This window comes from Acanthochromis polyacanthus, chromosome 5 (assembly GCF_021347895.1).
Source record: "Acanthochromis polyacanthus isolate Apoly-LR-REF ecotype Palm Island chromosome 5, KAUST_Apoly_ChrSc, whole genome shotgun sequence".
Taxonomy (NCBI): domain Eukaryota; kingdom Metazoa; phylum Chordata; class Actinopteri; family Pomacentridae; genus Acanthochromis; species Acanthochromis polyacanthus.
The window spans coordinates 10,057,120-10,129,208 of NC_067117.1; the positions used below are offsets into that span (position 1 = coordinate 10,057,120).

The window sequence follows — 72,089 nt, forward strand, 5'->3', positions numbered from 1 at the left end:
CATTTCCAGGTTCTCCTTGTGCCTTCATGCCTGTTTTTGTGTCATAATTTTCACAGCTGTAACATTCTGTGTCCAAACTAGAACACATCCAGCTGATTAAATGTTTGATCCACCGTCCAGCTGAGTTTTACTTTGAGTATTGATCAGATTCATGTGGCAGAAACTCTCGGCTTCCTTCACTGTGATGATTTTCCCTCTGCAGGTTCTGTGTCTGACCGCTAAATGCTTAACTTGACCAAAAGTCCAGGCATCACTAATGTTAAATAATCCATTTAATCGGTGCAGCAAAGACAGATTTACACAGTGATAGTGAATTTGTTCTGCTTCAAAACACGTATAATGTTAAATTACCTGTTCTTGACTATTGTTGTCTTTTGCAGCTAACCAAATAAGCAAACCAATGGGATGCAGTTAGGACACAGAGTCCCGTTATGTATGCAAAAAATAATGGACGGGGCACCACTGGAAAAAAGAATGTGTAGAATAATAGGAGTACGATAGGGGCCTACGTACTTGTGATATTGTGTTTTTCCTCTATTTTTCAATACAAATGACAAAGATTGGAGTTTAGTTTTTATAGCTGAACAATTTCACTTTTCATTTTATATTTTGAAGAGTGTAAAATAATGGATTTTGGTGATGTGTATTTTCACACCCTGCTGCATGACTGTAAATCTACTGATCTCATTTAATTTCTCATTCTGCGAGAATTTAATTTTCTTTTCACAGAGACACTATGTACACAGTAATTCCTACATTCACAAATATTCTTTTATTTACTGAAAATACAGTGATTGATTGAAAAAAAATCTAAATTTAATCAGTATTTTTCTGGAGGGGAAATGTATCACAATGTATACGACGGGATCCTAAATTCTCTACTTGACTTTCCGCTTGTTTTGCTCCCATCTAAAACACATTCCTCTCGATGAGACTGCAGGAAGACTGCAGGGCTCGGACGTAACATGACAAACAAGGCAGAACATTTCGTTTGGCTTCGTATGAATTAATCAGTGGAAATGGGCAGACATGTTGAGCAAACAGTCATTTAAGACTCTGCTGAGACACTGATGGAAGCCATGATTCAATTAGATACTGAGCTCTTAAAGATGCAACAAGTATTTTAGCTCAGGAGGAGCGACTGACACTCACACTTCCGTACAGATCCTTAGAACTGTTGTCTGTGATTGATCAGACAGCCTTAAAATGTTATGATGCATTCAGGTTATAGTTAATTTCTTTTTAATGAAAGTGACACAATTGCACCTGTGTATTCGTGCAGTTTTTATTTAGTGGATCAAGGAGTAGAACAGCTTGTAAAAGTGTCAATATGTTTAAAACGCAGCTGAACTTAAAGACATTTTTATATTTTGCATGTTAAACTCAGTTGCACTGTGTTAAAAACCACCGCAGAGAAATGTTATCTCTTGAATTATCTGCAACATTACATTTTTAAACAATATAGTTAGCATCCATCCAGCTATGATTTTATCCATTTCAACCAGGGCAGGTGTTGTCTCTGGTAGTAGAAGTACTAGTACACTGAATACACACATTTAATCACAAAAATAATTACAGAATCCCACTCTTAATCTTTTACACAGCGTATAAAACACGTGCCGGTGTCTTTTTAGTTTTCAAGGTGCCTTTAATCTGACTGTTTGCCTTTTTAAAATCACTATACGAAGAGAATTTTAGTAATTTTTCATGCACATCTTCGGCACTATACAAATTAACTCACTCCACCGTGCACAAAGCAATATGTTGCACATCACCAAAACAAATCATGCATTTGATTTTGAACATTGGAATCATTACAATATTTGAGATACAATTAAAAGCTACCATTTTGTTGTCATGTTATATTATTGGGAACCATAAGTGCACATGATTTAACGTCTTCATGAAACATTCATGAGTTCAGAGGACCTGATTGGCATTGCTTTAAACAGCAGTCGTGCTGAAGTGCGTCATCAAAGACATAAAGTGCTGTTACTGCTGCAGCTATAGACGCCGCTTCATCCAGCCCTTCTCCTGTCAGTCAAGCTTTATGCCTGCATTTGGCTACATTAATCAGATGATTACAAAAGCATTCTTTCTAGTTGCTGGTTAAGTGCTGCTGTCAGGCTTATTTGCGTGGCCTATGAACCAGTGGCTGAATGTACGTGATCAAGGGACAAAGAGAACTCGTATCTCAAGCAGAAAACACAAAGATTTTCAGCGCAGCCTTAATGTAAAGCCTGAGTTTTATTAGCGTTTCATTAGGATGGGCTTAAAGAGACGGAATGATGGAATGCAGCAGTGTGCGTGAGATTTTCTGTATTTTTGTTTAGCGTTTGGCGGGTGTTGTCGGGTTGGGGGCATGCGGCGGCGGGGAGTCAAGAAGCACCCCACACCTCACGCTGAGTCCCCCTGGTGCTGCCCCCTCTCATCTACGAGAAGAGTCTTCTTCTCCCCCGCTAAGTTTGCAAAGTCCAATTTTCAGCTAATATGGAGGTCGCAACAGCAGGCGCAGAGGGCGTAGTAGGACATAATGGCTATGGGATTGTAAATATTGGTTTTAGAGAGACACAATTGGAGGGCAAGCGGAGAGAAATTTCCATAGAGTATGTGCTAGCACCATTGGAGGCCTTGGTGCAGCAGAATAGATTTTCCATTCTAGTGTGTCACATTAGATTTTCGGAGGTGCTCAGTGGCAGGTACATGTCATTAGTAACACTTTAGCACAGTAATGAACCTTTTTATTTATCCGGTGCTTCTCTCATGAATGAATAAGGAGCTGCTCCCCAACTGTGCCCAGCCGTGAGAAGCAGACAGAGGAGGCAGAGAGGGGGAGAGCGGGGGAGAGAAGGGGGGAGACAGAGGGGGAGAGAGAGAGAGAGGGAGCCTGGAGCACCATGAAGTCGAAAAAAGGGGAACGTGGAGCCCTGGGGAATGCTGAGGAGGGTTAAATGATCATTATTGTGACACTCACATGCACGCTCACCGACGCACGCATGCGCTCACATATGCATCAGTGAACAAAAGAGCACACACACACACACACACACACACACACACACACACACACACACACACACACACACACACACACACACACATGCACACTCCCCACCTCCACTCCCTGGGGTCCTGATCTGACACTCTATTTACACACACATTTACACAGTCTACTCCCTCCTTTATAAAGCTGACAGGTACTTAAGCGGTACATTACTCTGAGGAGCTCAAGCCTCATGGCGGTGTAACCAAACTGTCCATTCATTGCTAGCCTTGTCTCAGTGCTCATTCAATAATAGCCTCTGAGAAACGCACCAGTAACGAGCGGTTGTGTAACTGGGCAGGCAGGCAGGCAGGCCCGGGGAGCCGGGACGCCGAGCATCGGTGCACGTTTAGGATGACCCGGCCTCATTGGTGGAAAAGAGCAATCTGTCAGGGTTCGGCAGCTCGTGCGACTGTGACATCTGGAGCCTCAGTCACATGAGAGATCAGCCCCGATGCTAGCAGGGCTACGTGACGCGCTTCCATTGGCTTCCCTATTTCCTGTGTTGCATCAGAAATCAATAGTGCAGCCAGGTTTATCTGATTTTTATCGTGGCTGAGAACCAATCAGTGCTTATCTGTCGTAGGTCAGTGGCTTTCATCCAGTGTTGTACAGGTGGCAAAACCTCAATCTTAGCTCCTCCGCTTGGGCTCACCTCAGATCCCAGCCTGGTGCAGTGAAGTGGTTAGAGTGGCAATGGCTGGCGTGGTCAGGGCCCCATGTCACCCCCAGCATCCTCAGTGTTCATTTCCCTTTCATCTTGAGTGTGAAATTGCTGCCAGTGCAGCACTGACCTCAGCATTAAGAGGTCAACTATTGAAATCTGATGTGCGCCTCTCAGGCTGAGGGACTTCAACAGATGGAGGGGAAGAGAGGAAAGGTAAGAAATGGAAGGAGAAAAGAGGCACTTAAGATTAACAAGTTGTGTATTGCAGCCCTAGTCTCACACTTAGATGTTACTTTGCTTAAAATAGGTTAAAATCATCAGTAGGAGGGATGAGAAGTGGTTTCTGGTTTTTGCGCTCTAGTTTGTTTGAATTTTTGAGTATAGAGGAAGAAACCCTGCAAAGGAGAACTGTCTGAGCATGTTTACATTGAAGTGGACATGAATTTAAATGTTATATTGGAAATTAGTGTTCATTTATTTAAGGTAAATTTCATAATTGTAACCTATCTTGTTTGTTTTCATCCCAAACTGCTCTTACTATTGTTAACACATGACTAGTTTGTACTATTAGACACTTTCAAACTGCATTTATTTGCCAGCACGTACGTTTCCCCACACTCAAAGGCACTGACGCCGTTGAGCAAAGAAACTCCAAAAACTCCAAACTTCGCAGCTTTTGGCAGCTTTCTACAAAATACATGCCAGAATTTGCCGTCTCCGTGTGTTTCAAACATAAGGTTCTGCATTTAAAGTCAATTCGACACCTCATCTCAGTATGAATCCCCTCTGAAAGCATATGTGATATGAAGCGTCAGAGAAGTTTGAGGTCTTGTCTCATATTTCCCATCGGCTACACTTTCATCCCTCTCTCTGCAGCAGACCACCCCTAGCAACCCTGCCCAAATAAGGTGTTCTGCCTTCAATACTCTCCTCTCTGAAGAATCTGAGGAGTTCAGAATCTGCCGAAACTTTGGATCTCAAACACAAACATCTTTTATTCAAAGGGTGTCTGTAATCACAAATAAATAGCTTTTCTGGTGATGAGCACAAGGCACAAGAGAGAGAGGAGCCTATCTCAGGAGCAGATAACTAGTAGATATGATTCCTTAGATAAGGAGCAGTAATTTGGCTTTTAGAGATAGCTCCGGGGGCCGCTGTGCTGAGCTGCGCTGATTTACTGTGTGTATGGGAGGTTGTTTTTTTTTCCACATTTTTATCTCTCCTGTTGAAGAGCTTTTCATCTCTGATGATTTTCTCTCTTTTTTATGTATTTCCCCCAGAAGGTGAGATCACAAACCCACAGAAGGCAGAGTGGCATGTTTTAAAGCGATGGACAAAATACAAATATTTGAAAATGTATTTCATGGTAATTATGTCAGGTTTCATGGCCTTGGCACAGTACTGAGGCACAGCCTGGATGCCTTAATTTGTATAGAAATTGTAATCATTTGTTCATTTCAAGGTGAAAATTGCATTTTTTAATTTAAATTGTATCCTGCGTGATAGGCTATTATCTAGAAAAATTGTCTCTGTGTATGGCGGTCTATGCCCTGCCGTCACGCCTGTTTAGAGCCCACTTCTCCTGAGAAAGGGCTTGTATATGAATCTCCTGACTGAATGCACCCAGCTTGTTCTTCACTTAGAGCCGCCACTGCACTCATTTCCATTTTTGTTATTAATATTAATTAGTTTGAGAACACAGCTCAGATTTTAAATGTAAATCGCGCTCGGCTTCACAGTGATTTTTATCTCGCTCCGATTTCTTAGATTTACAACTTTACTTGGACTTTTTTGTCTCCTTTCATTTTTTAAAAACTGCTTTAAGGGAGGTGTGCATTCTTCTGAGCGCATGTGGATTTGCTGTGTTGGACGTTAAAGTCAAGACTGATGTTACAAAGTATTAGTTGACTGATTGAATGTAATGTAGGTGAGAGATTCTGTAATTGGGACACACTGGTTTCTGGTAAATCAGACGACTTCAAGCTATGACAATACCCTATTTGAGCTCCTGCTTTTTACTTATACATGACAGATTATCTATCTATAATACCTGAGAGGGGTAACCATGAAATTCTAAATACCTAAAATGTTCTGGAAATAAGATCTCCTCCCTATGCAAAATACATGGCTGGGAAGGAGATATATGCACAGCAAGCTGTGTGTCTGTGTCTGTGTCAGTGGGATCCTTGAGGTGACGAGCACAAAGCTGAGGCTCAGGTACACAGCGTATGCTGGCATAATTACAGGATTTGGAGGATTATTATACTGTAAGTGCTTTCATGGCGACAGCTGGGAGCTTTTTACTCCCTGTGACACATAATCTCAAAGAATAAAACCAAGACCCCCAGAGCATTTCTTAATCATTTCTTAGCATACCTGCACACGGTTCTGAACTCTTTCTGAAGACAAATTTGTAAAATTAGAATATAATTATCATATCTTGTTTAAATCATTCTAAAGTCATGTTTTCAAACAGAATTTTTCTTTAAAATAGAAACATTTTTTTGGCCTGTTTTCCTCCTCACTTTCTGTTTGTGTTCTACCTTCTTCCTCCTCGTGGCTTCCCCCGACTCTTCAGCAGCAGGTTATTTATCACAGCACGGTCAGGTTCAGAAGCCTGGTCCTAAATTAGATCTGAATCAGAGCCTCTATTCCATGGCTCATTCTGAAAGTAAGTATGACCGGGCTGAGGCTGTGAGGCTTCTCTATCGCTGCCTCCTGAGCGATAGGGCCTCCTGGTCTCTACAGCAAGGCTCAGGAGTTTCATTTCCATCCCTGTGATCTAAACAAACCCATTACCGCCAGCTATTTATGCACAGGGGCAGTACGCAAGCCCCGGGCCTGAGGACACAGCCCACAGCTAAGCTACCATGGCACAGAGCCACCTTCAATGGCCGTATGTCCATATAGAGGAGGGAAAGGAGGAACGGAGAGCTCGGGCCTCTACACTTTATCTAAACCACTCCAGAGAGGCGAGTGGAATCGGCTCTTGTGGGCTCTGTTTATCCCCTGCTCCTGTAGTCAATCAATTAGGGGATCAAAGGAGGAGATGAGGGAAGTGTCACAAAGCTCTCCCACACACCACTGCCTGAGCTGCCACCTCGTCCAGTCTGAGTGACAGCAGACCGGAGGGAGACAAAACTCCGCGGCCGGCACCTCAGGAGACAAGCTGGAGCAAAGGGGACAACCATAGCACATGCCAAGGTCTAATCTGGACAACCAGAACACAAACTTTTAGAGGAATATATGAAGGATGACACATAGCAGGCAGAGAGCCACCTAACAATGCATATTTAATATGTTGAGAGGATCCACTGAAATCCCCCAGTCTCCTCAGAATGAACTTATATTGAAAACTTGCTTTGGAATCAATTTAAAAATTGATGCGCCACATCGGCATGCTTATCAAGCCCCCCAATAACGTCGCTTTTTGAAAAATGTATGTTTTGCAATTAGGAAACTGAAAAGTGTTTCCGTTTGCATCAAATTTTAGTGAGCCTTGATGATACAATGTGGTGATAACAGAGCAGTTAGTAGCTGATTTCAATCTGTAAATCGAAAGGGAGCACTGAATATTCTCTATGTATTTATGCTCATTGAGTATGAAATATGAACGACAGGTCACCTCATAATTCAGTCTAAATAGAAGTTTTCATTTTGCATCAAATTTATCTCCTAATACAATTTATTGTTAATGATGTCAGTAATTGTGATTCGTGATGCCTTTAATTAGCTTCATTTAACTGGAGACAGACAGCAATATATTGGGTTATTTTTATGCTATATAAATCGTAAATGCATCTCTCACAGTGTAACTTGGCACAGTTGGCTGTCTTCGCTAATTTACACGAGATTATGTGGCAACGTTTTTACAGCAGCAGTGACTGCAGACATATCTGACATGTTTGAAATGCGCTTAAAACCAGTCAGGACCGAATGAACATGCCAAAGGCGTGTTTGACACGTCTCCTGCGGTGCTCATGCTAAAACGTGAATGAGCCCCACTGTCCTGATGTGTAATATAAAGCACACCGGATGCTTCCAGACCACACTGGTTAGTTCCCCTACATTCACACCATACCACAGAGATTTGCAGACTGCATTCCCCGGACCAGCGGCTGGAGAGGTGAGCGCTGCTGGTCATCGAGCAGAATGAATGACTTCCTACAGCTGCGGCTCGACGCTCTTTGAGTCTGTGTCTCTCAGTCTGAGACGTCTGAGCTCTCATCACTCCCTCATCATGGCTCCAGCGCCTGAAACAGTCGCCAGTGGCCCAGTGACCTCTACAAATGCACTTGAACACACATGGGGAACACACAAAGATGCACAGACTACGTGGACATAGTTAGGTAAAGATGCATAAAGCATACAGATGATTTGTTTATGATTGCACAGATGCGCTGCAATTACTATGTGGATAATTTCTTTTCATCAGTTAAATTTTTGGTCTATTTAACCTCAGAAAATACTAAAAAAGTCTGTCAAAATGTCCCAGGGCTGAAGGTCACACCTTTAGAGCAGTTTGTTTTGCCACAGTTACAGTGAAAAACCCAAACATGGGAGAAAAGGTGCAAATATTCACGTTGAAAACGCTTTAAGAATGATGTAAACAATCAATTATGATCAAAAACAGAGCAGATTATTAGTCTATAAATAGATTAATCACCTAGTTCATTAATTATGCTTCCTTATATAAGCACCACGATTAATTATAATTAAAAGGCATGCAAAGCAAACCACACGGTAAAATAAGGACAAATGGCAGAATCAGTTTTGGATCTTTAATTGATAACAGTTACGCCAGTGTTACAGTAAACACACCAACAGGCTGAAGGTAGTAAATACCAGTACAAGTTTCCCACTACTCTAATACTTCATACAGCAGAATAAATTATACCATGATAATATACAAACATGCGGAACAGAAAAAGGAGTAAAGCAAAGCACAGATGTCAGAAAGCAACTAAACAGGTTAAGGGTCAAACAGACGGGAGGAGGGGGAAAGGAGTTGTATGCCTTAAATATCCAAATGTTTATTGACGCAAGTGTTAGAAATGGGTTTGATACACTAAAGACGATTCTAAAATTCTTCCTTTTTAAAATATACACGAGTGAGGCGTCTAAGTGGAGCAGTTGCTACTGCTGCGGTTCAGTGCGGAGTCAGCGATACTTTGACGTTTTTCTCCTGAAGTCTTATTGGTCCAACAAGTCAAACGTGACTCAATTCAGTTTCTCAGAGCAGAGAGGCTGCTGTCACTAGCATCATCATCATCATCATCATCATTGTCGTGCTGGAAGCACCGGGAGAGTCCCACACCGAAGGCTCAGGGTTCAGGTGTGTTTGGTCCGTGGTCCAGTCACATCTGCTCTGTACTAATAATCAGTCTGTAAAACCAAGTGGTCAAAAAAAACACCCTCAAAAATTCTCTGACACGTGAAGATGTCTCATCCAGCCACATTTCAAATATACAGTGGTCCTGTGGGCCAGGGAGTCTGTCTGTGACACCAAGCTTTCATTTTCCTTTCAGCTCAGTTTGATCCCCTTTAATACAATTTAATTGGAACAATTTCAGTGGAATTGATATTTTACTAATTTATACAAATTCATTCATACCTTGGCCAAAAAGCAGAAAGAAAACTTTTGGTCAAAACAAGTGAACCAATTAAATACAACCAAAAGAAAACCAACAGAAAACAAGCCAGTTAAGGAAACTGAAATAAAACGTTTACTTCCACAGATCCCTTGCTTACCTACCAGTCAACATAGTTTGTTTTAGTATAAAACATACTCTTTGTAAAGAAACGATACACAATCTGCTCCAGTTACTGTACATTTTTTTCAGTATTTAAAGGCGACGGAGGACCAAATCCTGTCTTGAGAGTTCACAATTCTGTGTACATCATTATCACACGGATGTCAATGAAAAAAATCACATACATCTCAAGGGAACAGCTGGTCCTGGATCATGTCAAAAAGTCAACTATGAGTGCTACACAAATGTCTCATATTCACTATTATTTAAATTTTTTTCTTCTTTTGTACATTTCGGTGAGTACGTCAAAGCGCAGGATTAGACGGGGCTCCGGTCCAAACCAGAGAGGGGGGCCAATCAGTGGCGTTACCTGTGCCCTTTCACAACTGACTGGATTATATGATTTTCCAGAGTGCATGTGAATGGCACAGCTTGTCTACTTTTTAATCTCATAACAGAAAACGCTGGAATGCTTATAGTATTTTTGTAGATGGAGCCTGAGGAATGTTTCAAAGGAATGCTTACTGAGTCGAAAAGTGGAAATCGACCAAAGGTGCATTTACAAAATGTGCTAATTAGGCTATAAAAACTGAGATAGTGGCTGGTAATGGAAAGGGTCACTGTGAATTAGCTTTGACATTATATTTGTGTGATTTAATCTGCTTTACACTGTTTAAGTCACACAGGATTCCCTGACAGATGGGATTTGGGAGGAGTGGGGAGCGGGGGATGAGCTAGCCCTCCTTGGCAAGGTCCATATTTCAAAATACATTAATTTCCCCAATCCTGTTTTTGCAAACAATGCCCCCCCTCCCTACGGACCGCGGCTAAGGATGGGATGGAGGTTACAAGGGGAAAGCTATTGGCCGCCAAAACGCTGCTTTAATTCCCTGCAGAATCCATCCAGCCAGACTTCCCACAGAGTGGCCAAGTTCTTTAGGAATGTCAAGATGAATATGAAAGTGGGAAGGTCAAATCGCTCATGAACATTTGAGCTCAGGGAACCGGCAGAGGAGCAGCAGCAGCAGCAGCTTGGAAAACAATCATCCTCTTTTGTGTGACTGTGCCGACACGCAAACATGCACACGCAACAGACACTCACTCCCCGATCACGCCAGTCATCCACCGTGTTTTACACACCAACATCTAACAGAGAAAAGAGATACGAGTGGAATCAGAGAACAACAGAAATCACAGTAACCATAATCATATAACAGCAACAATAATCTTAACAATATCAAAAAGGAACAAGAATAAGAGTCGCTCAAATGATATTGGCTTTGTTAACTACTATGAACAGCAAGGTCAAAGTACATTGATGGCTCTGAATGTGTGCTGGACTGCAGCCATGACAAAGAGGAACCCGGGCCAAGGCAGTCGACCATCCTGCAGCTGTCTGGCCCTCCGAGCAGAATAAACAGGGTTTGGGGCTGGGGCAGGAGTACGAGGAGCAGGCAAAGGTGCCCTAAAGATCGGGGGGGAAAGGGTGCAGAGCCGCCTGGTGGTTGACAATGGTGTGAAAAGTTCAGTTCCATTCTCCGAAGAGATCTCTCACACCCACAAGCGTCACTTTCTCTGGTAGGCAGAGAGGCTGCGTGTCTGTGCGCTGATGTCACGGCCGAGCTGCAGAGCGAGCAGCGGAGAAGCGAGCCGGAGTTGGAGTCCAGACTTGATGGAGCATGGAGGACGGTGGCAGAGGGTGAAATAGTGAGCGGCGGTGCAGGCAGGGCGAGCGGCTTCAGTAGGCCTGTCCCGTCTCCACCTGCAGCAGCCCCAGCACGGCCGAGTGGTCTCCAAGCTTCATCCTCCTCTGGGTGGACAAGCTCACGTTCTTAGCCAGGTAGTCTACAGCTGCTGCTCAGACGCAAAAAAGACAGGGGAAGGAAAAGGAGGCAAACGCACGTTAGACAGGTGGTAGATTCCTGAGACATATGTCCTATTCACTCTCATTTCATTCCTCTGATTAAGGCTGAAATAAGTTGTGGCAGAAGAGAATGAGTCAAATGGAAAACAATTCACGCAGAGAGAGTGAAAGATAAAAACCCCTCCCCTGTCCCTTGTCTGAGGTTGGCACGCTGCTGGCACAGAGCATGTGCATCCTGGTAAAGTCTCCATGCTGTCACTCAGACGGGTCCCCGTGTGTGTTCTATGTGCCAGTCTTCATTACACTTGGCATCTCTGATTTCATGCCCTCCACACTCCACATGGCCGATCATTTTCATCCTCAGACAGCAGCTCTCTCCTCTCTCCTCCATTCATTACCCATCTACTGTGCTCAATCACCATCTTAATTAACCTCACATCAGCTCACATCCGCACTGCCATCAGTTTCTTGCTGCTGACAAAACACTGGTGCGCACACACACGCACACGCACACACACATGCACGCACAAAAACGTGACGGATTGGCATGCGCTCGCTTGCATTCAACACAAACACATCTTTTTAGAAAACAAAAAAAGCCACCAGATCACTACTGGAACCTGCACAGAAATACAAACAAATGTCAGCTAGCTGGTGCTCGCTGGCTTGTTGGGGAAGTGTGCTTCATTTTACCTCTTATGAATGGCTGTGACAGCATCAGTCAATTATGCTAATCTAATAAAGCAAACTCTTTCCTGCCCCGAGGGTGTGTGTGTGTGTGTGTGAGTGTGTTTGATGGAAACGGGAGAAAGAGGGAGAAAGAGAGGTGGGCAAAAGGACACTGTGGCCCCTGAGGGTGTGTCGTTCTTTGAAGTGGCCCTCCTCTCTTTCCCATCCAAGTGGAGTGGGGTGTGACTAAGGCAGCTCTGTACCAGGACGGCGGTGGTGGGGCGAGGGGGGTCTTTATCAAGAGCACGTGTCTGCCTCCACCAAACGGGGTGCAAAGGTCAGGAGGCTCTCTTGCCTGGGAGTTGGGCATCACTTCACAGGCTTTTTTTTAAAAAATGCTCAACTTAACAGGAGAATAAGAAACCACAACAGCTCTTGCTTATGCAACAACAACAGTATATGCACATGAGCAATACTCACTCTGGCCGTACTGGCTGTACTGGTAGCCTGCGGTGACGGGGTCCACGCTGTAGCTGGTGGCGCTGTAGGTGGGGGGGCAGTATGACTGGGAGGAAGCCAGGCTGTCCACACTCTTGATGGTGTCGGAGCGCTGGCTGCAGCTGGCTGAGATGGGGTTGGAGCTCTCCAGGCTGCTGTGCAGGGGGGAAATGGAAAAGTCGTGCTGGGGCTGGGAGGGTACGGCGCTGGGGTTACTCAGGATACTCATCACCTGGAGGGGGGAGAGTGGGGGGGGAAGGAGGATGTTAGAAACTTGGAAAATTGAGGATCAAAGCATTGACAGAGTTGAGGGAAAGTACTTTTTTTTTTCGCCAAGTATAGTGCCATCCCAGCACTTCACGGTAAAGATGCCAATAGAAATGCACCATTTCAACTTTGAAATAGGGAAAGGGAGAAACTTCTCCATCTTTTTTTAAAGAGCAGGGGGGGAGGATACGAGGAGGATGATGAGGTTAAAAAAAGGAGAAAGGGAACAAGAGACACAGTTTCCATTAGCTGCCGCTGCCAGTAAGTGTTCTGCTGTGGGACAGAAGGGTCCCAGGGTGATAATAGACCCACCATCCTTGCCAGACAGCCCCTGTCCTGGAGCCTGAGGCCTGAGCCCGAGCCTACAGCACAACAAGCACCAAGGGAGTCCCTAATCCCTCGCCCCTAGCCTACCCATCTCATGAATAGTAATGGAGTTGGAACTGGTAAATGATCCCCTCAGATCCCCACACAAAGTAGGCTCCACAAACCATAGTGAGGGGGCCACTGATACTGCAGGTTGGGTCTCGCCTGAATATTACAGTGTGTATATTATTCATAGTGCATAAAAGCTCCCAATTCAATATTCTAGATTAATGTAATAGCATGTGACATTCGTCAGAAGAAGGTCTCAAAATATGTTAAAATGGAAGAGATTACTTCTAGTGCTCCTCCAATCTGAAGCATAGTGGCCTGGAAAACTGTGAAAAATTTTGTTTTCTTATGCTGCGAGTTTAAGTGAAAAAGTGATGTGTGTGTGCATGTGTGTGTGGGAGGGTGTGGTAAAAAGGGAATTGTCCTACACATGCTCCCCTCCTGTAGCAGAGCAGCCTTGCTTTCAACATCAGGTTCACGTTGAGTTTCGCTATGCTGCGCTGGCCTTTGGCCCCTTTGCTGCTAAACCAATTAGCCCATCATGGAGGTGGTTACACAGGGGTGATACACACACACAGACATATGTTTGCATGCATGCACGCACAAACGGACACACACGCACGCATACACATATGCAGCAAGCATAGAGGCGATGCAGGGGCAAGCCAAAGAGTCCACAAATGATGCACTACGCCAGGAGATCCCGCAGAGGGAGAACTGACCATATTCTGCAAATTAATCATATCTTTATAAAGGGCCTCCCTGGAAAAATGAAGCACTCCAAGCACATCAGAAACATAAAGGCTGGTTAGTCATTTCCACATGTTAATTCTATCAGTAAGGAAACCCCCACCGTCCCCTCCACATCTGCGGACAGAGCATGTGACATGTATCCATAAGAGGAGATTCATGGCCCTCAATGCCGGACACATGTGATGCTGCCTCCCATATGGAGCTGAGCTGCACACTGAGGAGTGTATGTCCTGATGGGGTTGCTTAAAGCTAAGAGGACGATGGTAAAGTGTCCTGAGAGAGACGGCTGGAGGGCATGAGTCCATTTTAGTCATTGATTAATTGAAGCTTGATTGCATCGCTCCCTTATGAAATAGAATAGCCAACAATTGGCTCGACTATTATTCATGCTCATGAAAGTTCTTCAAAAGAATTCTTATCGTTCACATGTTGCAGTTTTGCTATTTTAGCAAATTAGAATTTAGACCCTGACAAGTGTTGGCATCTGTGATGATGTAGCTATCCTTTAGAGGAAAAAAAAAAGGATTCTGTGCTGGTGATTTAAGTTTTCCTGGAGGGAAAAAGGTAAATTTTTCTAGAGTGGTCTCATTCTGTTTGCTCTGTATCAACTGTATTTTGTGTTCACGCTGCTTAATAAAAATCAACACAGTTTCACCGTTGTCCTCCCAGCTTGAGGAGGGCACAGAGAGACGTGAGCCATGGAGTCTTTTCTTCTTCCACCCACACCTACAGTACTTTATGTGATCCATAGGTCAGCTTTAATTACAGTCTTTTGCCACTTTGATGTTCCCATAAAGTTTTTTTGACGTCACATTCAAGTGTTAAATGATACTTTGTCACTTAAGCTAGTAAAAATAATTTACGGCTGGATACATTCACAGATTTCCGTGGCTGCACGCTATGTAAAACAAACTTTATAGATATTAAATTCTGGCAGAACGTCTACTATAGTGGCGGTGATTCAAAATCCTCCTCAATGTTCCTGCCAATGAATGTACTCTCAGCGAGGAACAAAAAGCTTTTTGTTAGATTTTAACAATAAAGGTGCTGATACACATTAGACGGATGTGTTTCTTTGACTGACGGTTATTATTTGACGCTCAATGGGATCCGGAGCACAAGGATGCAGCTCAGATTTTAAATTGCACATCTCAGCGCATTAAGCAAGACTTGTGGAGTTTAAACGGACGTAAAATCTCAGAGCTGAGAAACAAAAAACTCTTTCAACCACATTACTTTTTCTACATGCATTGAACATATTCTTGCAGAACAGAGTTTCTCCCTGCTTCTCTCCCTCCCTCCCCTCGGCTCCCCCCTCCTCCCCTCCTCTCCCTCCTTGCATACAGCGTCCTCAGCAGCCCAGAGTTCGTTTGTTGTTTGACGTTGTGTGAGTGCTGGTTTGGGAGATAATGTGAGCCAGGACCTAGTTTAAAGGACAATGCTCCAGGGCGTTCCCTGCCTCTCCCCCTCCCCTCTCACCCTCTCCCTTCTCCCCCTTTTCCGCTCCCTCTCTCTCCCTCTACAGATAGATTACTTTATAAATAATAATAAAAAAGTAATTAATTCTCTCAACTTCTGAGCCCTCCAGCCTGTGGCAAAGTGAGTGGGGAAGTGTAAATTGATACAATGTGCATCCTTTCAGATAAATAAATAGCGCACTTGAGACAAAAAGAGGCCCTTTCATACCTCCCTAATTTCTTCAACAGTCAAATTACTTTTTTTTTTTGTTGTCGTTGTTGTTTGCGTGAATGTTCGACGGGTTGTTCTTTGTTGGGTTTCTCTCCAGAATAAAGCAATGTGACAGAGAGAAGCACTGCAAGTGATACAAGGGAAAAAAAACTAAAACAGAACAAGAGAAAAGAAAGTCAAAACAGAAAGAAAATGCAAATGTGCTGCAATATCACAATTTTGGAAATTATAATTAATGTCATAAGAAGATCATAGTAATTAGGTGGTATTTTTCCACTTTAACAGTTTCATTTGAATTTGTCTTATGCAATATTGAAATGTACAGCATTTATGTCTGTTTATACTCGGACTGAATGAGCTTCAAATCTGTCATTCAAAAAAAAAAATCATATTGCATCCGTCGCAGTTGTCACTGTTGCACCTGATCGTAATGAGCGTGCAGTCTTGTGCCGGATTAAAACAACACAAATTCACAAGTGTAAAGGGAGGAAATGGAGCGCTGAGAATATGATAGCCTATAGAAAGAAGGCGAGGGGGGGCAGAAGAGAGAGTGATATAGAGTGAGTGAGAGGAAAGTGGAGGCTTTGGGAAGTACAAAGACTCCTGTAGGACTGCGCTGGCCTGAGGGCTAGCCTGCCTGGAGAGCTGATAGGAGCCCCTTCTGTTCCATTCCCAGCGCCAGCGCCAACACACCCCACTCCACAAATACTCTTAATCTGCGCAATACTGGATTAGTTCCTCTGTCACCGATACCTCCCCGTTCTGCCCAAATCAAAATGCCCCCAAGATGTACCTTTAAGTTAGGCAGAGGTCACCGGGGCAGACAGGGAAAAATGAGCACTCCAAATGTCTGTAAGTTATCTGAGTGGTGCAGAATGGCATTGTGCACCTTAGCAGATCTGGCCGGCTGATACTCGCTGCAGCAGGGAACGATTAAAGATCCACAGTGATGACACTGAATTTTAGATCAATATTTGAAGGCCAGTCCTGAGGGTGTGATTACTGCAAGAGAACAGTGTTTAATTCTGTGACCCAGAAGTCACACAGATCCAGTGTCTGGAAAGTGTCTGACTTTGGAAACAGTCAAAATAGAAAACAAAGACTATTTGATTAATATACAAAATGCATATACCAAACTAAATCGAGTGTAGTTCTATATGCGTTTACAAATATATATAAATTTAATTTGTATTAATATATATATATATATATGTATAGTTGATAATGTGTGAAATACAATTATTCTTCTTCCTAGCCTCAATTGCTTGAGAAATCAAAATCAAACACTTAATAACCTGAAACTAAACAAAAGTGATAGAAGTAAATAACAAATGAAAATATCAGGGACTCCCCCCCACCCCAAGTCAGTCGACTCCTGCTCCCACAGCGTCCCACCCTTCCCCCATGCCTCACATGAGAGGGCCGGCCCAGCGGGCAGTAAGGCCCCTCATCTGAGCAGACAAAATGACTATTTAAAAATAACAGTGATTGCATAAATTGAATTAAAGCGTTTTGGTCACGGTGGAGGTGGCGCGAGGGGTGGCGTGGGGCCGCAGCAGACAGCAGGGATGGTGGCAGGCAGCAGATGACGGGCTCTGGCCTGCATGCCACTGCGTTAATTGGCCGCGGCACATTAATAAAAACTGAAAAGTGTCTTCCACCAGCGCCATAGGATGAAGAGACAGAAGCAGAATGAGAGGTAGAATGGGAAGGATTGGGCGGAGGGATGGGGTGTGTAGGGGGGGGACTTGGTGCTGGAGGGAGAGAAATGGGCCTTTGAAGAATGTAATGCATATGGGGGGCTGGGGTGGGACGCTAATTGTGTTCAATTAAGTGGCTGATTGGCACTGACAGAATCTGGGCATTGACAAGTCAGGCACAGATGAGGACGATTAGCGGGCAGTGGAACAAGCTGTCACTCCTCACAACATGTTATCATCCTGTGCCTGTGTCTCTTCTCCCTGCGCTCCACGACGTTGTCCACGCATACAAAGGATGCTTTAATAATGCAATAGAATTCATATCCATTTCAGGGCTTTCCGCACCTCCTCTGTGTCTCTTTGCAAATTTTCATTAACTAAATGCTTTCTGGTCCACTTTTGCGTTCAAGAAAGCACAGCTGTTCAAGCTGGAGGAAGGCCCCCCCTCCCTCCTAAACATCCCTCAGTATAAGCTATAAACTTGGCCCCGTACTAACCAGAGGTTAATATGCCGTCTATTGGACTGCAATTGGAGAACGTGTGGGGAGCAATCCTCTATTCTCTGCTAGTGATATGCTTGAGTAACTATGGGATGGATTCAGCCACTGGGAACAAGAGAGGCCCCTTCTATGAGCGCACACACACACACACACACACACACACACACACACACACACACACACACACACACACACACACACACACACACACACACACACACACACACACACACACACACACACACACACACACACACACACACACACACACACACACACACACAGACTTCGACTCTCCGCACTTTGCACCGACGCCTCTTCTAAATTAAACGGCAGATTTTCTGATTCCAGGAGAGTGGTTTCAGCGAGGCAGGGCCTGTGTGTGTGTGTGTGTGTGTGTGTGTGTGTGTGTGTGTGTGTGTGTGTGCGTATGAGAGAGCAGCTCCAGGAGGAAAAGCGAGGCGGATCGAGGGAGTGGAGGAGAAAAAAAGGGGGAGGGAGGGAGGAGGAAGAAGACTGGGAGGAGGAGGAGGAGGAGGAGGAGTGGGGGTTGTTTGCTAAAAACAGCAGGGGCCAGGTCTAGTGAAAAATGTCAGGTCAAATTGTTCTTGACAGTGTTAATATCTGCACCTCATAGCCATAATTACATGTAAATAAATAGTGAAATAGCTCTCAGCTGGAGACTGAGAGGGGAGAGCTGCTGCAGGAGACAACCAGCTGAGGACCCAACAGCCTCCCATATTCTCATCTTATTGTCAGGAGCTAGAAAGGAGGAGACGGAAAGAGGCACGTGCAATGAAGCTTGCAGGCAAAAGATAGCTACTCGTTGCCTGTTTTTCTTTTTCTCTTTACAAAGGCTAAGAAAACTGTCAGTGTTAGATAAACTTTGCTAAGGGGTCATGAGCACGAGTCCACAGAGACTGAGAAACGCAGAGAGTGGAGAAACCAATGAGGGACATGCAGAAGGAAACAGAAGGAAGGAGGGACAGAACGGGTGAGAGAAAAAGTCAGAGAGTATTAATCACAGCTATGCACCTGTCAGAGTGGCATCTGGAACTAACAGGAACCACATGCAGCTAGACAACATCCCAAACCTCCAGCTCACGGGGCAGGTTCACAACAAGCCGGCCCTCCTTCTTCTCCAGCCATCCCATAACCCCTTGCACCCTGACCCCTGTCCCCTGAAGAGATAGGTCACCCAGCGCATGCCCCACAGACACTTCACCTGTCCAGCAGGCTGCTACTGCAGGCTGCATTTCATTATTATTAGCAGTATTATTACAGTACAAGTCACCTTCAAATTGTGTGTGTGTGTGCGAGGCAGGAAATCTCCACAGATGAGCATGTGACACTGTGTATGCCCGTCTGTAATAGGTATTTTAGATAGGATCGATGTCTGCGCCTATACTTTAATAAAGGCAGCACCACTCTCCACCTTATAGGCATTTCAACTGCGTGGGACACACAGCATGTGAATCAGTCGCAGTCATTTTCCTCCTTAAATCCCCATCTTCTAGGATTTACTGAAATTCATATTGGCTGCCTCTGCAAGATAAATGTAAATCACATTCCCTTATATTTACTATTTATCAGGATGCAGCAGCTCACTTTCAGCAGGAAATATCTCTCACCCGCACACAAACACCCTTGCATTTAAATAGCATTTTTATTGTCCGCCATAGCCTTTCATCTGGGCGTAGGGAGAAGAGCTGCCTCTCCAGGGGAGAGAGTTGGAGCAAGAGAGGAAGGTGGGGAGAGCGAGAGAGAGAGAGAGAGGAGGAGAGAGACAGAGCAAAGCACTACTGGCAAGGCATCATTGGATGACAAAAAGCCAAATGGAGGGATGGAAGGTTGGTAGGTGAAAAATAGATTATGAATACACCAAGCTCCAACCAAAAATATTTTGGAATGAAAAAGAAAATGGCTGCACTCGGGTGCTCGAGAGACTTAAAAGACGGAGCGAGCAACAAATGGCTCAGGTATAGAGAAGCAAGAAAGGTGCAAAGCTTCCTCTGCTGCTAGAATAACAGGCCTGCATGTGAAGAAGCAGGTATGACCGAGACATGCTGAATAAGTGGCAGCCTTGTTTCCTTTGTTACGCTTAAAAAGAAAATTATTAGTTATGTCATACTCAGCTGTGGTTGACACCGATACAAGCAGCAAAAACAAACCAAAATGTATTGTCACGCGGAGCAGCCAACGCATAACAACTACGGTGCACGCAAAGGTACATTTCTGGTGTCACAGACGGAAAATCTTTCCTCAGAGTTCAAAAGTGTTGCAAAACAACAGCAAACACTAATAATCTGTGCAGAAACAGTATAGCCAGTGGATATGATTTACAGTCCCTGGATTTTCTTGGCAACTGCCAACAGCAGGTCTCTTTTTTCTGAAAGCCTCTTACATCTTTTTTTATACTTGCCAAATTGAAACAGTATTTGTTTTAATGGGAGTTCTAATTAACCAGTATGTATTCCCCCACTTGCTCTGCGAGTGGCTGAGCTATGAATGCAGGCTATGTGCTCATCCCCTTTGATTTGTTGTCAGTGGAGCCTGCCAGCTGACACAGTGCCCGGTGAGAGGCTTAATGCCCAAGTTTTAATAATGTGGGGGACTACATGAATCTCCCCCTCTCATTGGTATTCAGGTGCAGAATGTCTTGTTAGAAGTCAGGGAGGGAGGCGGAATGAAGCCAGAGCTCCAGATTGTTCCGTACATTTTCCCCTCTCCATTTTTTTTTTTTTTTTTTTTGGCAACGGCAGAGCTTGCTTCTTAAAAATAATTCATCCCATTTTTAAAAGAAGCGTCTGCGCTAGCTAATGGAAGAGCAGCAGCACAGTTTGGAGTCTCCCCTGGCTTATCTCTCTCAGACAGTTGTGGGGAGTCGCTGGTGAGCATGGTGTCAGCGTGCGTGGTACGGTGCAGCGCCGCGCGGGCAGGCAGGCCTGGGGACACAGATCAAAGGGAGGCAGGGGTGAGAGCCGCTCTGCCTCTGATCCCGTGTACGTGTGTGTGTGTGTGTGTGTGTGTGTGTGTGAGAGAGAGTGTGTGTGTGCGTATGTGCGGAGGCCCGGCCCACTCACACAGCCCAAAGGCCCTCCTCAGACACACACACACACACATCCTTGTCATTCCAAAACACACAACACTTTCATAAAACTGCAAAACAGAAAAAAAAAGTTCCTCACAAAACTTTGTGAACTTCCTTCATCAAAACAGCAATAAAATCTCTCCCCACCATACCTATTGAGACCTCTCACTCGCCCTATCGCGCGTCCTTATCGTGCCTGTGAACACCTCTGCTGCCGCTCTTACTCTGCAAATGCTTTCTGTTCGTTTTGCTGTTCTCTGATGACAGCATGTCTAGAAGTTTCTCCGAGGAGTGAAACCCAAGTTCTGCCACTGAGCTCCTCTAGCTTCAGCTCTCCAGTCAGCGCAGTTGTTTTCTTTCCTCTCCCAGCAGGTGTCCCTGTCATGCAATAATGAGGGATTCAGCACAAATGTTTCCACGCGAATGCAATGAACGCTGCTTCAAAGAGTGCTTCATTGGAAAAGTATCTGAAAGTCCTCCTTACGGCCTCATATTAGTTAGAAAATATATTGTATTCTCCATGAGATTATTGGGTTGTTGACTGTCAGAGCATGACTTCTTCAGTAAAAATAAAACTGTCCCTCCAAAGCCAATTTGCTTATTTGTTGCTTTTTTCTGCAAAATTTGCATTTAAAGCATTACCTGGTAAAGGTCAAGAATATTAAAAATGAACAACACCAGAAGGAAAAGATAAAGTTTAAACCCTCAGGTGAAGATAGGTGAAAAATACTGGAATGCCTGTCCTCCGTGCCCTTGCCTTTCCCTCTTTCCAACACCTGCTGTGCCGCTAAATGAAACAAGACCAACAACAAAACACACTTCTGGTTTCATACCTTTTGCCCAGCCATGCACAGCTTCACTCTCACAAGCCCTAATATGCTGCCTCCCTCAACCAGCCAAACATGTTGTATATCCCACAATGACAGCAACCAGTTTGAGTGTGGATGGCTTTTCCACTGCCTGTAATGGGAAAATGTGTGCTGTCGGGATAGGTTATGGGATTGGGATGGACGCGAGCTCCTGTCGGGACTGCTGAACGCTGCAGGATTCCATTACAGACTTGGCACCTCGCCACCGCAGCCCATTTACTGCGAATCAGAGAATTTTTTGTCAATCTTTACAGCAACCGCAAGGCCATCAATGCCAGACACTTCAAGAAATAGCTTGCACATACCAATGCACAAGCATATCTCCTGCAAACAGATGCCGTCTGTAACTTACAATATCAAATTCTCATTTCCATCTCGATAGATAGTCTCTTTGTGTTGCCTTTTTTCCATTACAGGGAAGGAAAAGCAGGAGAAAAAATCTAAAAAAAAAAACAAAACACTGAGATGTGGAATATGTGTCGGTAATTTTCTTAGCTGAAACAGATTCGCCATTTGCTTGAAATTTGGCTAAAAGCAGGAAGAAGACAAATCAAGGTCTGACTTAGGCAAGTTAAAGTGAGTGTTTATTGTGTGGGGTTTCTGTGTTGTGAATTTTATGTGGAGAGCTGCATGCTTGTGAAGTGAGAGGGGGAGAGATAGGAGCTGCCCAGCACAGCGGGATGCTGCACCAGAGAGTGAACTCTGATTCTGCTGTCAGTGGGAACATTCATCTCCACGCTGAGAGACTGATAGGAATGCCACACAGCATTCTGCATGCATTCAATACATTTCCCTTCAGTGCAGTACAAACAACTGTGCAGCCACGACATCCACACCATATGCATATGTCCCCCCGGAGAAATTTAAAAGCACAAAATCCACAATTTAACTTAAAAATGTATAAATTAAAAAAATATAAAATACAAATAAAGTGCATTTTAGGAGTCTTTAAAAGACATCCATCAAACCCACTTGATAGAGTAATTGAATACTGGAAATCCAATGCTGTACAGTTGCCCAAAGGCTCCTGTCCTAATCCGCACTATGACAGGAAATGTTTAATATCCCAACACATTCTTGAATGCCTGTGAAGAGAGGGAGAGAAAGCGACAGTGTACCCCATGCCAGTATTAGAGAGAGCCATTAATGAAAAAAAAAACCGACTCCATGTTCCTGGTGTTTTTCTGCAGGTTTGCAGTGAGAGCATTAGCAGTTAAAGCCCCTGTGCCACGATTAACAATCAAACACGCTGTGAGCCTCCATGTTATCCTCCGTCGCTCCAGCAGGAGAGAAAATCTCTTTTTTGTCACAAAATCCTTAATTCTTTCTTCTCTGAAGAAAGAGGGTAATACCAAGAATGTTTCCAATCTGCTTTGAGAAATATTTGAAGAAAAAAAACTCCCAATAAAACACGTGTGAACGACGGGGTAATTGTGGACAAATGCAGCATTGAAATTCATTTTCAACTCTTTACACACCATTTCAATCTTATTTTCTGCCTGTTAACCACATCTTGTTGGTGAGGGTGGGCAAGACTGGCCAGTATTGATGGGTAATTGTGTATAATTCACTCCGTACACACGATTTGCATCAATACAAATCATTTTTCATTCTGTGCTACTTAAAGCTCAACCCTTACCATAGAGTCGCATTTAAACGCTCATTAATGGAGGTGTCCAAAGAGGTTAACGTCTGAAATCCAGCGCTTTTCAGAGAAGGAGGCAAACAAACCTGCACTTACAGCGCCACGCATTAAGATGGCAAAGAGGATAATGAGCAGAGCAGATTTTTCATATTCACCTTTGAATTAAAATTGAATTAAGAAATGTAGAAACCTAAGCACTCATATTCTCCTTTATCATAATAAAAGTGCACAAGACCCAGATGAAGTGACCAGCAGGATAAACCTACCAGAAAAGCTCACATGCAGAGATCCTCTGTCACTCAGAGCTGCCTGGAAATCATGCAGTAAAGAGATGAGCAAAATCACACATAGCACTGGAGTCTTCCAGCTGCAGACAATTACGTGAAGAAGATTATGGGTCTACATTTATAAGCTTTAGCTAATTATTTCATCTGCATGTGTTCTCACTGCGCTGTGCAGGATTTAGATGTCCCAGGAAAGTCAAAACCGCTGTTTGGAGCAGCTTGAGCACTTGCGGTACTATCAAGATGAATTTTAATTTGTTGATGTTAATCCAATTGTTTTACAAATGTAGCAATTTAGAGTAGCTAAAATAAATCCAGGGCTTTGGAAGGCGAACATAAAAGCCCACACTGGCGGTTATTTTGCTGAACATGCTGTTTCTGAATTTTAATTTCAGTCAAATACAATTACATATTCTGAGCAGGGAGAGGAGGAGGAGGGGAGGTGGAAGACGGAGGAATGTGAACACCACCTATGAGGGTACATGGCATATATATTCATGTACGTATATGCAGATGTGACATAGCGACGTGAAGCTTGTGGCGCTGACCTGTGGGGAGAGCCCGTTGCCGACAGGGTTCATGTGGTTGCTGGATGCTGAAGGGCTCATGAAGGTATCAGAGTAGCTGGAGAAACTGTGGCGATTGGACGACAGACCATAAGCAGAGCTGCTGTCGGCGCTCAGACCTCCCTGATGCATGGAGGATGGAGGCAGGGGCTGGGGTCTATGCAATGTACTGCCCTCTGACAGAAAAAAAAACAATGTGCAAAGGTAAGGATAAAATTTAGGTACATATTGCTTTTGAAAAAAGCACTCAAGCAAATGTGGCCTCAAAATTTTCGCTTGTTCATTAAATTAAGCGCAAATTCTTCAACGTAGGACAGAAATTATCTCTTTTTTTCTGTTCCTCTCTGATGAAGATGAGTTTTTAAGATAACGACATGCAACACATGACTCATACCAAACATTTACATTATTAACATTAACATAAAATATGAACGTCATAGCACAAAGAAACAGGACTAATTTAATTTTAACCAGAATGTGATTAATATCAGAGAACAGAGCGTACTGTGCTGCACGTTTTGGATGGGAAACATTTTGCTAGAACAGTCTTTCTTACCCTGCGATAGCGTGGTGCTGGGGTAGCTGGACTCTGGGAGCTGGTATGTGGGTAAAGTTGGCATCCCTGTGGGTGGGAAACCTCCAGGAAGTAGGTGGTTGAAGGCCGCTAGCTGATTGGCCCCGGCCTGTTTACGCCACCGAGCCCGTCTGTTGCTGAACCACACCTTGGAGACAAAATAAATGCTTGTAAAACACACAATTTCTCAATGAAGGCTAGTTCAGATTATTTGAATGTCGGGCTCTTGCAACTTTCATTCATTTAAAATTATATAAGCGTTTAAGCGCAGCAGATTCTCAGTGGAGCCTGCTGGCTGCTGCCACCTGTGATTAATCTGCTGGTTGGTGTGAGAGGTGCTGCTGGTGGTAGCTGAGAGTCTGCAGTCCCTGTGGGAGCTCAGTGGTCTGTCCCTGTTGTTCTTAAGTGGCTGAGGCTGTGATCTATGTAAACAGGCTGCTCTAAGCCCCCTTTAGAGGGAAGAAGTCATTTAAAGGTCAGAGGTAGGCCACTAGCCTTCGCATCGCACACCTCAAGTATGTTTGCAAAGCTCTAACAAGCTTTAAGAGGGGCCATCACTTCTCTGGAGACACGGAGAAACATTAACTGGAATACTGCCATTGTGCCGTCTTTTAATGGGGCTGTTTTTAAATCTTTAAAAGTCATTTTAAAGGGGAAAAAGTGTTAGAACTTTAAAGTCGAGACGCAAGCATCTAAGGCTACAAATAGCGAAATGCCCACAAAATGAGCAGTACCAAAGCGCAGACACACAATGTCAACTCCCTTGAATGAAAAGGGAAAAAATAGGACTCTCTTTTGAAACGGCAAAGATTTACACATTTTAAAAAGGCTTCTGCTTCAACAAAACATGAATATAATCAGGCCCTTTTGAAAAGAGCCAGCAACCTGTTCCATTTAACCAAGACAAGGCCCGGGCTTCACTGTGTGCTCAGGGTTGAAGGACATTGATCTATGCCTCGCACAGGCAATTCATCAGAGTTTAATACACTGTCAGCGCAGTTCATCTACTGTTGTGTTTCAAACGGCCAGGGCTATTGTGAGAGCACATGAAAGAGGGGGACAAAAGCCCCTCCATACGCCACAGAGAACAGTGGACACAAAGAGGGGGCGTCCCTTTTAAACAGGTCTTAAAGAGGGACACTTTCAAGGGGACTTACACAGCGACATACTCACTGCTTTTTTGGGGGGCTGCCTCTTTTTGTACACACAAACATACATATAAACTCGTATAGGCCTACAAGGGATCTCAGCCCAACGGAGATCTCAATTTGAATGCGGTTCTTTTCCCACACAGTCGCTGCCTCTGCAAAGACCTGGTGAATTTTCTGCCTATGGCTCAGTTTAGTCGTGAGCGCTTACGAGGAAGAAAATAAGATGCAACAGGCGGTGACTGTGTCTGCGCTTGAGAAAAGGGCAAACCTCAATTATGCAACGGCAAAACCAACAGGAAATCTTTATCTCAAGCCCGATTGCTTCTAAAGACCCCGTCTGAATCCCTCAATCAGCTATTCCAAAACAAATGTGGTGTGTGGCTCCAGTGAAATTTCTGCTATTGGGATGTAGTGGAGCGTGGTCCGAGGTCTGAACTAAGCTCCAACTGGGCCAGACAAACAGCTGCCTGGCCCAGGGGAGGGGCACGGGGGGCACACCCCTTCCTTCCACACACTCCCGATCACCCCACCCCGCCGTGCCACTTCACCTCCGACCTCATCCACTCACCCCACCCCTCTTTTATGTTCACTTTAACTTCCTTCCCCCTTTTGTCATCCAAGCTTAGGAAGGAGGTGCTCCATCATGGCAGACACAAAACACTTAAACGTTCAAGTCACTTTCACCATTTGCCTTTATTTAGTGTTGCCATTCTAGTTATTTTCACTGCATCCACTTTATTAGTAATACTTGGTTATTAATAATACGTACATTTCATTCCTCAAACTACTGTTCGGTTCTGTCAATATTAAACCAAGACTGCGATCATGTCCTCACATAAATTATGAACTTTTAATGGCAAAACATATAAGATAAGTGTGCTTAATTATGCTTCAGTTGCTAGGATATTACAAACAAATGACATAAGTCATCAGTAAGTATTGTATTTGTGCATTCAGCATTAAAATGTGTTACCTGGTAGACACATTCAGCAACAGCAATATTTCTTCCACATACTGTCAAGCAAATTGGCAGTGAGGAATTTTTGAAAACTAAACGCGAAATCGGCTTGTTTCCATTAAGAAATAAACTCGACTGCATAGTGTCACCAGAAGCTGCGGGTATTTTCTATAGCACACATGGCTTTAATAAACAGAGCACAAAAACAGTTTGCCAACTGTTCAAAAACCTTGAAAAAGAAGAAACAAATAAAACTTGTGGCCATCTACGAGGGGGGATATGGAGAAAGTCTCCAGGAATTGTTTTCAATCTAGAAAGATGCGATAATTCCCTCATGTCAGCTTTTACTGGTTATGTTTCATGCTATCCAGAGGCGATGACAACGAAAGAAACAGCCGATCAGTCATGTGAGTTAAATATTCATTGTTACAGAACTTATTCAAATAAAGGTGTTTCTCGCTTAGGTGAAACTTTTTTTAAGTCCGAAAGTATCTTGAACAAGCATTAATACTTTTTTTTGTGACACTGGGGAGTTTTTTTTCTCTTCTTATAATGTAATATTTCAAAATGTGCAGAAAAATACATTACGGAACCACAGCTAAAGTGTTTTTAATATTATTAAAAAATGCAACCCAGACTACTTTATTTTTAAATATATGTTTTTTTTCACAATATACAGATTAGAAACATAGAAATGTTATTTCTGATGATCACAATTACTTCTCGTCTCATTCCAGCTGCCGGAATACCTCACATAGAGGAGAAATATGAGTATCTTCCTAATTAACTGGAATTGTCAATACAATAACAGAGTTTGAACAAACACGCTGCGACATTACTGTGCTGAAATTACCTGACTACCAAACAGGAAGCAGCTCAGTAAACATGCACAGACGCTGGGTGCAGTGCGTCCACTTCATTATATGGGACAGAAGAGGAGCATGTGTCACAGACTGAGCGGCTTTTTCCAACCATCGTCGGACTCTCAGCACAGACTGGGATAAACAAGTGCTCAAATGGAGATGCACATGCACGCTATCGCACACATGCATACATTACTTGCACAGTCTTATACATGCACACATCCGCTCTCACACTGACTAACACACAGCCTGAAGCTGAGGATTTGAGGCTGCGCTCTGGAACCTGATCACAAAGTCACCTTGGACCACGGATTCTCCTCTGCTCTCCCCAATCCGGTTTAATTCTCTGCAGTACAGAGAGCTGCAGCGCTCCTCCATGTCTCACTATCTACCTACAAGTATGCAGTCGAACTCATGTGGCTCATTTCTGTTTCATTGTCACGGACTAAAAGGTTTCCCTGCATCTAGTACACTTGGACGAACCTGCACTGCATCTCTGGATCATTCTAGAGAAAGTTTTCAGAGGGTTGGATAGAAGAGCAGTAGCCCATCTTATAAAAGTCAAGCTTAGCTCTGCTTGGGAAACAAAAGAGAAACAGAGGAGGAAGACACGGATGTCGAGCTGAAGATGCAAACCTCAAACCTGCAATCAGATAACAAAACCTGCAGTCACAATAATTCAGAACATCAACACAATTGGAGTTCACGTTTAGCTGCATGCATTGCCTTTAATCTTCCATTCAGTCTCCAACACAATCGATTCCTAGCGATCAAGTGGTATTTTGCATTTTCTTATCGCTGATCAGTGGTAATACACACTTGCAGTAACACCGTAAAGGCGTGACACTGCACTGCAGCAAAAACCTCCCTGTGTTGTTGCTCAAATAGGATCACTCATATTTCAGAATTTATACAATCCTCCATGAATTATTTTGTCAAAGACAAGTACTGAATACGTGACGCCTTTCAGGAGCCAATTTGCAACATTCGGTAGATGAATACCAAGAGCCGAGATAATGACAAAACAAAATGTGCTGCTGACTTCATATCCACAAAAACACAGAGGGGTGATGCAACCGGCTTCAACATACAAATCCTCTTCTGTCTCATACCACGCAATACCCCCCTCCTCCTCCCCTCTTCTCCCTCACACCTCCTCCTCCTCTCTCCTTCCCCTCTTCTTTCCCCTCTAATTCCCTCCCTGCTTGCCTTCCAGACTGGCACTATGCTAATTAAAGTAGCTAGGAGTGTGAATTTGTGAGGAGAGTGGGATTAGCTTGATAAGTATCAGGAGTACAGAAGCACTGTACCAAAGTCATTTAAATTCTAATAATAAGAAACTGTTAGAACATTCACAGTGATGCATTGCAACAATTTCTCTCCTACAATCTACACAAATCCTATTTATTCCTTTATGAAAAATGAACCCGTACTGGCGGGAATACAGTTGCCTGTTGGGTTTGGTTGCCACCACTCAGCTCCATTGTGATTTGCTGTCTTGCTGCTGTAACTCCACTGATAGTGCAACAATCAGGAAAACTGAGTATTACCTCTTAATACCTCCCCACCAGATTACATTTTCACTAGCTATTTTGAAAACTTGCTCAAAAGCGTTAGCATGAGTTTGAATGCAGCTATACTGCTGCGTGGAGGAAAGCTATAAAGCCCGGCACACGGGCTCCATATAGGCCCTGTCCCCTGTGCATCAACAGACCAGCACAAGCCACAGATAAAGAGAAACTTTTTACCAAATTGATTTGCACGCTTCGTAAAAAGCATTGCTTATACCTTATTAGATTCCAATAACTATAATAGCTACATGCAGAATGTTTATTGGTAATGAAAGCGGACCTATGTGACAGATTTGGTAAAGTGAGCTGGCAGCAGCATGCTGAGATGATGAGCGTCAGCCGAGACTCAGGAGTCAGTGTCTCTTAAAAACTTCAGTCTAGATTGAGGAGAATGTAATTTGCTTCTTCTGCGGGAGCTGATTTACAGCAGCATGCAGTCTACATTGCCTGCACATCCTCCTCTCTCGGTGTTTCCCCCACCTGGTCCTCTCCTCAGTAGGGAACGGACACGAATGTCGGTCTCATGGAAAGGCTTTTGCTGCCTGCTCCTGTTAAAACTGAGGGGTTATCAGATGGAAAGTGGCAGAGCACACTGCATGGATATACTGAAGGTAGACTTGGCAGTGTCCCCTCCTACTGAGAGAGCCTGGAACTAATTGCTGAGAGATATGGATCATATCCCACAATTTGTCAGTTGGGGTGATAAAACCATTGCGGGGCTCGTGGTGGTGAAGGAGCGCTGGTAGCTGCGCTGAAAGGGGCAGCTGGCCTGATAAAGATAGATGGTGAAAGGCTCTTAAAATGGCAGGCGAGGGCACACACAAGGGAGTTAGCTCTGTTTATGAGTTTAGGTTGTGAGTCAGCGCTAAGCCAAACACTCATCACTTGCACAAGAATCTAGCAGTTTAATTTACAACACGGGCTTTGAGCTTTGACCGTTGAGTGCCAGTGAAGCGATGCTTGCAGAGGTGCTCGGCAGCACGAGGGCGGTTTACCTCTGCACCCAACCTAAAAACTACTTTCCACATTATCGCCATGTTTAATGACAAATGGATAACAGTGGACCATGACAGCTGACACAGATTCGGGTTAAAATATGAGTGTGAGACCCCTCCAACACCCCCGGTCTATAGTTTCTTTCTCAGCCCCAAACACCGGTTGGTCTCTGAACGACATCTGGAAGATGCGTCATTGCAGCTGTGCTGGAGAAGCTTTGCTCTCAGGCCAAAGGGTCTCCTCTCTCTTGCCCTGTGATGGGCCATTTGGGCACCTATGTAGAAGCCCAGCTGGTGGACATTTTCTGATACAAATAACACACACATGCACACACCAGCAACTTAAAGAAAGAATATATCTAACTGTATATTAAAGGGGCTGAATGTTATCATGTTCATGTGGCATTTCTCGTACTCATTCAGACTCAGTTACCAAATTGGTAAAGACACTATGAGCTGCATTTGGGGAAATGCAAAGACAAAACTATCAGCATTTATAGAGCTTAAGGAACCATATGTTCCTTAAAACATGCTCACCAAACTACAGCATAACTTTAGGCATTATTTATTTTGGCTACCAAGGCCCTTTTCTTTGTAACCTTCTCAGAAAATTAAGTTTGAGATGACCTTTTGAGACTTTCAAAGCCTCAGAGAATTAGATTATGAGGAAAACAGCATTAACAAATTGTAGCCATGACTGAAATTCTTCAGGTTTTCACATGACATCATTTAAGTCTATTATCTAATAGCAAAGAGACAGCAGTCGCTCTGTTTTCTTTTCATCTTCTTCTTCTTTTCACTTATTTTTTTGGACATTTTTGGCATGCTATTCCATAAATTACAGGTGCTAATACAGACATGATTTGTTTTTTACTAGTTACTGTCTTCCATGATGAATTTTAAAGCGTGCTATGTTTTCATATTTGTATGTGATGTTTAAATACAAATGAAAGTGTGGTTTTCTCCAATTATGCTGTTATATTTATCATATTATGAGTGTTTGTAACTCATTCTACAGAATGCAAAATTCAGTTTGTTTTCTAAATAAATATTATAATGTTAGGACATTTTTGACTAAGGCTTCAGCTCTTCCACCTCTTGTCTACTTTTTTATTTATTATACACCAAAAACAGCAAACAGAAAAAACACAAATATATCGCTTTTTAACAACCGTGAGATAAATTTCCCCTTCCTTCCCTGAGTGAGGCATTAAACACTCAGACATACAGGACATGGTTGCATGTTGGGAGGTTTCAAGATGGACAAAGACATGTGCGGAATCAGTTACCCAAACTGCATGTTTGTAGTGTGATGAACAGTTAGCATGCGGTGAGGAGTTTGGGGGGTTTTGAGTGAGTGTGAATGACTGTGGTAAGAGGAGAGGGGTGCCCCAGACTTTCTTTCTTTCTTTCTTTTTTTTTTTTACTAGTGGCTGATTGATTAATGTTGTTGTCGGGGGCATAGGGTCCCTAGAGAGGATGAAGAACCCTGTGTGATATGTGGAGGGTTTTACAAGCAGCGGCGAGCTTGAAAGTGATGGGATGAGATCCTGGCCAAAGGCCGAAATGAGAAATCCATCAGGAATGCATTCCCTTTCTCTCTACTCCTCTTTTTTCCCCTCTCCCTAAGTCTTTGGAAGAACAGCTGCTGCTATAACTCTACTGTACATATAACTGTAGGACACTCTGGCTGTCAGACAGGTTCCCGGGATCTGAGGTGTGAAGAAAGGGAGTACTTCTGTCAAACTACTCCAACATGAAGGATAATAGTAGACAGCAAACTCCCTTGTGTTCACAGTGAAATATGATTAAAAAGGCCAACATGGTCTTGATGGATGAATACATCATTTCCAGGGATAAAAGAAGGAAAATGTTGTTCGGTTTTCAGAAAAAGATGTCGGTTTTTGCACTGTGTTCAGATGAATTGTGATATTTGCTGGAAGTGTGAAGCCAGTACAAAGTGAAAGAGTTTCTGCAAGAGGCTGCATCTCAGGGACTCTTAGCAGTGAGCTGCTACAGACTGATGTTGACAGGTGGAGTTTTTATAGTTAGCTAAGCTTTATTTAAGCTTATATTTAAAGGATCAGTTCACCCAAATTACAGATAAAATAGCACTAAGTATTTTCCTTACATCTAGTGGTATGTGGCCATGCAGACAGTTATTTTTTCAGTTGTGGTGTTTACTTAATTAAAAATTACTTCATGGGAACTGCAATTTCCTTAAAATAGTCCCTATAAAACCAACATGTTCTTGGAGTGATTCAGAATTGCAAAAATAAACAATGTGTGTTTCCATGCAGAAATACAACTGCACAGCATGTGTGCATCCGGTGCTGTTTGTCTCACCTGTACTCTCGCCTCTGTGAGCTTTGTCCTCTGAGCCAGCTCCTCTCTGGTGTAGATGTCGGGGTAATGCGTCCTTTCAAAAGCCTTCTCCAGCTCCTCCAGCTGCTCAGCAGTGAAGGTGGTGCGGCTGCGCCTCTGCTTCCTCTTCAGCGGCAAGTCGGGCTCCGAATCTACATCCGAACCATCATCCGTGCGGTTACCTGAGGTGAAACGAAAAGGACAAAGGGCCATCTGTGTGATCACGCAATGAAAACAAGCTAAGAAGTCTTTTGTGTGAATTTATGGAAGGGTGTTGGTGGGAAATAGCAACAAATATGAGCTGAGACTGATTATAAACTCAGCCTAACAGCATTATCTGCATTTCAGAAAAAAAAGCCTCTTTTGTTGCTCAAGAGAGGAGGACTGGCATCATAGAGGATTCAAATGACAGCTACTCCTCTCTCAGTATACAACTGGGAGAATATTATCTTAATCTCTGGATATTTATTTAATATAGAAGAGGCCCTGATATACAATCCTGCCTCTGAGAGGGGCCCCAGAGGCTGTGAAGGCAGAGAGCTGAGGGGGAGTGGGGTGCTGGTGGGTAGAGGGGTTAATCTGCACAGGCCACCTTGCTGCTCCTCACCCTGCTTTTCTCTGTGACTGGCCCAGGGCACACTGCTCATACACAGCACAGCCAAAGTGTATAAAATAGAACACAATATCGCACCAAAACCATTCAGTCCCATGTGTTTCCATCTGCTGTCATTAAATGAATTAGAACATATTTTACATTACTTTTTAGGCATTCAACTAAGCTGAATTTTTGCTCGAGGAATATAGATACAGCACAAAGCTGTACAATCCAGGCCGACAGGGAAATTTTTGACAGCAAATACGCATTACCATTGCACATTACCATTATAACTGAATTTAGAAAATTGCATCATTTTCACCTCCTCTGCATGTCTATTCAAACTGCATGGCCCTTTTCATTTCATGTCATAAAATTCATATTTTCATAATTTCCTCATTGAGACATTGACAAGGCGGCTTGATGTGCCAGTGTTGCTCCAGGCCTTGTTGGATTGCATCATGCACAGTCCAGAAAGTGTGGGAGAGGGAAAATAAAAGGAGATATTGAAGAAGAGGGTGCATGAAGAGATTTCAGCTTCTGACAGAGGCCCTTTTTGCTATTCAGCTCAAATAAAAACTATAATGCTCACCTGAGTGTCTCGCCTGAGTCTAATTCATTGTTTTACAGCTGAAATTTCTGTTTATAGCTCGCTCTAGTCGAATCTTTCAACATAAGTGGACAAAAGAATACTCAGACCAAGCCTCCAAATAACAACTGTGAGAACAAAAGAGCAACAGAGCTGGCGGAGTCTCAAGGCCAGCTCCAGAGTTTAATTAAACAAGGAATTATGGGATTATATGGAGACTATCATTACAGGCCACTCTATGAGTCTTCTACGAACATTTTTTGTCCCCCTGAGCTCATGCTCAATGATTCTCTGCGGATTACATGTGGCCGCAGGACATGAGGCCGCATTCATTAAATCAATTCTTCAGTCTTATCCTTTTTAATAAAGATTGATTCTTGAAGCACAAGCTCACTCCGCCGCAGAACACCCTTGAACATACAAAGTTGAATATGTACATACACCACATATCCCTTTGTTGGTTTTCATGAGGATGCGTATATCCATTTGCCCGTTAACTCCCCATGACGACACTTGAGACCAGCCCAGCAGTCTGCAGATCACTTTCCAAAGTCACCTCTCTGTCCTACAGGGAGACGTCGAGGCCAGAGTCGACACGTACTCGAGGGGTTCTGAGAAAGACAACAAAGTCTTCTTCCCCTCCTCGAATTATTTCCTCGTCCTCCCCTTTGTTTGACGTGCTTTCTCCGACTTTATTTTGCCAGTAAACCGCTGTGGCAATCTGTGTCACATTTAGCATGCTACCAGGCTAATGACTGATAAACCTCAACAGACAATGGCTCGTACGGCTGCTAGTCATTAAGCCCCACAGAGAAAACACATCTGCTCTTGTACATGAACCAGAAGCACAAGGTCAACTGCCATGCCTGTAATGAGTAAGGGAAAATGGAACATGGCACACGCTGTATGGGGGCCAACTGGGATTGGGGTTGGACGTAAAACTCATCTATATGCTGACTATATTGGGTGAGCGCAAGACAGAAAATATCTTGAAGCACATGGCTGCTCTCCATTTTGATCTAAGACAGCATCTGAGAGACAGTTTGAATACACATCAGTAAACACAAGCAAGTATATATATATATATATATATATATATATATATATATATATATATATATATCAAGAAAACAACCATTTCTCAGGCTGTTTTCTAGACCAAAGCACTTTAAAATCTAAATTTCATGTCTGTTTTTTCTCTCCACTTATTTGCCAGCGTGAGCAGTCAAAGACAAAATGGGACTGAACAAAATCCCTGCAGGGCTGTCAAGGTCAATTCCTTAATGGTCTGCTCGGCACAAAAAAGGTACATTCTGATTAGACTGTTGTATAATACGACTGCTGTAATTTCCATTCAGAGGTTCATGGGGTATTGATAAACCACTCATGCCTTGTCTCATTACTTATCGTCCAATTAGAATCTAATTATGTGCCATCCAGTGGGCACGATTAGTGCCGTGTACTCTCCTCCAGGGGCCCTCTGAGCTTTTACCTCAATATTGATTTAAAACTGCGCCCAATTTGAATAGGAATTAATCAGGTTTACACCCTGCTTTGTTAAGGTAGATGCCTGGTTAAGATTAAAAGTAACACTGGGTTCATTATAGGCAAACGCTACATTTTTTATGTTATTTTATGACTTCTAAAACACATGGTTTCAACACAGAAGTTTAATTTAACTGAGGAGGATCAATTTCTAGCCTATAATACAACTGTAAGCAATGACTGAATAATTGACTGATCACTTTAGAATGGCAAAAGTTAATGCTAATCCTGCTAACAAACGCAAGAGTTGCATCCTAAATCTATATCACTGTGCACTAAAATGTATACTAATCTTTCTAGTATACTGTGGAAGTTGTTATACAAGAATTTAACATGATTAATTAATGTACTAACAGGAAATTATACAAAACTTATATAGTCAAATGTCAATCAAGCTGTTGCTTCACAATTTTTTTTTAAAGAAGTAATACTTTTTGTTGTTGTTTTTTGAGACAATTTACAATTATTTTAAAATGGTCTTTTCACTCCATTTCCTTTATGTATTGAATTGATGGAAAGTATTGCTTAGAACCAGAAGGTACCATAACCAGGGGCCCAGCCACAGCAATACATGATCTTTCTGCGTCTTCCTCTTTATCATATTCAATCCTGGGGACTGTCTTAGAAGCTATTTACGAGCCTGACAAAAAATAAAATAAGGACATACTGAACAGGGGCATTATCATGCTGGTGAACTCTACTATTATTACCTAAACTTTAGTGGCCCAATGGAAGAAAACCATTAGTAAGTTCCACTGACAACAGCGATCAGTTAACTGTGTTTAATTAATGCGGGGGGGGGGGGGGGGGGGAATTCCACAGATGTGTTGGAGCACTTCACCTCCTTTCACCTCACTGTGACTTTGATTTAATGATGCTTTAATTCTGACCAGACCTTTTAGATAAAACAGAGTTTTTGCTCTTGAAAGACTCGAGCTGCTAGTTAATAGTTCTGAGGTTACTGTGAGGTTTAAAACCTGCTCTCGCTCCCCTGATGCTCCTCGGCTGACCCTGCAGACAGACTACAGGCAGATGGGATCCTCATCACCCCGTTTCCTTAAAAACACCGCCTCATGCCGACCCTCCTCCCCACCTACTCCTTCAGGACTCCTCATCTTCTCCATCTTCTCCCTCCAAGTCCTCCACCTTTACCCCTGAGACGCTGAGGTAATGCTGATCAAACAGACAGCTGTCCACTCAATAGCGGGAATTAACCATGCAGTTTGAATCTTTATGATAAGTAACAACAACAATAACGTATATGTCTAGCAGGCAGCTGAAAAATGTTGGATAAATCTGTGTATCTGATCTGTTAGTGCTCATCGTCAAGCTTTACAATCAACATCATGAGCAAAAATCCCACAAAAATGTGTTTTATCTGCCTTTAAGAACACATTTTTGTGTATTTTACAACAAGGAATAAGTTTAAAGGGTTAACAATCTCTATTCTGAAAATGACATACGTATGGCTACATATAAACTAAATATTAAACAGCAAAAAATAAACACTAGCAGAAATATTTTGACATGAAAGAGCTAATACCAACAGAAAATAAAAACCTGACTATTAGAAACACAAAACTAAATCTTGCTTTTGCAGCAGCGCAGGTGACTTATCCCTCATCTCTAACTCACCTGTGAGCAGTATAAGCCTAAAGTAAAGTAGCACCCATCCTAGTCAGACTGTCTCTGATATTATAACCCATGGCCTCAATATCAGCCATACCTTTGCAAACTATCCAAGACAGAGGGACAAAAACAGACAGGGCTTTGGCAGTGCAGCATTAGCTCATAATGGCTCATTTTGAAAAGCATATTAGTTCCAGCATAATTACAATCAGGCCTCACGCTCTGTGTTTTGCAGGCATTCACAGGACCAGCCTCTGAGCACCGAGTCACACCAGTTGACTGTGACTGACAGCAGATTTAGTTAAAAATTGTGTTTTTTCCTCCCTCTTTTTTTCCCACAGGACAAAAATAACACCGCATCTTTTCTCCCTATTTATGTTGACTTGTTTATTTTGTGCCTACCTTTTGTCGTACTTGATACTGCAATTATACTTTTTGTCAGTCAGAGGGGGTGAATATCAAAAGGCCTAATTATGCAAACAGGCCTGTGATAAGAGGCATCTGCCTGAGATGGGATCTGCTATCTCTGACATGCATCTGTCTCTGTGCTGTCTTTGCTGCTCCAGGCCTGCATATAAACAGCCCTGCCTGTCCCCAGGACTGCATGCGATTCAACCACCAACACTGGAGTGGAGCGATGTTTCGGGGGCGGGGGGGATCGTGCTGCAACATCAAATAACTAACAACTTCCCAATTTGCATTTTTCTGAGAATGGTGCGGCATCTCTGTTTAATGCACTTGCCTGTTCATCCTAAAGGGGTTGCCAAGTTAAAGGAGGCATGTGATTCAAGGCATTTACCAAAGGATGTCTCTGAGATAGGAACCTTATGTGAATACAAGATAGGCAACAACGATAACCATAACGGTTTAAAGACAGATTCTCTATGAATAATCTTTTCCTGTAGTTATCTCCCTGCAAGTGAAAAACAAATTCTAAACTCTAAAAGTGAGCACAGCCTCGGCACAGTCGGAATTTATTCATACATATTAGATTAAAATATTAAGATCAACAAACCAAACAAATTTGTGGGGAAAAAAGGGCAGCATTAGCAGCAAAATCAAGTTAACTGTTTACTCCGTCTGGTAACAAGCCAAAATGCATCATCAATTTCTTCTGGTTGTCAGTGACCTTCTCTGGGTTGTAATTTGACATTTAGCTGAAATTGAATCTGGATGAGAGGTGTAACTATACATAAGGACAATAAAAATCCACCATCTATCCAAAATAAAATCACTCTCAGCTCACCTTTACGGACAGATGTCAGCAGTTTCAGTTTTCTCTCATGCCTATCATGTCAATTATGGTTTTATAGCAGGTGGCTGAGGGCCAAGGGCACTTGTCCCAAAATCTATTTCAAGTGGTCAGACAGAAGGTGAGAAAGGAAAGCAGAAGTGAACAAGAGCACTGAGATTTGTGTGCAACTTGTGCAGAAATTACACACATTGTATAACTTTATAAAAACTTCAAACAGACACAACAACTACCTCATAAAACTAGAAAAGCGGTGTTTTTGCCACAAAATCTCTCAGTGCCGGTGTCAGACTTTAGGCTCTGTTACGTCGACATTCCTCGGAAAAATTCCAATACTTTTCTTCCCTTGTCTCTCTGACAGAATCACGTTCTTTAGAAAAAGAGTAAGGGGGCTTGAAAAAGAGGAGAAAAAGGCAAAGGAGCAAGAAAGATGGGAGGCTCTATAATCTTTGGCTCTCACAACAAACAATTAGCCCCCTTCTCTCTGTTTGAGGTGGGGAGAAAGTGAGAGAGAGGGGAGGGAGGGGGACGCAGGAGAAAGCAGAGGAGACAGAGAGAGAGAAGCAGCGAGAGCGATGCTCTTTTATGGCTCTTGTCATATGGATGAAGGCGCAGCGCGTCCATGAGAGCGCACGCTCACCTTCAACAACAGGGCGTCCACTGGGCCTCCCGGCCTTTTCAGCCCAGAGAGACGAGCTCCTCAGGGGGCCATTAGAGCATGAATAGGGGCCTGACAGCCCTGTGCAGCTCCGCAGGGCATCCATAAACGCTGACATATTGACTCCCCATGCCTCTGCACTGCCTGAGTGTGAAAGCGTGAAGGGCTTGAAGGGTGGGATTCTTTTTCTTTAATATACTACTGGCTAAAACTGGGATATTAGCGACAATATAAATGTTTGCTTTTGACTTTAAGACATACTCTGCTAAAACTGTCTGTCTCCGCAATACTTTTTAGGGTCTTTTTGGCTTTTAAAATATAAATTCTGCTTTTGAAAGACTTCTTTTGATGTAGCTAAAAGGCGAAATATGCTTCAAACGCTGCAAACATGCAAGTTTTCATCATTCACACAATAGAATATATGAATTTATTTGCTAAACTATCGTATCCTTTTCTACTATGATTACTATTAGATATCAGAAGCCAGATTACAGAGGATCTAACAGAACCACATGGACCCTTAAAGAAATGTGAGCCTTGTTAGAAAGACTGTCACCACCTCCGAGTTCCCCACTAACATCTAAGCTCTGCACCAGGTTTTCTCTTCTGTCAAGCAGAATGTCACCGCCTGAGCTCCAGTCTTTGCTAATTGAGGTCAGAGTGAAAGTAATGAAATTAACAGAGAGCACAAGAAAGTAAAAAGGAGCCCATGGGGGTCTCTGCCAAATGGCACTAGAGCCAGAGCCGCGGTCCCCCAGCAAAAAGCTCTAAAAACCTATGCAGGAAATCAAACAGTTACGTCTCAGGGCTATGAGCCGAGGTCTCCTGGAGGAACAAATCATTTTCTCAACAAAGCCAAAGAGAGATTACTGGGCACAGTATAGGAATGCACAGCGGACATTTTTATGTGCCTAAGGGAAGTTTCCTAATTTTCTGGACAAGGATGGGCAGCAAAATATTGTGGAAAAGTTTGTGTGATATAAAAGACACGAGGAAGGAAAGAAGAGTCAATGAAGGAGAGAATAATGGAAACTTTAAGAAAAACTCAGCACTGGTGCGAGCAGAGGTCAGAGTATTTAATTAGCAAACAAGAAAACTAAGGTTTTTATCTTCACAGGAAACATTACATTTCCGGGTGACTGTGTTCTGCATGTTTCTTCATTCCTATATTAGTCCTGAACATGCTGGTGTTGGCTTGTTTTTATAATGAAAACTAATAAAACCAGTTTGTTTTGAAACCTCAGAGAAATGGCTCTAATCTTTAAGCAATGTGTGAAATCCTGAAATACATTTTCCAAAAAGACTATCATGCTCCACTCCATTATAGTCCACTGACATTTAGCGGATTGTAAGTAAACAAACTGTTTCCAAAGAGCTCCTTTATGTGCAACAATCTAATGAATATTTCCTGTAAAGAGCTTTTTTTTTCTGGGCACAGCGAAGCATTACAGTGCTTGGCATTAATTTCTGAGATCCATCCATATTGAGGGGTTGTAATGTGCACAGTAGAAAAGCTTTTTATACTGAGACTACATATTCCCCAAGGAGAGAATGACTGACGATGCAGAAATAAGCCCATTAGTTGAAAATAGGGGACAACATTTGAAGTTGTTATTTTGTCGGTTATGACAGGAGCTCCACCCCACTGTTTGGACAACCGCTTTCACATTTTCACTTGTAGGAAAAAAAACACATTTCTGATTTGCAACACTTAGGGAACATGTTTATTGTCTTTGTGGATGTGGAGGGAAAAAAAACACGCACAATTAAAACAAATGAATATTTCAGTGGCGGAGCAGATCAAGAGCATAAAATGTGAAATGTTCTGGCCCTAAGTAGCATAGGCTAATGCCGATTTTTAAACTAGCAGACCATGGTCAATGTTTTTCATTCATCACTGAGGGAGAGCACGGGCGCGCTGTGCTAAACATAATTACTGTTGCACATTATGTGGGCTATTCCTGTATTGTAATAAAATTAGCCAGAAATGCTTTTTGTCTTTTCTAATGCAGCTCCATGGTAACCAGTGGACGGCCATAATGCAACACAGTGTCCCGATCTGTGCCAGCTGTCAGAGTTTGACAACCTTAGCTGGCAAGGCGAATTGGAGGAAACTACATTTCTTTCAATAAATTATGTGGCTCTGACCTGCTCATCCATTGCGCAATTTAGCATGGGCATAATAAAGCCTGAGATGTCCTGATGTACTGTCCACTCATTGTTTTTTGCGACGCTTTATTGTTTGGCACGATAACAATGACTTAATCACCGAGACAAACATCTATTTCCGACAAAAGTCCTTCTTATTATGACACCGTTTATTTTAAAATTTTCACCTCACACAGACAGAAAATCCAACTGGACTACAGTTTTTTCTATACTCCTCAATTTACAGAGAAAAATGGGCTCAATGCAAAATTTAAATGCTGCAAAAAGCCAATAGTTACCCATAACATATCTTTATAATTAGACTTTAATTTCACTCTATTTACTGCTTTAATGATATTCAATCATCACTGTTAATATTCCTAAAACACAAAACGGAAATGTGAAAAAAATGATATAAAATACAGCTCTACATATTGTGTGGAAAGCTGCAAAAACAAATTAGGAAAACATGCTATAGAATTCAACACAAAACAAAAGACAGTTTTTAGGTAATTTTGACCTATAAATACAAAACGGCTCATTTTATTTTTGATTAAATCAAAGTGGCAATTCCAAGCAAATACCTCAATCTCCTGACTGATATTTTCTGTATAAATATAATGCAGAATTACTGATGAACCTTTCACAAATTCACAGACCTTTGTCATTATGTGACATTATCGGTGAGCCGGCGACAACATTTATGTTGTCTGGTGGATAACTTATTACTCAAAGTGACTACAATTTATGGAATTACATGGTTAATTATATACTGCTTAGAGCTGAAATTACACTAAACCGTCTGTCCCTTCTGGCAGCTCACGTAGCCAAAACAAAACAGTATTTTACCTACAGTCATGAGGAGACTCGGTGCATGTTTGGGGTTGCGTGATGGTCTAATGTCATGAATGTGGAGAATTACTTAACTGCATGTTGACATTGTTACTGGTGCTTTCTGACAAGAAGTATCATTGTCTGCAGAGGTCATAAGGTCAGTTAATTACACTTGTTTATTGCAGCCACTTTACCAGCTTCTCTAGAGATGTACCAAGAGGTTTGTTTTAGCCAATGTATTTTTTTTCCAGAGACCTGGAAAAAAAAAAAAAAGACACCAAGAGGACATCTAAAAGCAATTAAATGAGATTTCTGTCCGATAACAAGTATCATCGGTTTTCCCATTAAAACCTTAGAAACTAATCTCCCCTGCTGAGAACACTTGTCTCTCCTCGTGGCATGGCCAGGAATCAGTAGTGAGAGATAAATAAATAGCCTTTAAAAAACATTGGCCCTCTTGTCAGGACACATAGCCACTCAACAGCAGCAACAGTCCACATGTCAACTCATTCTCTTCCCATTTCCTCTGCTCTCTTTGCTAAGACACTCCTGTCTAATGAAGTAGAGGGACTGCAATCCCACCGGGCTCAGCAGAGCTCTGTCATCCCTGAGTGTTGTTTTCCCTCTGGGCTGCCCAGTCATTGTCCACTATCGAAGGCAATACTCACCAATCAGGATTCATTACAAGACCGAATCAGTGAATGAACTGCCCACTGCAAGCGCAAACATACAACTGCCCGGGAGAAGAAATAGGCCTCCCAGGGACCCCCTCCAAACTTAATTGGATTGCCAATACTGCCCACAGACATTTGAGAAGTCTGGAAAAACAATGGAGCAGAAAATAAATACTCCAAAGCCACAATGATGACTCCACTTGGTAAACTAACACAGTATTGATCGTCTTCTCTCTTTTTTTTGTTTGTTTAGAAAAGCCTCATCCCTGCTAATAGCTGTCTGAGAGTGTAATCTCTCCCTTGTCCTCCCCCTCCTCTCCTCCCCTCCACATTCTCCATTATGTGGCTCCTTTCAGCAAGCCTCAAATAGTTTAGGTTCAGTGTCGCACTGGGGTACGGGGCATGGGACTGGGGACCAATTGTTTGCTAATGTTGACACCTGCCAGAGCAGGCTTGGTCTATTTGGGGCCCGCCAAGCTGTAAACTGGATGCTCCCCCTCTTTAGCAAGATTAAGTGTGGGTTGCTGGGGTCACAAATCACTGGACTCCCTCTGATGTTGTGAGGCACAGAGCCAGAGACTGAGACTACTAAAAGAGAAAGCTGGAGAGGGAGGGACAGAGGAGGGAAGAAGGATAAAGAGTGACAGTCTATTGTTTAATGAAAAGGAGGGGAATAATGTATCTTCTTGAGTGCGCATAACCAGTGTGCCCCATTCAAAAAAAATATATATCAACAGTGAATCTTGCCCTGCCAAGCCACACAACAGATTTACGCCTTGGATAAATGATCAGGAATTTTTGAGATTTTTGTTTGGAATTCAGAATTAGCAGCAATTGTCACACAACTTGCGCATTTCCCAAACACAAAAAAATATAGTATTAGCAGCATGAAAAAAAATGATGTAGCACACTTACTTGGACTGACATATTTGAAAATGACTTGTGTTCTTCGAGAATAAATAAACACAAAAACGCTGGCTCCCATTAAAATTGTACTCTGGGGGACCAAACGAATACACTCCTCTTCATATATATCTATTGACTCATATCTTTGATTTTTTTAACACATATAGCACAAAGCCCGGGAGAAAACCAGTGGCCATGACAGACAGTGCCCAGCTCCTCCTCCTCCCCCTTCCTTTGCAGATGTACATTAATGCAAAAAAAGGCAGAGATCTGAGCTGCAGCAGAAGCACCCTGTCTCCCTTTAAAACTGCTGCTGTCCAGCCTGATCGTGTCAGTTTGAAGGCCCCTATTCAAAAGTATTCATGCATCTGCCTTTGAGGCACAATAGCAGCTAGTTTATAAACTGTCTGCCCAGGCACCCAAAGGCTTTAGTTCTTATTGTTTTCATCCCCTTAATAAACTTTTTGGAGGAGTTCATCAACTTGCCTGAATAGCCTATGCAGCAAGTCTCAAGACAGAAAATAACAGAAGGGCCTTTTCTCCTCCCTCTTCTTTCTCTCGTCCTTTTCTAGTGGCTGTTCATCTAACAATGGTGAGAGTAGGCTGTCAGACATCACAGGGCTGTTTTTTGTACCAATATAAAAAAGTATATATAAATACAAAAAAAAAAAAGAAAAGAAAAAGAAAACGCCCCTCTTAAAATGGGAGTTGTATTTTCACATTTGGAGAAGATATAGGCTAACTCAAGCTGCGCAATAAATTCACGAAACTAAAATGTGCAGATTCAAATAGAGAAAGGGAATATATCTATGGCATTGGTGCATTTAAAAGAGCAAAAGTGACATTTGTGCTTTTCAGAATAAAAGACTTACATATTTTTATTTAAATTTTAAATGTTTGTGAATCAAAAGGGTCCTAAAATATGAATTTTCTATTCACTATGTTCAAACTCACAAACTGTCTGACACCTGTTAGTCTGGCAGCACAGACATGATTGGATGCAATAAAACGTAATTTTGGGTGTAAGCCATTAATCCACTGTTATACCTTTAAACTCTGTCGAAAAAAAATGATCCAAACTTAAAAGTCTTTAATAGATGTCTGCTCTAATTAATTTCATACCTAATTAAAACAAGGCTGCAGTCCATGCATGCTGGCCTGTTTAGCCCGCTGGATGGCCATAATTGAAGTAATAGCGGAAAAAAGGGGGCTGCTTAGAAATAAAAGCCCGCAGCGGTCCAATTCAACAACATCACCATCCAACCACGCTGCTCACCCCACCTCACCCCTCCTCTCCCCTCCACCATCTGACCCAAAAAGGCCTTATTGGCTGCCCCGGACCAACCACCTACTGTTTCCCACCGATGCACTCGGTGCGTTTTAACACCCTAATTAGATGTGACAAGTTCAACGAGCTGGTTTCAGAGGAGGAAAAGCTGGTCAGGTTATGATTTCCGAGTCAGACTCACAGGGGAATCTCTGGACAGCTGATTCCTGTCAGCCTCATTCATCTTCTTCCAGCCAATTAAACATTAATGCTAACAAAGCGATGGCAATTTGGCGAATACATTAAATGCGTAAAGTGGAAATGTAAATGTTGGAGGCAGCGTCAGCGGAGCTGGTGGCAGGAACAAGACCGTCAATGATGATGGTAATAATCATTTGTATTATTTTAAAATATCTATATTTACATGTATTTTTTAAAAGCTACATTTTACTTATTGCACAAAGCACACTAAACTGTTGTTGGTAATATGTGCCACAAGAATAAAAGGGTGATCTAATAAGAATTTGATGAAAATGACCCCCAAATTGCCTCAAATACCGTGAAATTAATTTTCTTCTACACGATTAGGATATAAATTTGATTGAAAACTGACTTTGTGTAAAGACACTGGCTATTTAAAACTCAAAGCCTCCTTCATTTTTTTTTCTTGGCTAAACCACTCCAAGAACAAATATAATCTCCCCCTAAAAAGAAACAAAAATAGACTTTGTGTATATACTTTGGACAATCAAAATAAGCCAAGCTGCTAAAAGTTTTAATATCCCCACCTGTTGACATGAATGTGTGATGCTCATGTGTGAGGGGGGGAGAGGGAAGGAAGGGAGGGAGACAGGGGAGTCCAACTTGAGCAAAGAAAGAAGATGAAAAATTGAGATTTTCTATTTATTTTGGACCACAGCCCTGCAGGCAGAGCGCAGGATCCCGGAGCCCCATAGTGAAAATTGGCGGAATAAAACACAGACAGAAATGAGAGACGCGCTGAAGCGCCCCACTGTTGTGACAGGATACCTGGAGGGCAGCGCTTCCTCTTTAATTTGTCTCGTATGGTTTGAGACCCCCAACCAGACATTCAATCCTCAGAGTCTGCGTAAGCCTACTGAATTTAATTCTCGATGGTGAAATTATATGCTATAATTAAATATCATATCATTTAAAAAAATGCTCGGTGGCATAGAGACATCTTATCGACTTGGTCTTCCTCGGCTTCGTCGTTGTTATCACATTAATAGTAACAACATCTAAAATGGGCCTATCAGCATTTGTGGAGGGGAAATCACAGGCTAAACAAAGGGCACCTATGGGCTTACAGCTTATATTCTGATATTTTTTGCGAGCAGGAAATGCTAACCTTGAAATGTTGCTATCTGCGTCTAACAATGTGTGATCATAACCCCATAAATGAGGGGAGAAATTGAATCCTTTTAAGTTATTAAGCAGGAAAGGATTATAAACTCGTCTTTATAAATGAGCTAGAAATCCCCATGTCTTCCTCTGTACACTTTTAAATTTCCCACAAGAAGCTGGAGAGGAAAGATTGCCCCTTTTCAAGAGCCCCACAAGAGATGGAAAAACCATTTTTGTGCCCAGATAGGAAGTCGTCCCACATGGTAAGCGCCACTTTAATTAATAGACAGCCTTGAGAGGTATCACTGTCAGCCTGGATAATGGTGACAGAGCTAGTGTTTGTGCTTCCATGAATATTTCTCATGTGATCAAAGTCAAATGCCAGCACAGAATGAATTTAAGCCTACTCCATTTTTTTCCCTTATTTTGGAGCCTAATGCTGTCGACACTTAAAGCTCCTGACACTGAAATGTCTCGCCGGGTTGGTCTGGTAGGCCTACAAGCTTAAAGTGCACTCCTTCAAATTGATGCAATACTCATTACTCATAAGCAAAGCGTCTGGTGTTATTATGTTCCACGGTTTGCTCACGTTCCTTCGCTGGAACCAATAGGCCGATTTGTTACACTGGTTGTAGCGCCTGTCATCAAGTCTCGCGATATGTCATTAAATAACAAATTACACCGTAATCTGAGAATTAAAACAAGCTGAATTAAGAAGGAAAAAAACGAGAGAAAACATTGGTGGGGATGTTTACACATTTTTGGTAAACGATTTCTCATTTAAATGTACAGTTAAAGCACATTAGTTAAACTAAAATGGAAATCTGTCACACCGTTTTAGGCCTACTGACTAAGAGACCGCAGTCGTTACTAAGCAACGTGTTACCTAACAACCAAAGAGCTAAGCTAGCGTAAAATTAAGCTAGCTACGTGAGCTAAATGTGCTTGCTATTTACCCATTTCACGTGCTATTATTTATATTAGGTGTTATAAAGCAATTCCTGGGGTTATAGCAACGCTAATAAACTGTCCCATCTCAGCCACTGTTTATTACAATCAGGACAGAAAAGAAAACAAGTGACTGCTGCTATCGCTTATGCTAATAATTTTTAAAAACACCATTTTGCCTGGCTATGTAATTAAAAAGTCATTTCTTGAACGTTGAAAAATTAGCTCCTTAAGTTGACACAGTCTACTGTTTATAGGCTATTACTTTTACTCTGTTTTAGTCGTTTACCTATTTTAGCTAACAAAATTAATCACCTTTGTTTTTTCTTTAAAAAGCAACCTTTGTATTAAATAAAAATATGAAACGGACACGTTAAAATAGATGCAGGCTATTATATATTTTTGCTACATTAAATTAATCAATTCGATGCAAATAATAATAATAATAATAATAATGACGTTCATGTCGTGTCTTTCAGCTCCTGCCCCCTTTATAAGAAATGTAGGCCTACCGATGTAAATTCCAGTGAAATGTGGCTTGAGTGGCTGCGGGGACAGGGGAGGTTAATCCGAGTTTAATGCAGTGAAGCACAGCGCAGGGTCTGGGCTATGATGGGTATGTTATCTCTGCCCAACATTTGGGTCTCCCTCAATTTCCACCCAGCCAAATAGCTGCGAGAAAGTGCAGATGGAGTCACTCTCAATGCCTGAGGAAAAAACGTTATTAATAGCTAAATAACTTCCCCATACTTTCACTGAATCTCTCTCACACACTGTTCCAGATGGATTTGTTTGAAGTGGTCTCTCGCTTCATTCCCCTGTCCTTCTCATTCAGCACGGCTTTAGACCCGAAATATAGCTACATTATATTACCATACACTTAGAGACTGGCTGTGCGCGCACGAGTGTGTGCGTCTGTGCGTGAGCGCATGTGTGTGTTCATGACGCGGGAAGCACGGAGGGGGCAGCTTTTCACACTTTTCATCACTACGAGCAGCAGCTATTCTTTAGGGGTCTCTTTGTTTCTGCGGGAAACAGGAAACCTGAAGGATGAACCTGAGGAGAACTTTATTTGCGCAAATTAAAAAATATATTATAATAACTGATAGGTATCTTAATTAGAGCACACAGTGAAATAGAAGAGGGAAAATCTTATTTTCTCTTAATATTTTTGTAAAAAAAAATGCAGGTCACATTTTACGCATCTTATTCGCTAAATCAGATTTCAGTGAATACACCGTCTCCTCTTGCCCAGTCCTAACCTGATCTTTGGGCTGTCTGACTTCCTCACACCTCTCCGCTGCTCTGTCACTTTCCCTCCCTGACGCGCTGAAATAATCCCACCTGGCATCTGTTTAATTAGACCGGGGACCTCAGGTAATCCTGCGATTTGCTGAAGTGTCCATCGTCTGTCTCCACCTCATCAGACGGTCAGCTCGGATGCATCAGTGCGGCTCTCGCACGCCGGACAGCTGATTCACCCTCTGCTTCTGACCGCTGTGGCGCAAAACAAAAGGATGCCCACGTTTGTGGAGACGTAGTGCAGCCTTCCTGACATAATTTAACGCTGGCGCATTTTTGCATGACCATTAAATTGTGCAGCTTCGATGGGATAATTGTTTCTGCAAAGATTCTGGGTGGACCACGATCCCCAGGCGATAAACAATTATCAGAATAATAAAAGGGCCAATTTAGCAGCGAGCAAAAAACTATTTTCGGTGCATGCACAAAGAGTTTTGCTTGGGTTACATCCCTCTGAGAAATAACAGTTGGCTTCATGTAGAAAAAAAATAAATTTGCATCATTTTAATACGTTTAGGAGTTTAAGCACACGTTTATTGCAGCTAGATTAGAGCTGGGATAAATCCGTGATGTAACCTCTGAAAAAATAAAATACGTAGACCTAATAAACAAATAGATAAATAAATAAAGTCTTAAAATCTGGATAAGTAAACGGAAAAAAAAATCTCATGAATTTTGTGCCCAGGGCGAGCCACTGTGAGCTCCGCTCTGAGATGAAAGTGAAAAGAAATAAAAGGCTCTATTTAATCTGCTTTAAAACCTCTCTCCACATAAGGGCTGTGCTTCAAACTCGGAGAGTGAGGGGCTGATTGGGGATAAATACATTTCTTACCATGCCTGCGAGCTATTACACCCTGCACGAACACAGCCACCTATTCAGCAACCATCGTTTCCAGTGCTTACTCTAATAAGTATTAACATTATTAAATGCCATCCGGATGCTGGTAGTCTAAACTGCATTACGCACAGGGCGCGTCTCTTTTTATAGCAACGTAATTCAATCCCAATTTAAAACACAAGGAGCGCGAAGGGAAAAAAAACAGAAGCAGGAACATTATGTGGATATTTTGCATCAACAGTTGTAACTCAATAATAAAGCAACCATAATGCATTTAACACTTTACAAGGAAAACTATCACATCAGCAGCCAACGTGCGCCTCAGTTGTGCGTAAAGATCAGACTCTCCAAAAAAAGAAAGAAAGAAAGAAAAAACCGCTGGTCATTTACAGCCAGCAGGGTTTACAACCCATATATACGGACATTGGAGATATTTGCAACAAAATGGTGACATTTTTCTCATAACATTAATGCGTGGTGTGACAGAAAAAAGAGACCGTTTTCACGCTATCAACTGATTCTTCTCCAACGGGCCATTATATAAAATTACAAAACTATCTACCAGCGGGGCGTACTGAATAATTCATCTCCTTTTATGTCTCTTCTTGCCCTTTGTCCAAACTTTTCTCTCTCTTTTACCAGATTTTTGAATGAGAATGGACGGGCCCATACTCTCCTTTTTCGCTGCCCTGCTTTCCAGGATTTGCTTTTGTACCTCGGCCTCTTCCCTTCAGAAAAGCATCAATAGAGGGGAGGTTTTGCTCGTGAAGTTCATCATCAAGTTTGAAAAATTTCTGGCAGTGTCTTTTTGAGATAAAAAAAAAAAACAACAAAAACGACGCTTTTGTGATTTGAAAAAATCTAGGCGCCCATTGACAGCTTTGGTCATCAAACAAGAAAACCTTTATATCTTCTGCAGAGATTTGGCGGCTGCACGTTTCACTTCATGGCCAACGAGCATGCAATAAAAAACAATAAAATACGACAATAAAAAAATGTAGCGCTCTTGTAAAATGCCACTTCATTCCATTTTAAAGATCAAATTACCCAGAATAAGGAAATTATCACGTCTTGTAATTCCAGCTTTAATTGCTTGTATTGTCCCACGTGTCTCAGCCTATTTCTCGTATTTTTAAAATGCAAAAAATATGCTACAGGGAGGGGAAAAAAACACATTTCTATACCACAAGGAGAGACCAAAATCTTCTACGGTTGTTACAAGCTTGTTGACAAAGACTGAAAGCGAATACCTGCATCGCTTTATTTTCTCCCCTCCTAGCAGCATTACTAATAGAGCAAATAATAATATGAACATTGATTTCCACTTTAACTGACAAGTGGTGAAATGTCAGTGAACTGACATCGATTGTGAAATGGGTCAACTGTCAGCTGTCGTTTAGGGGTCGTTAAATGAGTGAATGAATGAGGAGGAATTCGCTACACAAATTAATTTTCTGCAGTTAAATACCTTCTGCCAAGGCTCTCATAAATAATTGAGTGAATGAACAACTGCTGGCTCGGAGTTAAAAGCAGGAATAAATTCTGTGCGTTTAGCTGCAGCTCGGATGTGGGACAATTTCCCAAGAGGACGCAAAGTAGGAAGTCTATTTAAAACATTTGCTTCCTGCTTACAAGGCTGCAATTTACTCATAATAATAATAATAATAATAATAGTTTGTGATTTCAGACATATGCAAAAGGGCCATATATTTTCTGCTGTTAACTTACATTTATCACCGAGGATGCCATCGATGCTATGCTTTGTTTTCTTTTCTCCATCTTCATCCTTCTTATCACAGTCATCCTCGTCATCTTTTTTGCCAAATCGGGCCCTCAAAACGCGGCTGATGGAGCTCACTAATGGCAACAAAAAGGTAAATGGGTGATTAGCCCTAAAACCCATAAAAGAACCATAGTAATCCTATCATACATTTTTTTTTAGAAGGATACACCAGACAGGAAAAAAAAAATCACAGGAAAAGTTTTTTAAACATGAAGCAGCAGCGTTGGAAAAAGAAATAAAAGTCTATATTTAAGGAGCAAAAAAAAAACACTCTAAACACAATCATGTAAAATTCACTACTGAGCACAGGATGATGTTCTTTTTCTGGGTCACACAGCTGTAAGTGTGCTTTAACTGAAGCATTTTTTAAAAATTTCTTCATCAGTAACTGGGGCTTAAAACATGTTGAATTCAAAGTGATGTTCAATCAGAAGTGATGCTGCAGTGTTCGCTGGTAGTAAGAAAAAAAAAGTGCAGCTTACCAGATGAAGCCTCACCTGAAGGAACTGTGCTTCTGTCGCACACCCCGTCCTTCAGCAGCTTATCCCGGATCTCCCAGCTGAACATACCCGGGTTTTCTCTCTTGTACTCCTCGATCCGCTTCTCCACGTCAGGAGTTGCCACCTGCTTTAGGTTTGAAAAGTGGAAAGGGAGGGGAAAAGACAGAAGAGGGGGAAAAGAGGGAATTTCAGTTTTAATTGGGATGTTATTTTTTTTAAAAAAAGATGAATAAAATTAAACATAAACGTCTTAAAAGAAACAGAAAATAACTACGAAAAATAAAAAGTCTGGGCTCCAGTGATATGTATGTATGCATATATGAAAAATGAACTAAATACATAAACAAAACAAACAAAGTAGGAATAATTCTTGTTGATAGCACAAACGAATTATTTAAAGACTCAAATCAAAAATATTTTTAAAGACGATTAAATGTGTGCAACCATAATTTAGTGTTTCATATGTATAAATAGAGAAAATTTAATGGTACACTGATCACCAAAAACAGCAAATTTAATACTATTCAAACTAAATTTCAGTGTTTGTTTTTAGTTTTCACTTTTTAAGTTAATGCTTTCATATGTTTTATATAATCGTCTAAGATACTGAACCTTTGCGTAAATATTTTAGTCAAATTATAATGAACTATAGTTACTTTTTACTATTAGGATCCACAGATATTATGTTACAGGTGGGATGCAATGTTATTATTATTATTGTAGGAGCTCTAACGGTTTCCCTCCTGATCATCGCCCTCCATCAGTCACAATAACACAAACATCAGATTTGGGTTCACTCAGGTGTCATGCGCCTCGTGCCACCCCACCACCCAAACCGACTCCCATCCTCCTCCTCCTCCTCCTCCTCCTCCTCCTCCTCCTCCTCCTCGTGCTGCTGTGACCCTGTTTCCGGGACCACCGGACCCCCACTCACCCTGGGCTTGCTGCCTCCTATGGCCCCCGGACGGATCGAACCGGTCTCCTGGTACCGGCAGAGGATCTTGGAGACGCAACCGTGAGAAACTCGCAGTTGTCGCGAGATTACGCAGGGTCGGATGCCGTGGTGGGCCATCTCCACTATCTTGTGTCGGATGTGATTTGGCAGCGGCCTCCCGTTGATGAACACTCCGCCAAGCTGGTTCACCCTACCCTGGCCCAGAGGGGTGGACACTGCGCCACAATAAACAACAACAACAACAGTCTGAAACAACAACAACAAAGACAGCAGCACATCATGTCCTCTGAAGCCTGAATTCACTCCGCGGTGTGTGAGGCGACAATTTAGCACATGGCGTGGTCAAAGAGAGGCATATTTGCGCTGTTAGTGACTTTTAATGGGGACATTATCATATTATACATTTTCAAGAGAGCGTCGCGCCAAATTCATCCAGCCCCATATCTGGCTGACAGGATGCATCCGAGGCCACTTCAGGATCCAATTTCACATTCAAGAGACACTAAAGAGGGTGACACTTCCCACCTTGATTATTCCTAGTCATGCTGTACAAATATTGATGTGATCCTTTGAGCCGTCTCTTTGCTGTGTGTATTATTGCCATTTCCAGCAGCAGGACACTTGAACAAATCCCGCAGCTCGAGTAACTTGCGAGCTACGTGGTTTTTGTACATTTCAGTCCAGGGCACTTGAGCACGAACTGGGTGTAATGGGAAAACTGTTGCCAATAAATGCATGCAAATACAAAAGGATCTATTTTTCCGCCCATATGTTCAGAAGACTCGAGTGTGGTGGGCATCGAAGTAGCAAAATAGAATTACCAGTTAGATTGCTTTCTGTATGTGTGTGTGATCATTAATCTAGCTTAATTTAAAATGTAGTAAAAGGCGTTTGGTTGTTTGTTAAATTGCAATATAATTTTATAAACAGCATCTCTATGTTGTTCTGAAATTATCTGACATTTAAAAATAAATAAGGCCACAAATCAGAAAACAAAATTGTGATTAATTTAAAAATATATTTCAAGGGGAAACTGTATAAAAAGCAGCAATAAATGAGGGATAATTTTCCCTAAATGCACTAAAATCTGTTGCAAATAAATACAAACTAAATGTGGCTGCAAATAAAATGGCAACATCCACATGAATGGAGGTTATTTCAAAGGCTGCGGGCTGCTCTTCTGCAACTATAATTCACTTTGGACCATGACTCGAGGTTAACTTTAATCATCACTGAGCGGACGTCGTATTTGTTCACCCACCTTTTTATTCCCCAGCATGTCGCCGATGGCAAACTGTGTTGTGTGTCACTACCAAAGGCACGAGCTGACAGAGTGGACAACTAACGAGTTCTGTCAGCACAAGTTCAGGCACCAAACACATGTTGTCGTTTCTTTGCTTACCTTCCAGAGGGAAGCCGGTCCGGGGGTAGTTCTGGCCTGGCGCAGGACGCACCATCCGAGGCACTGTTCCTGGTAAAGTAGCCATCCTGCAGCTACTCAAACACAAAACCGGACTCTGCTCGAACCTGCTACTCTCACAAAAGTCCAGTGCAAAAAAAAAAAAAAAAGAATAATAAAAAAAGGCGGAATGTATTCAAAACGTTCAAACAAAAAAAAGAAAAAAAGAGAGAGATGCTCTGCTGCTGTCAAATCCCAATCCCAGGCGGAGAAACTGGACGAGTCCTTCTTCCACCGGGGGGAAAAATAAAAAGAGATGCTCTCCTCTGGTGCGATGAAAAAAAAAATCAAGAACACGGGCAGCAAAGGAAGAAAATAAAATACGAGAAAAAAATTGCAAAGGCAAGTTCGAGAAAAATGGAGGAGATAAAGTGTCTGCGCTGGGGAAAAATGCAGTGTTATTCTTTTTCCCTTGGTGTAGTTTGGGTTCAGTATAATGTCTGCTGGCTGGCTGGAAGTAGTTTAAGTGGCCAACTTTGGTGCATGTCGTAGGAGGAGACAGCCGAGCGCTCCCATAGGCTCCCTGCCCTTTCTTTTATGGATGAAAGAGAGTGGGTTTAGCCAGGAGCCGGCCGACCAATCAGAGACACACATTCCACTTTTAATTCACTGCTGCCTCCCTCATACACCAAAACCAGTTCAAAATGTTAATATATCTAAATGTTATTCTAAATCCAATCTATCTTAAAAAAAAAAAAAAAAAAAAAAAACGGGAAAAAGCGTCCATGACATTCAGCTGTTCAAACCTGAGGAATATTAATAGTTTAAATATGATTACTTACTTTCTTTCTGGGATCATCTGTATCTTAAGAATTAAATAAAAATACATCAAGTATTAAAAGCACTAATATCACTAAAAGAAGAAGCACAAATTCAAACTTGAAACTATATTCGTTAAAAAGAAGCTTGTTCATAATATTATCTACAGGTAAATAACTGACTCCCGATTTTTCTTCTTTTCAATAATAATAATTTAAAAAAATCATATTTGGAAATATGTCTAAGTTAATTTACCTCAACCATCCTGTGCTCGATCAAACTTCTGGTGTCTGTATCCAAAGTTACGCCTCAATGGATGCTTTTGCGCACACGCAGCGCTTCGTTTGAATTAAAAAAAAAAAGTTAAATAAACAAAAAAAAAAATCACGGCCCACTAAATAAGGGAGTGATGGTGTGGATTTCCTAATGGACAAACTGCGCAAAAGCAGCCGTGCTTCGTGGCGAAGGTTACACAAGAAGATGCTTTCGGCTTGTTAACCTTTCAATTAAGTAAATGCGCGCAGCATGAACGTCTAAATGCGCTCCTATAGCTTTTAGTGGTAATTACAACGTTCGGATCGACCCGCTATTGATGACAACAGGTTGACTTGCCCCGCAGAATGCATGAGAGTAATTGCTTAAAGGTAATTGTCGAGGGGGGGGAAATAATGCGCCACTATTAGACCCGAATAGAAAGAGCACATATGGCAGAAAAGAAGAGGTGCGTGTGTCAACTCTGTGGGCCCACCGTGCATATAAAATTGTGTGACAATTGCCGTGGAAAACACTCCTGGTGGAAGGCAATTTCACAAATAATTTTAGCAACAATTAGGGAGTGTGGAGGGGTGAAATGGCGATTTCACATGCAGATGTGCCGGTGGGAAGGATCTGGTACCCTGCCGAATAGCTATGACCCTCACTCTCCCGCTTTGGTTTGCTTCACATGGGACAGAAAAGCACAAAGAGACCGCCTCACCCTCCTGGGAAGGCGCAAGCACTGGATTAAGTCAAGCATCAATCATGTGAAATCCAAACAACAGCACACTGCTCTCATGGAGGAAAAAAAAAAGCCATGGTCTTTAACAAATATCTCACCTCTCTGTTTCTCTCTCTTTCTGCAGCTACAACAGGTAAGTTTTTTTTTTAAAAAAGAAAAAAGAAAAAAGCTGCAAATAACTGGTTCAGCACCATCATACAGGTTTTTATCCCAATAAGCCTGATGTCACTTTACTGTGTTGCAGTTTATAATTTCACTTTTCACAGAAATTTGCTTGATCGTGAGTTTAGGAATGGTGTTTTTTTTCTCCCCCAAACATTTTTCACCCTTTTTGTTTTCAGAAATCACAATTTATTTTCACTTATTTCCACCCAAATAATAATCTAAGTGGGTTATTTTCCAGAGTTTCATGTACTTCTTTTTCATACAGGACTTCCAGGGGACACAATAAGACCAAAACCTCTACAACAAACATCTTCACAGCTGAACCTCCTAAATCTGTCTGCAGTAGTTTATCTGATCAGTTTTTCTTAAGGCAATGCGACTTTAAAAGACTATTTTATTACCATGAATCACAGTTCCTGCTAACATCTATGAACTTCATCTTGCCACAAACACAATCCAGACTAAACCAGTTCAGCTATGAAAGATTTTCATGCAGTTTCCTTTTTATTGACCTCTAATAACACTTTAGAGCTCATTTTAGCAAAACCGTTGCAACTACAAAGGCTGTATTTTCTTGAGAAAATACAGCCTTTGTAGTTGCATAGTCTGATGAACATAGTTGACTATGTTCATCAGACTATTCATTTTTAGAAATAAACTGGCAAACTGTGCTAGCGGCACGACACCCACTAGTGGGCGACTACTGCTTCATAGTTTCTTGATATATGCTGAAAAAGGGGACAAAAGCCAATCTTCTTTGTGTTGCTCCACACAGCAGTTTGTAGTCTTAATGTATGTAAGCATTATGTGCGTACACGACTCACACTCGTCCTCGTCACACCCCAAACTCCATTTAGTCTGCTTGTTTCTGCAGGGTTCAGCTCAGCGTCTGGTTCATATAAGTAACTCTGTCATTTAAGTTTCCTTTCAGCTGCAGCAGACAAAAAAACACTTCCTCTCTCTCGTGATACTGTCTCCAATCTTATCTTGATCAGGACCGCTCTTCAAACACTTTCCTACATAGCCTCTCATTATTTGTGTTATGGCAATTACCAAAGTTTCTTTTTTGCTTGTAGGTGAACGCTTTATTCCCCCTCCTCCTCCTGCTTTCTCCATGCATTTTCTCTATACACGATGCTTAGCTATTCACATCGAGGAGCACAAAAGAGAGAAAACACCTTTGATGAGAGGCATCGCCAATTTAGGCGTTATCTTTCTCTGAGCTGAACAAAGGCGAGAAGTATAGGTATTAAGTGTACATAAACTTTTTTTATTCAGTTCTTTTATCTTCCATTAGGTGAGTGTGGAGTGTTAAATGCAACCAAAAAACTGAATATATTTAAATGTGTTTTTCCCGTTTGCAGTACAACATCAGCAAATTCGCTCCTCTGTGAGATGCCTGTCTGTGAACTCTGATCTGCACCGTTTGTGTACTTTAAAATCACTACATCAAAAAGGAAAAACCCTCATTTTTTGTTTTTAAATGGAGGGGACAGAGAGTGAAATCCACAAAACACAAAAGTAACTGTAACTACACATTCTTGTTACGAGTATAATTTTGATCGTGAAAAAGGAACTAAACAAAATTGAGTAAATATTCAGACAAATATGAACTCTTCTGTCCCACACCATAAAAAAACAACGTATATTCATAGATGTAATTTGATTATTTCCTGAAGCTCCCCCAGCCCCATTTCACGGGTAAATTAATGCTAAGGGCATGCTGTTCTGCTCTGTTCTTTGTTGACAATTGCAGATGTTTCTAAAAATAGTCTTACATCTGCCCAAGTACTCAGTACATGAACCATAAGCTGCCTCTTCTCTCCAATGATGGCTGGTCTCACTTGAATTCAACTTGAAAGTATTTCATGAAAAAAATCTGCCTGCCTATAAAACAGTTGTCACTATGATAAATTGCAGCCCGAAGATTTCAAGCAGGAAGTTATTCAGTGCACAAAGCTCAAAAATAGTGAACAGCTGACCATATTTTTATTATCATCCTGCAGCCATTCATGGTTTACCTCCACTGCCAGGCTCTGACGGATGTTTCTCGATGCTGCAAGCTTCTTCAACGCTGACAAGGTCTGCGCCTCCGCCACCGCCTTGTTAACTTGTTGAGACATTTTCACATCTGCTCAGAATTATCCAAATGTGTAATCACTTCCTTGTGGGAATTATTTTATCACGATAGAGAGAGCGTATAAAATGTGCTCTTAGGAGGAGGCTGGTGAAAAGCTTACTATGTGTTGTAACTGTAATTAAAGAAAGCTGATTTGAGATACTCATCTCATTATGTGTGGCACAGGGAGGAGCTCTGAACAGGCATGTAGGGTCTGACAAGGTGATGTTTGGTTAATAAGGAGAGCAAGGAGGCAGAAATTCCTCAGACTCATTTGGAACAAGTTAGCTGACGTGTGGACCTCGCCTGAAATCTCACCGTTCACTCAGCGCACGTATAAGAAACGCAGAGACAAAGTGAAATAAAAACAGTGGAAGGCTGCGAGTTTAGAGAACGTAAGAAATTCTCAAAAGATCAACCCACTTAATACGACCATAAAGACTGCAGTTTTTAGAAGCATTCCAGCTTTTTGAAGTGGTTCTTCAGAGAAAAAGTGGCTCCCACCCTGAGAGTCAGGACTCTGAATCTGAGAGGTCAGGAGGATTTAAGCAATAAGAACAAGGAATATATATTTTTTACACTTTCCTACTCACACTACAAAATCCTTCACTTGAAACAATCAGTTGAAATCACTCTTGGCTGATCGAGTCAACTTTGTTTCATTTTGGTGCATCCCAAGCCAAAAAGTTTGGGAAGCAATCCTTCAGGAGCAAAAGACATCCCACAACAACCCCTGCTCATCGTCTTGTGCACTGCTCACGCACAATGTGTGGCAGGGGAGAGGAAAAAACGACATATGTTATGTTGACATCTGACTCTGGCGTCTGAGTTACGAGTTGTGGAGAAATCTATAACTCAGCCAGTGATCAAACACAGCTAAAAGGCGATTTAGAGTTAGAGAGGGCAACTCTCTGTGGACTTCTGAGGAGATCAGAGGAATGGACGAGGGCACGTGAGAAACAAAAGACGGTAACACTTGGGGAAAAATGAGTAGCCAAGACAGTCATGTTTGGCTCAGCGTTGGAGAAGTGAAAATGAATGATTCCTCCTCGCTGCAGCACCATCACCAGACCGATCGGTTCTGCAGAAATGAGCGGGGTTTGTGGGTGACATCACACAGACAGGCGGACTCAGCTGGATGTGTGCAGGTGGGTGAAAGGGTGGAAGCAGCAGGCTGGGGGTTGATCTGTGGCAGAGTGGGTGACATCCTGTCACTGCTCATTATAGTGTGAATTCAGTTTATCCTCAGCAACACCTTCACTTGGCACGGGCAGCACAAACTAGTGACAGCAGATAGAGGTCTGGAGTGGAAAGAAATCGTCCAAATCTAGTCTGATCGCAAAAGGAAAAAGGTAGAGATGGTGGACAGCACACTGCACAGAGACAGACAATCTGTACTGATGAAGTGAGAGCGATCTCACACTTTGAAGCCAGGAAATATCTGGGAACAAACAAGCAGAAAATACAAGGCACATGACGAAGCGCTGATCATGACTGTTGTCTCCTCAGTGTCTCAGGAAGTGTAACAGTGCTCCTTTATACCCTTTTAAACAATATGTTAAGAAACCTGTTTTGTGTATATCCTGAGGCTCTTATCACCCCACAGCAGAGCTCACCTGCCCTCTTCTGCTGAACGCAACAGAAAAAAACAACAACGAAGGCCTCCTTTTTGTTTCACTGTCATACGAAATCACACTTGCACTTCAAATACACCAGTTTCTTTAACGTTTGTTTACATAAGGATGTCGTGAGAGTTTAATGCGACGCCTGCTACTCCGAGTTGTGCATAAACGAGGTACCGTGTCTTAGCCAACCGCTGATCTCGTGTCTTTGATGATTTGCCTCAGACCGGCACAAACGCATTGAGATAATGCAACATTTTAAATGGTGTATAACTTGTCATGGACGCCTACAATGTCCCTAAGATAAGGCTGCTCCTGGTTTAGTGTCAGTATCCTCAGAGAAGGGCATTTTTACAGTTGCACACTGAGAAATCTCTGGGTTGCTATTGGGCGTTCAATAAACAGGTTACACTAACACCTAAATGTGAAAGATCACAGATGAGCAGATTTCCCTCAAGCATGCATGAACACGTCTGAGACTAAATCAGTCAACCAGGATTTTGGAAGAATTTGTCCTTGATGATATTCGTCACTTGCCTCAAAATCCCTTCAAAGGTTTGACTAGAACACAACCAGGAGGGCTTCTCTATTAATTCAAAAGTTGCTTCCTGGTTTAATTAAACTGCAATGTATTTATACATTTGTTAAATTTAAACTAATTTGTGCTCTGTCCAGTTCGTTGAAAGTAAGAAAAATAAAGAATGGATGTTTCGCCATTCCCAACAGGCAGATTATTTACAATAGGGGGAAAAAAATTCAGTTGTTAAAGCTCCTTTTTTAAGCTGTAACAACAGCAGTGGACAGTGAAAATACACTCAAACCTTTAGTGAGCTTGGCTGTAAAGGAATACTGTGGGTTGCTGGCATCATTTCATTACAGTGGCCAGTGTTACAATCCATTTTACACGACCAGAAATGCTCAGTGCGTGCGTTGTACTTGTGTGTGTGTGTGCATGTGTGTGAGTGTCAGTGTGTGTGGCATGTGATAGGACCAAAATGCTTGGGTATCACGCTCTGATGTGCATGCCAAATCCACTTGTCCTCTCACACAACCTACCAGTGTGGCTCTGCCGTTTCAGCTCTGCCAACAGAGGTCTGCAGAGAGCAGCAGCACAGGAAGCAGGTCACGACCTCGTATAGCAAAACTCACAATGATCTGTTGCTGAGTGAATTTGACCAAATATTACCTTCAACCAGCTGTGGCTGCCCTGTCTGCTTCCACTGGCTGGGGAATGGTTTATTATGTAAATGTGACTGTTGATCTAAATGGTCAGAATGAGTTAAATCAAGCATCCGTGTGACAACTAAAAGGTGATGTACACAGTTTTAACTGAGATTATATTATATATTTACAGTGAATTCAAACTGCGTTTTCATAGACTTGGACATGCAAACTGCTTTACTTGTTTGACAGTGAGGTTTACAAAAGCCAAAGCAGAAATACTACTGTGCAGAAGTACTCAATCACAATAAAGTCCTGCTCTCAAACTGTTAACTTCCACCTTCTAAATAGAGCCAATTTTAAGAGTCAAATGTAAAAGTTGTCTTTATAAATAAGTATTTAAATTATTACTGATCCCTGAATTTATAAGAAGTGCTTTAATAACGTAGCAATTTCAGATTAATTCAATTTTAAATGTTTTATTTACTGTTTGATAGTTTAATCTGTAGCAAGGCTTCATATTCTATTCACTGATCGAATATCTTCAAGGCGAAATCTGAGTTTGCAGTGTAACTATAGCTGTCAAATAATGGGTTAAAAAATAACTTCAGTTCATAAGCACTACTTCTTTAGTGTTTAACCGCAGTGACACGGGTTCTCACTGGTTTTAAACGCAGTCAACATTGGCTGCCTGCTTAAAAAGCAGCATTCTAACTGAGGATTTTATTTAAAATCATTTTTCCTATGTTATCATATATTTTCTACACAGTCACAATGCCACAGTTTGTTGTTTTTTTATACAAGCTATACTCTATTTTATATGAAACGGGTTGTGTTTTAGCCAAAGCTTTCACTACTTTATTGTTGTAGGCGAGCAAACACATGCCTCTCAATCCAAGAACGACATAAAAGAGTTTTGATTTAATCAGTGGCTGCAAGAGAAGAGAAATTGTTGGGGGGAAAAAAATTAAAAGAAAGTCTCTTTGTTAATGAAGATAAAAGTAATGCCACCATTTTGCATGCTATCACAATTAGTCTCACCACAACCATCTGAAAGATCCCTCCAGAAAACAGAGATCACTTGACCCTCCGTCTGTGACCAAATCGTGACTTTCCATTAGGTGCTCTCTGTAACCATAACATCCATCTCTGCGCAGGCTGGACACAGATGTTTAAAAAAAGCAGAGGGCATCACAAAGAGCTGACAGTCTAGAAGTCACACGGTGCCTGTGATTGCAAAAGGTCCCTTATTCTGGCTAAATGAGCTGAAGAATATTAGAAATATACGCTCTTCTGTCAAAAACAAACTCAAAACAACACGCGGCTGCCATATGATTTAGAAATGATCAAGCTCAAAATATAACTCTTGATGGGAATTTACATGCACGCCTTCTTTAAGTTGCTAGTCAGTAAAGGGTCATTTGTTTGCAGCAGCTTAGACTAACACCTGCAATACAGAACGAAAGCATTTTTTAATTTTGTTTTATGAAAGGCAGCTAAGTATTTGTTAAGTTCGGGAGGTGAGGGGACAGGGAATAAAGTGGGCAACAGCCAAACTGGAGATTCTCCTCTTAGTTCGCAGTCAGGACAGAGACATAATCTTCTTGCTTTAATAAGGTTAATGAAATGATAAGGACATTTTCCTTCCTTCCTGCAGCATCTGGTAGTATTTGAACGCTCTCCATGCGGGTTTCTCACTCATGTGACTTCATCCCATATTTCAAAGACACAAAACTGAATCAGAGAATTAACAGTGCTCAAACTGTGTAAATGAATGTTTATTCGATACTCACACAATCAGTCAAAAGTTTGGACGCACTTTCTCTTTCAATGCTTTTTATTTAATTATTTTGCACATTGTAGATTAATACTGAAGGCATCCGAACTATAAAAGAATACACATGGGATTATGTTGCAAACAAAAAAGCGTCAGTCTTCAGTATTAATCTACAATGTAGAAAATAATACAACTGAATGAGAAGGTGTGTCCAAACTTTGACTGGTAGCGGATGTGTTATTAAGTCGTGTCTACAGTGTCCTCTTACCTTCCATGCGTGCTTCAAGTTGCTCCAAATCTCCCGTGAGCCTAAAAAACAATCATGCAGAAGAGAAGATTTTTGAGCATTCTTCTTCTGTTTTGAATAGTTTCACACCTTTAAAGTTTACCAAAATAGACCAAACACCTCTCCACAATTTCCATTTCATTTACAGGAACACACACAGTTCCAGCACTAATGGAGACAGTCTTTCAGAAGAGCGGCAGAATCAGGAATAAACAACACATAAACATGTTTTCTCAATAGAAGTACATCTGGATCAAGTAGAAGCCTGAAACAATGCCTAGATAGACCTAAATTAGATGAGAATTTTCACATTTGTCAAGAACAGATGCAAAGCCTGGAAACAGGGAAGCATCATGACCTTGCTCTGTCTAACTAAAGCTCACTGATTAATACGTGTTTAAACTGCGGTTTATGAATGTATTAATAAGTATGATGCACTTAAATAATGGAAAATGATCTGTGCCCAATTTTGTTAGGACATAACAACTACAATAATTTAAGATTCTCATTGTTTGCCACAGATCCTAACTGTGCCTGGGTTGATATGTAAAAATCAACTAGACACACCCGATAAACAAGTTTCACTAAAGTTCCGCATCGATCAATGTTTCCTCCTTTATTTTCCTGATTGTAAGAACAAACAGATCTCACTTGCCAGTATCTGATTCAAATTCTTAACAAAACCTTAGCTCAACTGGGTTAATTAAAAAGGCTTTATGCTTACTTCACACACAAGATTTTCCTTAAACCCCAACTGTTAAACTACTACAAAAAGAATACACTGACGTACAGGACTGTATATTGCACCAAAAATTATTCTGTTGCTTAAATGCACCATACAAAGGTAGTTCAAGGTTTCTTTAAGTTCATAATGTCAAAGCAAGTTACATGTTTAGTGAATACAAATAGCATCTTCCACATAATCAAATTAAACTCAGATATGTTTGACTAAAAGCTCTGGAGCAGCCTTCTTCGTTTAAAGCAGACTCCTCTTGCTTTTTCCTAGTAAAATATCTGGTCATCTGAGCGTCTCTAACTGAACTGTCACAGATGATTAGAGGAGGAACAACTCGCCTTGGTCTCCCAAAGAGCATGGGGTCCTCACGAGAGAGTGAGCCACAACTAGAATCAATGTCACCGTTCAGATAATCATGCATTGCCGATTCACCATGTAAGATGCATTTTGTTTGCTGCCTAACTGTGTAAAGCCCCTATTCATTTTCAGATTTTTTCCACAGAAAAAAAAATGTGGTCAACTCAGTAATGATGTTTTCCTCTTGAAATTCCTGCCCTGGTTGTTGTGAAGAAAGTGTTTTGTGCTGCATAGCTTGTCTGGTTGCTGAAACAATTCCTGTGACTACACAAGCTGAGAACATTTTCAAATCTTTTCAAACTAATATACTTGTAATCTTGTTATTCTTTCCTATTAAAGATGAGTAAGTTTGACATATTATTTGGGGACGCCAGGTCAGTTCCATTTGTTTTAAGGAGAGTACAAGACTAAATAGGTTTCCTTCTGGAAATTAAAGCATTTTGCGCAAACTATTTTTCATGTTTTGCTTGTAAAATGCTGAAATAATTTGAAATATGCAGCTGCAGTGCTGCAATGGTGATAGGAGAAAAATCATAAAGCGAAAATATCCTTTATCCTTTAATAAAAGCATAATCAACTTCTGTGATCGATTAATTGAAATAGTTGAATACAAACACATATTTTACAAATATTGTCTTTTATCTGTTTATGATCAGGGTTAGGGTTAGGTCATTACTGCCTTTGTATATGAAGAGTCACGCAGAGACAGGAGGATATTTTCAGAATTATAAACAAAGGCCCATCTCTTTTGTGTGCCTTCAGTGACCTCGCAGAGAACCATGTGTTGATCACACACACATATAAAATAAGCAAGCTTTACACAAGAGTGTGAAATCACCATGTTCCAAGCCTGGAGTGGTAGAGGGACAGTTTGGTTCCCAGTGGCAGAAATCTCTGTCAGACAAAGCAATGACCCCTGAATTCATGATCACTCTCAGGAAATCAGTGTTTCATCTCTGCTGGGGTCAACAGTGGAAACTGATTTGAAACTCAATGTGTTGCTGGTGTAAGACACACAACACATGTAGAGCAGAAATTACAGGGAGGACAATGTGAGGGATTGCATGAATGATGACACTGTTGTAACCAAAGAACCTCACTTTGAGTGATAGATAATCATATTCACAGCAACCCTAAATGAAACAGATGGTTTTGTCATTTTTTTCATGCTTTTATTTGAGCCAGATCCACTGTCTTAACTAAAACTAGAAAATGAATTCTTCATGTATTTGTACATTGCATTAAGGTTCATTTGAGTACACATTTCAGGCATTTAGCTGCATTCAAAGCTGATGCATCCATCCAGTGAGTCAAATAAATACAACAATTACATACTGATTAAAAACAAATCTGTTTTACTAATAGCTAAAAGCAGTAGCAAATGGTATACGGGCATACAAGTAGGCTGTTTGTTTTTTTATGTCTGGTAAAAAAAGACCAACACGGTGGTGGTCAAACCTCAGGATTAAAAACAGTAGTCAAGAGACCAGTAGGTGATGTCATAGTCGCTAAATTTGGGTTTTTAAATACAATCTGTGCTTTAAATATTTCAACAAGCTAAATGACCGTCTTTTTTCATAATTGCAAAATCCACCTTTAATGCAAGAGCTTTTTTGTGTTTTTTTTTTCCTGTAACAAGTTAACTTTCGGTATCTAATTACTTACATTGCAGTTTTAAGTCAGTTTTGAGGGATGGCCTAAGTTTCTCAATATGTGGTTGGACCATAAACATGAACTGATAGGCCAAAGAGACAAAATGACAGTAATAGACACTTCATCAACACAATAAGAAAGAAGCTTGACAAAATGTTTGATCATTTCACTTAAATGCATTAAATGTAAACCTCCCTGAAAGCAGGAAAATGCAAAGTTAGGTTGCCTGAACAAACCCCAAACCGGCTCCCTTGGGTTGATAAACTGCCTACCATATCCCTTGATAGTGGAGTCTCTTTGCCCTTTGTTGGCTCTCTGTGGCATCAAGTCTCCTGTGGCATGTTAGAAGTCATCTAAAAACACCCACAATCCTTCACCTCGTATTGCCTCTATGCACTCATGGTGGTCTGCTGTGATGGCTGAGAACTTGACATTGGGCAGGCATGGTGAGGCATATGATTCTTGGTCATGGATAGCCACAGGCCTTAAGCTGTGTGGTGGTTTTATTTTACTCTGGTTGCCTTCTGTGTGTCTCTTGGTTTTGTTTTCTTAATTTATTTAAAGTGTTTGAAGCCGAAATGATTATTTTATCCGAATTTATTAATATTTTTTATTGAAATGTATTTGTGTCGGAGTGTAATTCAATGTTGTTTAATTTGTAAAATTGCTGAAAACTAAGCTAAAGTGTCTAAATTCAATTGTAACGTTTTCATGTCGCGTTTTTTACTTAAAGAAAGTTATAAGCGTCGACTGAAATGACACGTTTTATCGTGATAAATGTTTCAGCTGCATCTCTCAGCCCTGTTCTCTGACATTACCTTCAGAAGTAGTGCAGGTCTTCCGTTCGTGCTGGTGCTGCGGACAGAAGTGTAACTGCGCCATCTTGTGTCCTGCCCGTGCAACAACTTTGCCGTACGTAACTTCCTGTTGAAACATGGCGGCGCTCTGACAAATGTCACATTACTTCTCCTGCTGAAAATACACAACAACAGTCGCCTGTTACATCTCCTGTGCCGCGGACAAAACAAACACAGCACCTGTGAATATTTCCTTTTACGTCCCTCAACGTCGTCGGAGGTACTTCGTTTCATTTCGCTCTTTTCTAAACTCTCCGAACAGGAGATGCTGTTGCAGTTAGCCGTTAGCATTCTCCGCACTGCTGCCATTGAGAACATTTTAAAGCTTTTCTTTAATGTAGCGAAGGTTTAACAATAGCAAACGTGCTGCTGTTGCTATTTATGTAATGTGGCATATGTGCGCATTGGCTTAAAGGTGATTTTCTTGTTTGTTGCAGGATATTTCAGCGAACACTATGGTGCATTTATGTGAGTATTCAGTCTGACCAGTCTTGTGTCGGCGGAGCTTCAAGCTAGTAGTCTGTGTCTGCAGGGCCGGAGGACTCAGGAGGACCCTCATCGATAGGACCGCACTTCCAGGGCCGCAGGTTTAGAGCCTCTTTTTATAGACAGCGCCACCCACAGATGATCACTAAAGATGTAACCGCGGTTTAAAAGAATGACTTCACTCAAAATATGCTTATAATTTAAAAGGTTTGTTCAAGGACAGTTCCACAGGAAGTACTACTTTATTTCCAAGTACCTATAATTTTAAAGGTTTATTCCATCCAAATAGTGCTTTTAAATTAACAAGTTAAAGTTTGAAAGGTTTTATTCTGTCCAAAATACCACTTATTACAAGAATAACTTGGTTGCTAAAACAAAAAGAATACACTAATGTATTATACTTACCCCTCCCCTCTAGCAGGCGCTAATCATATCAGAATCAGCTTTAATGGCCAAGTACTTACACAACATACAAGGCATTTGGCTTCAGCTGTTGGTGTCACCCTAGGAATAAAGAAAGAGAAAATTAAAAAAAAAAAAAACTGCAGAAAGAAGAGAAAAAGTAGTAGTAATAAAAACAAACATAACACACTATATACAGACATTTACAAAGCTTGAAATTAATATATAAACACAGTAGTGTAGAATGATAATTGCTAGAGTGATAATGCAGTGCAAAAAGCAGACAATACTCTCCTTAGTGCAAAAGTAATGTACATATACACTGGTGTATTGTACAGGTATGGAGGAATGGCTCAGCTGTTTATTAGGGTGAGGTCATTGGGGAAGAAGCTGTTCTTGTGCCTGGTGGTTTTAGTGTGCATGGCTCTGTAGTGCCTGCTAGAGGGGCGGAGGGGAGAACAGTTTATGTCCAGGGTGAGTGGGGTCTCTGATCATAGACATAATAAAGAGTAGACGCCGCTCGGGCTGCTGCGCAGCGAGAAATACGGCCGCCCTTTTGGTCCGGTCACCCGCTCCACTCAGCGCTGTTTGACAGCGCATTTAATCCATCTTAACTCTGAATATTAAACTGATTTTCACGCGTTTTTATTTTTATTTTTTGCTGCAAATGTCATACATGTAGCTATGATACAGGACAAATGGTTCAGCGTATTTTAATATTCATAGCGGGATTAACAGTAATAGAATATTCTGATATTAAGCTCGACTGTAGACAGGTATTTTGCAAACACTGTAAACACACACACACACACACACACACACTAATATATGTTCGAGAAGCAGATAATGGCAGTAAAGTCAGTTAGCCTATTTTAATAATTTGAAGAGACAATATATGATTACGCTATATATACATATATAAACAAAATACTGACTAATGAACACATATTTCTATATAAAACAATAGATAGAAGTTATATATCAGAGAAAATGAATATATATAAATCATAGATGGAGTATTAATATAATCAATATATCAGAGAAAATTATATAAATCATATATAGACAATATAATTCATACATATATTAAAAAAGATATATCAGAAAATGATAATATATATATATATATATATATATATTGTTTTATATAGAAATGTGTTCATTAATCAGTATTTTGTTTATATATGTATATATAGCGTAATCATATATTGTCTCTTCAAATTATTAAAATAATTGACTTTAATGCCATTATCTGCTTCTCTAACATTAGTGTGTGTGTGTTTACAGTGTTTGCAAAATACCTGTCTGCAGTCGAGCTTAATATCAGAATATTCTATTACCTATTATTATTATTATTATCTATTATTCCCGCTATGAATATTAAAATTCGCCGAACCATTTGTCCTGTATCATAGCTACATGTATGACATTTGCAGCAAAAAATTAAAATAAAAACGTGTGAAAATCAGTTTAATATTCAGAGTTAAGATGGATTAAATGCGCTGTCAAACAGCGCTGAGTGGAGCGGGTGACCGGACCAAGATGGCGACCCCACCGCTCGTCAGCCCCAATGGACAGTAGCGGTTGATGCGGCGTCTACTCTTTATTATGTCTATGTCTCTGATGCCCTCTTCCTGGTTCTCGTGTTGAACAGTTCCTGGATAGAGGGCAGGGGGGCTCCATGTTATGACCTTTGTGGTCTCTAGATCTCCAACAGGACAGTTTGAAAGGTTGGAAAGAGGTGAAACACAAGAGCAATTCTGGAGGCAGATATTTTTATACTTATTTGTTATATGTAATAGTAGTCAATAAAATAACCCTCACTATGAAAACATGTACTGTGAAGGAAAACGTAGGTTCACAGTTTTAACTTTTTCACAGCAGACATTTGAACTCGTCACCGGAGGTTGGATTCTCCCAAAACTGGCTGGACGAATCACCATGAAGTGTAGAGTCAGAAGGCGGGCGTAACTAAGTGACGACAGAGGCGCGACGATTCTGACAGAAACAACCGGCGCACAATAAACAGTTATCTTTCGACTCAGCTTTGGCCACAGCCCTTAAAGATTTGAAGCTAAAATTCAACTTGAAAGATAAACAAAGGACGGCACTGAAGTGTTTCATTGAGAAGAAAGACGTATTTGGACTTATGCTGACGGGATATGGCAAATCCTTAATATACCAGTTGGCTCCGCTGGTTGGGAAGCTAATGGGACTTAGCCACAATCGGGCGCTGTAGGAACTACATCAGCCTATTCGTTGTGCTGATTGGTTGCAGAGTGATTTGAAAGACAACCTTTTAGCCCGCCTCCCTCCCTGTCGAGCGTTCCTAGACCCTTGTGTCTTAAGAGCTGAGTCTAGCGCGGCTAGGCTAGCAAAAAAGCCCACAAGCCAAAAATTGGTTTTGCTGCAGCTTTCAGTATCTAAAACACGAATGTTTGCAGTGTTTAATGACGAGTTCAAACATAGTTTGGTTCTCAGTTTGGCAGGTTAACAACAGCTTTACATTGTGACTTTTGTCCATTATGGAGAGAAATGCTGACACTTACTTTGGCAAATCAGCAAGTGAATGAACACCATGGTCCTGAAGGTGTGGTCCTGAGAGTGCAGCCTCTGGCTCTGCAGACATACTATACTCTCTAAAGCAGGGTTTCAGATAATACAAATGCACTGACCAGTTTGCATGATACCAAGTGAAGACATAGTGGAAGAAATGGGATGCACTATATTAGAAAAATACTATCATTGTCATATTTTGTTTACTGCATTTGTATTATTATAATACAGGTATTTTCACCAGATAAAGTGAATAACTCTATTTGGAAATAACTAATCATTCCAGACTGAATGATTTTGCAGAGAGCACATCTGCATGACGACAAGATTTTTTAAAAAAAGTTTTACAAAGGCCATTTGAATACTTTTCCCAAAAGTGTAGCACCAGCTTTAGATGACATTCAGGTCTGGCTTTGCACTCAAAATACAGAAGATCGCAAGACACTGCTGACAAAGTGCATGTTTGTGGACATCTTTTCTGTCATCAGAATATTTTCATGCAACAGAGGTTGTGTTTTTTTCCCTACCAAACTTACATTTCCTTGTTCCCCATGGTTTTATTTGCCCCCACTTGGACCTGGTCAGTATTTTACCTGATTAAACATTACAGTGTAAGTCATGAGCTGTGTTACCATAAACTCCAAATAAAACGTCAAGTAACTAATTTCACATTTAGCATAAACAGCAGGAATGCACAGCTTCCTCACACAGTGCTTTCCAAACAATAAAAAACTACTGTACAGTTAGTGTTGACATATTGTACGGTACACTGATTTTAAGCTTAGTAACATGACTCTTTATCAAAGCAATAAGAGAATTCCTCTCCAAGGCAAATCAGCATATCACAATCCACTGAGTTGATCGCTGTTGATATTTGATGTCATTCGATGACCTTAAACAGCAAATAAAAGTTGATTGTGAGTAGAACACTTGTGATTTGGCTGGGATTTTCTATTGCTTTTCCTTATTAAAATATTATGCGGCGCATAATGAAACCAGTTCATTCTTTTTGAATAACCCTGTATTAATCAGTTTTTTCAAATATTTGCTCATTATATTAAAGTAAAAAAATCACAAGTTCAGATCACAGTCCAAAACAAAATCAAAATAAAACAGTTGATGATGTAGATCCTCTCATTTCATTAGCCATAATGGATAATATGGAATGGTGAATAAATGAGCAGCAAGCATTGCTGAGTGAGATTTTAATCTGCTTCTACATAAAGTGATTGAAGCTTCTGAAGGAATTTCATTTACTTGTGGTGTCAAAATCTTCTTGATGCAGTGAGATGTGTACAGTTTACAGGAAATGATTTTTTTCCCCTTTTGTTCATCATGCTTATTGTGCGCATTTTCTTTTGCAGCGTCGCTTCTCCTAAAGAAGTACCATGGCGGTTACGTTGTCCTTCGGCTGGCTCTTGCTGGCCACAAACAGCCAAACAGGCCCTTTTATCGCATCGTGGCAGCTTACAACAAACGGGCAAGAGATGGTAAATATATAGAGCAGCTGGGTTCATACGACCCCCTCCCTAACATCTACAACGAGAAACTTGTGAGTTTCAACTTCGACCGGATCAAGTACTGGATCGGTTGCGGCGCCCACCCTTCAAAACCAGTGGCCAAGCTTCTAGGTGTGTATTCAGTACATGAACAGTTTCTTTAACCCTGGTATTATGTTGGAAAAAAATTACATTGATTATGTTGCGGGTCATTTTGACTCGTACTGTGTAAATCCATTCAAAACAGTCAGCAAACCAGGTTAAACCAATAAAAACTTTATCTCAGATTACAGAAACATTTAGAAAAGAGACACACGATAGATTTTTAATTCCAACACTATATTTAAGAACTATTTAGTTCAAGTTTTTCCCTCTTCATCTTTGTTCTTTTTTTTCATTTAACTTGTCCCATTTTCTCAGATTTTCAGTGCTAAACATTTTCAATGTTCTCCACCTGATGGACTGAATGTAACTGTATGCTTTCTACAGATGCAATTCTTGCATTTCACACAAGAGTTACTTGTTTCACTGTCCTCTTGGGAGGGACAGACCTGGCTTCTTTTCCGTTTCTTTACACCTGTGTCCACTGGAGCCATTGCAGATTGGTTGGATGATGCTGGCGATCGAGGTGGCCTGGCTCGCCTCTGGATCTTGGGAGTAAAGAGTGCTTTGCCCAGTTCTTCCAGGAAAAGCCGACGTCG

General features: G+C 41.6%; 2 protein-coding genes across 3 annotated transcripts in view; one reads left to right on the forward strand and one right to left on the reverse strand.

The window, feature by feature from the left end:
- Window positions 1–8,477: 8,477 nt before the first annotated feature.
- On the reverse strand, window positions 8,478–54,522 carry pax7a (paired box 7a). 2 transcript variants are annotated; one of them, XM_022214052.2, is made up of 9 exons: window positions 53,900–54,522; window positions 52,477–52,712; window positions 51,540–51,669; window positions 50,988–51,116; window positions 32,692–32,891; window positions 24,790–24,955; window positions 24,216–24,409; window positions 12,477–12,726; window positions 8,478–11,317 (listed from the first exon to the last, which is right to left on the reverse strand). In XM_022214052.2, exons 1-9 carry the CDS (start codon window positions 53,982–53,984, stop codon window positions 11,202–11,204), a joined length of 1,506 nt encoding a protein of 501 aa, XP_022069744.1. In that variant the 5' UTR covers window positions 53,985–54,522; the 3' UTR covers window positions 8,478–11,201. The 2 variants fall into 2 exon arrangements, with proteins under 2 accessions (XP_022069744.1, XP_022069743.1); XM_022214051.2 differs by having other exon boundaries at window positions 51,525–51,669.
- An 11,986-nt stretch (window positions 54,523–66,508) lies between these two features.
- The window catches only part of mrps16 (mitochondrial ribosomal protein S16), an 8,211-nt gene continuing 2,630 nt past the window's right edge, over window positions 66,509–72,089 (forward strand). The window contains exons 1-3 of the mRNA XM_022214060.2: window positions 66,509–66,665; window positions 66,883–66,913; window positions 71,254–71,520. Coding sequence (XP_022069752.1) covers window positions 66,901–66,913; window positions 71,254–71,520 — 280 coding nt within the window. The 5' untranslated portion in view covers window positions 66,509–66,665; window positions 66,883–66,900. The remainder of the gene's footprint in view (window positions 66,666–66,882; window positions 66,914–71,253; window positions 71,521–72,089) is intronic.

Bases quoted from the DNA above. Each gene is read 5' to 3' on its own strand.
- pax7a (XM_022214051.2), bottom strand. From the start codon at position 53,984: ATGGCTACTTTACCAGGAACAGTGCCTCGGATGGTGCGTCCTGCGCCA. The intron at 51,670-52,476 runs GTGAGTGGGGGT...TCAAACCTAAAG, and splicing joins TAGGAGGCAGCAAGCCCAGG to CAGGTGGCAACTCCTGACGT. The intron at 12,727-24,215 runs GTCAGCGCCACA...TCCCCCCTCCAG, and splicing joins GCAACGGGCTCTCCCCACAG to GTGATGAGTATCCTGAGTAA.